The 72,089-nt window shown below is 43.7% G+C and overlaps 2 protein-coding genes across 2 annotated transcripts; one reads left to right on the plus strand and one right to left on the minus strand.

Annotated features, from left to right (window-relative positions):
• Positions 1–1,765: 1,765 nt before the first annotated feature.
• On the minus strand, positions 1,766–35,395 carry LOC131709445 (L-selectin-like). The gene is made up of 5 exons (XM_059011984.1): positions 35,354–35,395; positions 31,696–31,743; positions 13,430–13,771; positions 2,103–2,444; positions 1,766–1,770 (listed from the first exon to the last, which is right to left on the minus strand). The coding sequence occupies exons 2-5, from the start codon at positions 31,730–31,732 to the stop codon at positions 1,766–1,768; spliced, it is 726 nt and encodes a 241-aa protein (XP_058867967.1). The 5' UTR covers positions 31,733–31,743; positions 35,354–35,395.
• Positions 35,396–55,887: 20,492 nt separating this feature from the next.
• LOC131709372 (zinc finger protein 660-like) lies at positions 55,888–65,784 on the plus strand. The gene is made up of 2 exons (XM_059011879.1): positions 55,888–56,884; positions 63,071–65,784. The coding sequence occupies exons 1-2, from the start codon at positions 56,455–56,457 to the stop codon at positions 64,009–64,011; spliced, it is 1,371 nt and encodes a 456-aa protein (XP_058867862.1). The 5' UTR covers positions 55,888–56,454; the 3' UTR covers positions 64,012–65,784.
• Positions 65,785–72,089: the final 6,305 nt, after the last annotated feature.

Consider the following 72,089-nt stretch of genomic DNA (forward strand, 5'->3'; position numbering starts at 1 on the left):
TGCGTGTGTGTGTGTGTGTGTGTGTGTGTGTGGTGCTGTCATCACCAGGGCAATGGGGAACTCACTGTTGAATTAGTGAAGTTGATAAGAGCACTGAGATTCATTTATAACTCATGGTGTGGTCTGTCAATCACACTAAACAAACTGCCATCTTCAAACTGCACTTACCTTGAGAGACCGGAGTGGAAGGGGGGCTCGAGGATTCTCCTTCTGTAACAAGAAAGAGAGAAAAAAGAAAGTTTATAACAAAGCCAGATTCCTGCAGTGGTTCTGAATCCACTGAAGTGATTACACTGCATACCTTGAGAGACCGGAGTGGAAGGGGGGCTTGTGGGGTCTGAATCTGTAAAGAAAACACACAACAACAAGATTTAGTGTTTCCTGTTTCAAGTGTATTGTTCAAATGCATTTCAATGAAACTGTGTCTATGCTGCTGTCTCCACCAGGGCAATGCTGACAATGACATGGTTTATTGTTTTCAAATAAATATAATAAATAGACAGTAGGAATGTATATCACAACACACGTCTCTCCTGGGTATAACAATGAGGGGTAGCTGCTCCCTCTCACACTCTTAATGACCGGGCTGGATTCTGGTTCTTCAGATCTCTAGGCTACACCCTGCCCTGCTCTGGAGGTCAGACAGCTACTGAAGGATCAGATGGACTGAGCCTCTGAGTCCCTGCTCACAGTCTGGGGTACAAACACTGAGCTGAACAAGAGCACAGACTGAACAGGGAGCCTTCAGTCACAGCAGAACAAGGGGTACTGATAGCTGCAATCCACATCACCCCATTACCTCTACTGAAAAGAAATGGAAAAGAACAAAACTCCCTGCTGTCCTAGACCTCTACCGCTCCCTCCTCTCCTCCTTCTTCTCTACTCTCTCCTCTGTTAAATGTTCTTATTTCCAATCTATAATCCAAGCCTCCACTAACAACCCACGAAAACTAATCTCTACCTTCTCCTCCCTCCTAAACCCTCCCCCCTCTATCTCCTCTGGTGAGTGTGGGCTGTCAATCACACTGAACAGACTGCCATCTTCAAACTGCACTTACCTTGAGAGACCGGAGTGGAAGGGGGGCTCGAGGATTCTCCTTATGTAACAAGAAAAAGAGAAAAAAGAAAGTTTATAACAAAGCCAGATTCCTGCAGTGGTTCTGAATCCACTGAAGTGATTACACTGCATACCTTGAGAGACCGGAGTGGAAGGGGGGCTTGTGGGGTCTGAATCTGTAAAGAAAACACACAACAACAAGATTTAGTGTTTCCTGTTTCCAGTGTATTGTTCGAATGCATTTCAATGAAACTGTGTCTATGCTGCTGTCTCCACCAGGGTAATGCTGACAATGACACTAACAACCCACGTAAACTACTCTCTACCTTCTCCTCCCTCCTAAACCCTCCCCCCTCTATCTCCTCTGATGACTTTGCCTCTTCTCTTCTAAAATCTCAGATATCCCCAAACTCTTTAACACCTCTCCTTCCGCCCCACCCACTCCCGCTCCAAGCCTTACACCCACTGCGTTCCCTACTAACTCACCCTCCTCCACCTTCTCTCCCCTCTCAGAGTCTCCCTGCTCCAGGGCCACAAACCCACCACGTGTGCCCTGGACCCCCTCCCCACTCACCTCTTTCAAGCTGCTGCTCCTGCTCTACTTCCCTTAATAATAATAATAATAATAATAATAATAATAATAATAATAATAATAATAATAATAAATATACTAACAACATGCTTGTGGTTTGTACTGTAACATGAGTATCATTCTGGCATGAGTGACGAAGGTCATGGAAACACCAGGTAGACAAAGAAATCGTTGTGAGAAAAACTCAATCAATGTTAATGTTATTTTAGAATGTGTAAAGGAACATGTCTTGTTATTATAGGATATTGCACAGCACAGCACAATACCATAAAGCCTATGGAAATATAACTCGGGTTTTGTTTACTCTTTTAACCCCATTTAGACCCTCTATGATTGAAACTGATAGATGTGTCACCACCAGGACCTATTGAAGAGATCTAATCATGCTTCCCTCTTTCAACCTGAAGATTTACACTGAATTAAATGAGAACACAGTCTGAACAGGGTCCTCACCCTCACAGCAGAAGAAGGAGTTCTGATTGTTGCAGGGAGCATCATTCCATTCACCCTTCTTACTCATCTTCACACAGTTCTCATCCCCTCCCCCATTGTTTGGTTCCCCATTGCTCCAGTTGTGAAATGTGTAGTTATCCCCCTGGTGTGACCACTTCCAGGGCTCATTGAACAGGCCTATCCAGAAGGGCTTGCCCTGCGCTTTCTTCACTAGTTCTTCATTTTCACTGGCGTTCTTTATACTGACGAGGTCGGTGTGGTGTTCTCTACAGTACTGCTGAGCTTCAGTCCAGGTTTTCAGTTCTTCAATCAGGGTGTATCTCTCAGTGATGTTGCTGGTCTCTGTAAACACAAACAAACAGCAGCTGAGAGGCTGGGAGCTGTGGAGGTGAGCTGGCTCTGAACCCAAAAGAAATTGTGTGTTTCATCAATCCTACAATTTATCACAATCTGCTTCTTGTCTACAAGTACATCTGTGTGTTATTTAAAAATAAGGGGCAAAATTCTCAGAAAGTTGTTATACCAGAAGTATATTTTTTAGTTGGTTAAATTTACTCCTGTTTCGGTGTTCTCAGCTGGGTATTGTAGATCACATTGCAGGCAGACTGATATTCTCAGTAATGAGTTTAAGTCTGCGAATGTGTAGACACTGGCTATCACTAATTAATCAATGTAATTTACTCAGTATGCAAACACAGAGACACGGGTTATCACCGTGTGTAATTTACTCAGTATGCAAACGCAGAGACACGGGTTATCACCGTGTGTAATTTACTCAACGTTTGCCCGACACAGGAGACAGTGATTGGCACCTCCACTTCAAACAGCTCTGATATGACTAGCCAATCAGAAACGCTCTCTGGCCTCCCTTTGTTCTGAAGATTCAAGTCAAAGTTGTCCCTTCAGAATGGCTGCAAAGCTGTGGAGTTTTCGTAACCAGAGTTTTCGTCTCTGGTTCCCTTAAGACATCCTGCTTTACCTGAAACTGAACTATACCAACGGGAAGTACACGCAAGTATCAAAGCTAATACTTATCAGGGTATTATATATATATATATATATATATATATATATATATATATATATATATATATATATATATATATATAGATATATTGTGACAGACAAGTAAGTGGGTGTGTCCAGAAACCGGAGATGCAGACAGGAGTCTCTCAAAGAGAGGATGGTATGGTCCAGGTAAGTTTATTATTTACACAAAATAAAGAAACAAAAATAATATGCCTAGCCCTGTTCGGGCCTGTAGCAGGGCAATTGCCCTGCACGTGTGTATTTAGTGTTGGTATAATTTGTATGGGGAAATGGGTTTATTGTGTGTTGTTTTGGAGTTGTTTTTTTAATTTGAATTATTGTTTTCCAGACGGGCGCTCGATTGAGACTTGCTGCCTGCTAGGCTTGGTTGAGGGGAAGGGCAGCAAGTGATTGGCTGTGCTGGACCTCAATCAGCAGGTGGGCGGGTCTTGATTGAGTGTCCGTCAGTTCAAAAGCATCCGCGGGAGATGGTTCGAGGCGACTGCAACGCCATGCCAGAGGGGAGCGGCGTATACTCGGGAGGAGAGGGTCCGCGCTGCAGGAACGACAGCTACGCAACCCTGAGACTGCAAGCGGTGCTTGTGAAGGCAATGCCCAGCCAAGGCCGTATGAAGCAGCAGGAGTCGTTGTATGAATACCGGCTCATGAGTAGGTTAGGGGATTGTGATCCCATGTGATGTATAGCGAGGGTTACGTAGTGTAGCAGGTTCCTGGAGCGGGACGCCTCGTTTTAAGGCTAGCGCTCGCCCTCTGGGGCACCTTTTATTTGTAGTTTGTGTACTGTGTTTTATTTTGCCTTTTGTACAGCTTGCTGTATGTGTCCTCTGTGCGTTACCATGGCTGGTAACGTCACATGACCACCTTTACTTTAATTTCTGTTTGTGTTAATAAATCCTGCGCGCCTGTGCCGGCGTTTCAAAACCACCTCCCAGTTGTCTCTCTGTGTTGTATACAGCAGCTATCCACGCAAGTGACGTAAGACCCGGTCACATGGCCTAACTGACTTTCTTCTTTGTCCCTCTCTACACAGTGAAACAAACAAACACCGCTTGAGTCTGTAGGCAAGTATTTCCCCTGTTCACCAATAGGGGCAGTATGGATGGTCTTGTAAGGTGAGTGGAGGCTCAGTCGCACCATGTGCGCAACAGACCTACAGTTCTTTTCTTGTTTTTCCCTTTTTCAGTTTCCTCTTTATTCCCTTTTATTACAGCTCCAAGTGGTTTTCCTTCAGGTAAGTATCAGGAAACTTTGGGTGGAACCGCTCCAAAAGGTCCGACGCTTCCTACGTGGCTGAGATGTCCGATCCAGAACTCCCGGATGTGAAGAGGGCAGACTTTCTGGTTTCCCCACCAGAAATAGTGTTCAACAAATAACGTTTTTAAAGTCTCTCACGAGTCTGTGTGGTTATTTTTATATTAGATCACAAAGTCACATGCCTTCAGGTTTACCCCTCACTCCCAGGTTCCCTATTTGGCTGGTTATATAATTATGTGTTTAATTTTCCAACACTGTAGCAAATTAACTTTGGTGATTTTATTCACCCGCCGATTCAACAATAAATACAATTGCATAAACAGCGGCAGTCCTGAATCACACACCCCTTTCAAGCTTGCAACAGGCTTCGGTATTCCAGTTTTATTCCAAGCAATCTGGAGTCTGTTCCCTGCAGCAACCTCCCACGAACTGCGTTGACTCTCTCAGCTTGCCTCCTTAAATACACAGGAGTCCCCGTCCCCTCCTATTTCTGCCACGGAGGCTCCTGGGACATGTAGTTTTATATATATATATACACACACATACACACACACACACATATATATATATATATATATATATATATATATATATATATATATATATACACACACAGACATGCTCAAATTTGTTGGTACCCTTACAGCTCATTGAAATAATGCTTCATTCCTCCTGAAAAGTGATGAAATTAAAAGCTATTTTATCATGTATACTTGCATGCCTTTGGTATGTCATAGAATAAAGCAAAGAACCTGTGAAAAGAGAGGAATTATTGCTTATTCTACAAAGATATTCTAAAATGGCCTGGACACATTTGTTGGTACCCCTTAGAAAAGATAATAAATAATTGGATTATAGTGATATTTCAAACTAATTCGTTTCTTTAATTAGTATCACACATGTCTCCAATCTTGTAATCAGTCATTCAGCCTATTTAAATGGAGAAAAGTAGTCACTGTGCTGTTTGGTATCATTGTGTGCACCACACTGAACATGGACCAGAGAAAGCAAAGGAGAGAGTTGTCTGAGGAGATCAGAAAGAAAATAATAGACAAGCATGGTAAAGGTAAAGGCTACAAGACCATCTCCAAGCAGCTTGATGTTCCTGTGACAACAGTTGCAAATATTATTGAGAAGTTTAAGGTCCATGGAACTGTAGCCAACCTCCCTGGGCGCGGCCGCAAGAGGAAAATCGACCCCAGATTGAACAGAAGGATAGTGCGAATGGTAGAAAATGAACCAAGGATAACTGCCAAAGAGATACAAGCAGAACTCCAATGTGAAGGTAAGTCAGTTTCTGATCGCACCATCTGTCGCTTTTTGAGCGAAAGTGGGCTCCATGGAAGAAGACCCAGGAGGACTCCACTTTTGACAGAAAAACATAAAAAAGCCAGACTGGAATTTGCTAAAATGCATATTGACAAGCCACAATCCTTCTGGGAGAATGTCCTTTGGACAGCTGAGTCAAAACTGGAGTTTTTTGGCAAGTCACATCAGCTCTATGTTCACAGACGAAAAAATGAAGCTTTCAAAGAAAAGAACACCATATCTACAGTGAAACATGGAGGAGGCTCAGTTATGTTTTGGGGCTGCTTTGCTGCCCCTGGCACAGGGTACCTTGAATCTGTGCAGGGCACAATGAAATTTCAAGACTATCAAGGCATTCTGGAGCGAAACGTACTGCCCAGTGTCAGAAAGCTCTGTCTCAGTCGCAGGTCATGGGTCCTCCAACAGGATAATGACCTAAAACACACAGCTAAAAGCACCCAAGAATGGATAAGAGCAAAACATTGGACTATTCTGAAGTGGCCTTCTATGAGTCCTGATCTGAATCCTATCGAACATCTATGGAAAGAGCTGAAACTTGCAGTCTGGAGAAGGCACCCATCAAACCTGAGACAGCTGGAGCAGTTTGCTCAGGAAGAGTGGGCCAAACTACCTGTTAACAGGTGCAGAAGTCTCATTGAGAGCTACAGAAAACGTTTGATTGCAGTGATTGCCTCTAAAGGTTGTGCAACAAAATATTAGGTTAGCGGTCCCATCATTTTTGCCCATGCCATTTTCATTTGTTTTCTTATTTACAATATTATGTTGAATAAAAAATCAAAAGCAAAGTCTGATTTCTATTAAATATGGAATAAACAATGGTGGATGCCAATTACTTTTGCCAGTTTCAAGTTATTTCAGAGAAAATTGTGCATTCTTCGTTTTTTGTGGAGGGGTACCAACAAATTTGAGCACGTCTGTATATACAGTGCCTATAGAAAGTCTACACCCCCTTGAACTTTTTTCACATTTTGTTGTGTCAGTGCCTCAGAGTTTCATGCATTTAAATTAGGATTTTTTATCTACACACCATACTCCACACTGTTAAGGGGAAAAAAGTTTTTATTGAGGAAAAGATTATATATTAAAAATACAAAACTGAAAGATCATAATTGGATAAGTCTGCACCCCCCCTGAGTTAATACTTGTTGGAAGCACCTTTGGCAGCAATTACAGCTGTGAGTCTGTTGGGATAGGTCTCTACCAACTTTGCACACCTAGATTTGGCAATATTTGACAAAACTGCTCAAGTTCTTTCAAGTTCCTTGGGGAGCGTTGATGGACAGCAATCTTCAAGTCATGCCACAAATTTTCGATTGGATTTAGGTCGGGGCTCTGACTGAGCCACTCAAGGACATTTATCTTTTTGTTCCTTAGCCACTCCAGTGTAGATTTGGCTGTGTGCTTTGGGTCATTGTCATGCTGAATGGTGAACTTCCGTCCCAGTTTCAGCTTTCTTGCAAAGGGCAGCAGGTTTTCTTCAAGGACTTTTCTGTACTTTGCTCCATTCATTTTCCCTTCTATCCTGGCAAGTGCCCCAGTCCCTGCCAATGAGAAACATCCCCATAACATGATGCTGCCATCACCATGCTTCACAGTAGGGATGGTGTTCTTTGGGTGATGTGCTGTGTTGGGTTTGTGCCAAACATAGCGCTTTGAATTTAGGCCAAAAAGTTTCATTTTAGTTTTGTCAGACCACAAAACTTTTTGCCACATGGCTGCAAATGTCCCGAGTCTTTTTTCATACTTCAACCGGGATTCCATGTGGTCTTTCTTGAATATAATACAGGCTAGATTTGTGGAGTGCTTAGGATATTGTTGTCACATGCACACTTTGACCAGCCTTGGCCATAAAAGTCTGTAGCTCTTGTAAAGTTGCCATTGACCTCTTGGTAGCCTCTCTGATCAGTCTCCTTCTTGCTCGGTCATCCAGTTTGGAGGGATGGCCTGATCTAGGCAGGGTCTTGGTGGTGCCATACAACTTCCACTTCTTAATAATCGTCTTAACCGTACTCCAAGGGATATTCAAGGCCTTTGATATTTTTTTATACCCATCCCCTGATCTGTGCGTTCAACAATTTTGTCCCGGAGTTCTTTTGAAAGCTCCTTGGTGCTCATGGTTGAGTCTTTGCTTTGAAATGCACTACCCAGCAGGGGGAACCTAAAGGAACTACTGAATTTATCCTGAAATCATGTGAATCACTACAATTTAACGCCGGTGGAGGCCACTTAACTTGGTGTGTGATTTTGAAGGTGATTGGTTACACCTGAGCCAATTTAGGATTGCTATTACAAGGAGGGTGGACACTTATCCAACCAAGATATTTAAGTTTTTGTTTTTTATTCATTTTCTACAAATTTCTAGAATATTTTTTCACTTGGAAGTTGTGGGGTAGGATGTGTAGATCAATGAAAAAAAACTATTTTAATTCCAGACTATAAGGCAACAAAAAGTGTAAATTTTGAAAGGGGGTGTAGACTTTCTATAGGCACTATATATATTGTAACACAGCAGGGAGGGGGTTAATTCTCCCTGCATGGGAAAAAAAACATGTGCGAATGCACATTTGTTTAATTGAATTGTTTTGCTTTATTGTTTTATTTAATTTGTTCAATTAACTCTTTTAAATCCATTTTACTGTGTTTTGAGCCAGAAGGGCACTTCTGACACCATATGTAAGGGAGACGCTCGCTACACAGGCTCTGCCAGGCTCTTTCCCCTTTAAATTGACCCAAACACGGGAACTTGAAATTCTTTTTTCAGCACTGTTGCGCTAATTTTCTTTTATTCTTAGACACACACAAAAAAGAAACAAATATAAAACAAAAACCTAGCTCCACTCTGGAGTGCTAACTAAATTACAGGAACACCCTGTCTACCACGGGACAGCTAAGCTGTTTCCCCGTCCTTACAGAAACACAGCGAGAATCGTACACACAGTACCTTTTCCCTTTTAACGACTCACAGTCGGGCTCTTCACACAGCAGCAGCCCTGAGCAGACTGACTGCTCTCCTTAAGTACCCTGCACCTGGCTGTAATTTACAATGATAGCCAGGTGCAGGGATAATTAACAAAAATTAACAATTAAATTAGGGTTTTTCAGCCCATGTCCTTCTGGGAGGTGTAGTCCTGTTTTCTCCCCGGACTACACTATCTTACACTTCCTCCCCCATGTGTGAAACACACCGGCCATTCTACGGCCACCTCCCCCCCTAAAACACAACCACCCACCCTCAAGTCCAAAGATTGCCATCTTCTCCCGATCCTTCGGGTGGGCTTGAGGATGGGTTGATTCCTCCGGCGCTTCAGGGTAGGGACGATGACCTGGCGATGAGGGACCCAGACAGGATGACTGGGGCAAAAGCTGTGCAGGCCGGTGAGCTGTCGGGAGCAGCAGCAGGCAGAGGCTTGAGGCTTGACCACAGTGAAGCGATGTCTGAGCCGCCAGGGGGAGTACAGCAACAGGCAGGGGGAGCTTAAGTGACGTCTGCCGATTGCGCCACGACGTCTGGGGCTTCAGGTTGAGTGGAGCAGGGGACCAGGTGAGAGACTGTGCATGGTGGTGCTCTGGACTGATCTTCAGGCCCAACAGCTGGAGGTCCGGGCACTCTGACCAGGTGTCCAGGAGCACAGGTTGCTGGACCGCACTGTTTTGTGGCGGACAAGCTCTCAGGGGTGGAGGTTGAGGCTGTGGTGGCAGTACAGACCTCACCTCCTCCCCCTTGTCTGAAGCCAGTGGTTCTGGAGATGGAGCGGCTCCACTTCCTCTGGCTCCGGGAAAGACTCCTCCTCCTGCTCTGGACATAGCACCAGCTCCTCTGGTGCAGGAGACCACAGGGCTTCTCTCTCCAACTTCCACCTCTGAAGCAGCAGCTCCAGCTCGTTCGGCTCTCGTTCCAGCAGCCCCCTCTCCAGTCTCCATTTCTTGTTCTGCTCAATTTGAGCAGCAGTGTTTTTATTTATTTTGATCTCCTTGATCAGTTCTTGAAAATCCATTTTTTCTTCTTTTTTTTTTTACTGGGTCGTAGGGGCACCCACACCTTCTGACACCACGTGTAATATATTGCCCCCACTCGGGTTCGTTGCCCCTTTAAAAATTGACCCAGACACAGAAATTGGAGGTTCAGCGCTTCTGCGCACTTTTTAATAAGCACAAACAAAACACAAAAACAACACCTAGCTCCTTCGGAGCGCTAACTAAAACTTCCAGGAACACCCTGACTATAAAGTGGGACGGCTAAGCCATTTCCCCACAACACAAAACAAAACACACAGGATTTCTACACTTGACGACTGCTTGGAAGCAGAGCACCTTTTCTGCCTCCCTCTCCTCAGCAGCCCTGAGCAAACTGACTGCCCTCTTCAAATACCCTGCACCTGGTTCTAATTTAACAATAATTACCAGGTGCAGGGGATAATTAATAATAAACCAATTAACAAATTAAATAAAACAATAAAGCAAAACAATTCAATTAAACAAATGTGCATTCGCACATGTTTTTTCCCATGCAGGGAGGATTAACCCCCTCCCTGCTGTGTTACAATATATATATATATATATATATATATATATATATATATATATATATATATATACACATTTTGTGAAAGATGCCCTAGTAGTTTTTCTGGCAGAAACTGGACAGACTCGTAGATTTACACTGGTGAGTAACTTTATTTTATACACCAAACAAACTTTGTTTCCCACCACCAAAAGATCATACAGGCCACTAACTGTCTCACTTTTATTCCCTGTTTAGGCCTACCCCAGGAAGTCACTTTGTCTTGCTGGTACAGTCTTAGTTAGGTCTCTTGACTGCAGACCGTTAGTGAAGCGGTGCTCCTCCTACTTTAGTACCAGGTACAGGAAAGTGAGTTTGCGGGCAAAGGCTCCCTCTGCTGGAGCACGGTGAGCCCACAGGTAAGTATGCTGGAACTGGCTCCCTCTGCTGGAGCACGGTGAGCCCACAGGTAAGTATGCTGGAACTGGCTCCCTCTGCTGGAGCATGGTGAGCCCACAGGTAAGTATGCTGGAACTGGCTCCCTCTGCTGGAGCACGGTGAGCACACAGGTAAGTATGCTGGAACTGGCTCCCTCTGCTGGAGCACGGTGAGCACACAGGTAAGTATGCTGGAACTGGCTCCCTCTGCTGGAGCACGGTGAGCCCACAGGTAAGTATGCTGGAACTGGCTCCCTCTGCTGGAGCACGGTGAGCACACAGGTAAGTATGCTGGAACTGGCTCCCTCTGCTGGAGCACGGTGAGCACACAGGTAAGTATGCTGGAACTGGCTCCCTCTGCTGGAGCACGGTGAGCACACAGGTAAGTATGCTGAAACTGGCTCCCTCTGCTGGAGCACGGTGAAAAAGTAAGATAGCTCCTGTTATTGTGGTAAAACAGTAGCAAGGGCAAGTGAACTGGGGAGCGCTCCTGCTATCGTGGTAAAGCTGTAGCAAGGGTAAGTAAACTGGAATGTGTTGAAACAGTTTGATAGCTGAACACAACTCTGGCGTCCAGCCAATGTGTTCAGTTTATTGTAAAACAATAAACAATAGTCCACAAATCCTGTCCCATTGTCTGTGTCTTTTGGTTTGCAGAGTCCCACACAGTACACAGAACAAAAAAAAATTTCCCGTCTCAAAACTTAAACACAAACGGCGCCCACGCCAATACTAGAGACGGGCTCTGTTAACTTTCTAATTTGCAGAGATTATACTCACTCTCTGCTACAACTAAATAAAAATAAACTGTGTTGTTTTCACAAAGAATAGTACAACTATTCTGTTGTGCACGGCAAACGGCAAATAAATAGACTTATTCTTAATAATGTGTGTAATCACTAGTAGTCTTCAACAAAACAGATATTTTTCAAGCTGAGATTCCAGAAGTCTGTAGATCTCTCTGGTGGTGTATTCCCCACTGCCACACACCACTGCCACACACCACTTCCTTATATGTCAGCAAACCCCGCCCTCTTTGATTCATGAACCCAGGACTTCTGGGTAATGTAGTCTTTGAGGCCAGTCAGCCATTTCTTAAAGGGCCTACGCCCTTTACTATCACAATATATATCATACACAGACACAGACACAGACAAACTGACACAATCAGACACACACACACAGACACAGCCAGACAGACACACACACACACAGACAGACACACACACAAACACAGACAGGACACACACAGACACAGACAGTCAGACACACACACAGAAACACACACACAGACACAGGCAGCACACACAGGACACAGACATACACAGAAACACACAGACACACAGACATGCAGTCAGTTACACACAGACACAGACAGACAGACACACACACCGACATGCACACACAGACACAGACAGGACACACAAAGCACACAGACACACACTGAGATGATCGAATGGCAAAGTCAATCTACTGCTGAGCTGGAAGGCTCTCAGAAAGACAATGCCTGGCAATGTGAGGAATCCAAAGATGAGATCTGCATCCAGAGTTGCCACTATGCTGCTGTCGGGGTGACAGGCCCTCAAAGATGAGATCTGCATCCAGAGTTGCCACTATGCTGCTGTCGGGGGCGACAGACCCTCAAAGATGTTGAAATCCAAAAGGACACGGTCCAGAAAAAAAACTCTAAGAGCTCTATGTATTATTGATTTTTCAACCTGAACTAAGAACTAATGGTTTACACCAAGTCCACAAGTTAGCGTCAACTATCAGCAATTTTGAACATCACCATTGAGGGAAAACATCAGTCATATCCAGGATATTATGAATGACTGGGGACTGACAAGTGATTTCCATAAGGCCAGACTACACTTTCACACTTGTTGACACAGTACAGGAGTGGAGCAGGAAAAATGTTGAGAAAATGTGCACTGCCTTAACAGATAAATACTCCAAGTGTGGCGATCCCTGCACAGCCCTGCACACAGCCTGTCTCAGACAATGTAAGAAGGATGAGGACCCAAGAGACTTCTACAAGGAACTGAAACTCCTTTACTATGCAGGTTAAGCACATCCAGGGGACAATGTAGACAAGAGCGTCAAGCTGCTGTTCATACGTAACCTGTCTGCAGAGGTCAGAGCTGCCATGAGCGCAGTGGAAATGCAGACAACTCAATGCCAACCATCCTGGAAGCTAAAGGAGAGTATGGTGAAATATACAGATACCCGGCCCAATACCAGCAGCACTCGGGTACTAGGAGATGAAGCAGAGCCTGACTTTCCTGGATCTGAAAGAAATGAACTGCCACAGAACTCCCAGAGAAGATTTCAACCTTCACACAGCAAACCCCAGCCCAGAGGGGAAGATAAACCTGACAGCCCTACACCTCACCAGAGGAGGAAAACACAGTGTTATAGATCCATCCATCTATCACTAATGAAATGTAGGTATTTTTTGAAACAGCCTCTGAAACACACCAAACACATCTTATAACTGTATGTTTTTGTATCCTTTCAAGGGCAACTTGGATTCAGGGTTTTGACTGAAAATATTTGCAAGCTGAAATAGTTTGAGATATTAGCAGCTGTAGGAGTGGGTGGATTTGCAAACTCATACAAGCTCCCCTCACAGGGATGCTTAATAATTATAAGAACTGAAATAAATGAATAATCAATTGCAATATATATATATATATATATATATATATATATATATATATATATATATATATATATATATATAATTATGTCTTTACCTTTGTAGCACATGAAGGCTTTCTGAAGGTTGCAGGGTAAATCAGTCCACTTTCCATCTGAATTGACTGAAGCACAAAAGAGGTCTGCCCTCCAGTTGGAGTAGATGACATCATCGCTGTTAGACCACTGCCAGTTCTGTGTGTCATCACGATACAGCCCAATCCAGGAATCCCTGACAGAAGCTCCTACAATACTTAAGAGCTGTGTTGCTTCTTCCTGGCTGCGCACAGTGGCCAGGTCTATGTGATTCTCTCTACAGTACCTCTGAGCTTCAGACCAACCCTTCACAGTTTCCACAAACACATATTTTCTGATCTGGTTGTACACAGGCACACACAACCCTGATGAAGAAAAAACAACATGATTAACACTAGCAAGGCAGTCATTTTGACCGTTTTTTGGATTTAAATTTAAATTAAGATACGGAGCTGTTCTTTCCTGACTTTTCCTAAATATATGTACTAATTCCCCTGACAAAGAAAGAATCGTGTAGCTGCAAAAATTAGCGAGATAAAATACTGTCATACCTATTCCAACCAGGAGCAGTCAAATTGACCGCTACATAGAAAACCTATTATAACAATAAGGTGTTGTGGTATTATTTGTATTCATCAGTCAGGACTTGCAGACATGTATTGAAGTTTGATTATATCAGTCTGCATTCCTCAAGTGAGCGGTCTGTTGACATTTCTATTGTTTCAATGAGCCTTCTTATAGGCCATCAATCAGCCTTGACAGCTCACGGTGCCTGGCTGTGTGCGGAGCGGAGCGAGCACATTGTATATGGAGTGAGGGAGCGGAGCAGAAATTTCCAGCCTGCTCTTTCACAGCACTAACAACTGAGCACGGTTTGATTTTACATGTTAAATACATGTTCGGCCAGGGAGTTTTTCCAGGAAATTAAAGAAAAAAGAAGCAGCCACTATACAGTATTTTCCATCATGCCTGTGCATGGCAACCATTCATTTTCCAGTTTCAAACCAAAATTAGGCTTAAGAAGAACATAAGAAAGTTTACAAACGAGAGGAGGCCATTCAGCCCATCTTGCTCGTTTGGTTGTTAGTAGCTTATTGATCCCAGAATCTCATCAAGCAGCTTCTTGAAGGATCCCAGGGTGTCAGCTTCAACAACATTACTGGGGAGTTGGTTCCAGACCCTCACAATTCTCTGTGTAAAAAAAGTGCCTCCTATTTTCTGTTCTGAATGCCCCTTTATCTAATCTCCATTTGTGACCCCTGGTTCTTGTTTCTTTTTCTCAGGTCAAAGAAGTCCCCTGGGTCGACATTGTCTATACCTTTTAGGATTTTGAATGTTTGAATCAGATCGCCGCGTAGTCTTCTTTGTTCAAGACTGAATAGATTCAATTCTTTGAGCCTGTCTGCATACGACATGTCTTTTAAACCCGGGATAATTCTGGTTACTCTTCTTTGCACTCTTTCTAGAGCAGCAATATCCTTTCTGTAACAAGGTGACCAGAACTGAACACAATATTCTAGGTGAGGTCTTACTAATGCATTATAAAGTTTTAACATTACTTCCCTTGATTTAAATTCAACACTTCTAACAATATATCCCAACAGACTCACAGCTGTAATTGCTGCCAAAGGTGCTTCCACCAAGTATTAACTCAGGGGGGTGGTGACTTATCCAATTATGAACTTTCAGTTTTGTATTTTTTATATATAATCTTTTTCTCAATAAAAACTTTTCCCCTTAACAGTGTGGAGTATGGTGTGTAGATAAAAAATCCTAATTTAAATGCATGAAACTGTGAGGCACTGACACAACAAAACATGAAAAAAATTCAAGGGGGTGTAGACTTTCTATAAGCACTGTATATGTACTAATTACCCTGACAAAAAAAGAATCATGTAGCTGCGAGATAACATACTGTCATACCTAGTCCGACCAGGAGTGGACAAATCAACCGCTACATAGAAAACCTATTATAACAATGAGGTGATGCGGTATTATTTGTATTCATCAGTCAGGACATGCAGCCATGTATTGAAGTTGATTATATCAGTCTGCATTCCTCAAGTGAGCGATCTGTTGACATTTCTATTGTTTCAATGAGCCTCCTGTGTGTTTAAATTGAACCTAAAACTGAAATAAAGGAATACGTAAATTGAGCCTGATTCATACATTTTATCCTGCAGACTGATGCCTCTGATATAGTAGGACTAGGGACGGGACGAGTGCGTGGGGCATTTTTTTTCAATTTAGTAGTCGCCAATTCATTTTTGGTTATTTTCTCCCCATTTTAGTAGTGCTCAATTATTTTGTTCAGCTCATCTCACCGCTACCACTCCTATGCTGATTCAGGAGGGGTGAAGATGAACACACGCTGTCCTCCGAAGCGTGTGCCGTTAGCTGCCCGCTTTTTTATACACTGCAGACTCACCATGCAGCCAGCCAGAGCTTCAGCGTCAAAGGACAACGCAGCCCTGGGCAGCTTACAGGCAAGACTGCAGGCGCCCGGCCAGACTAGGGGACGCTGTTGAGCGGTGAGCTGAGGACACCCTGACTGACCTAACCCTCCCTCCCCCGGGCGGCGCTCGGCCAATTGTGTGCCTCCCCTGGGAGCTCCCATCCTCGGTCTGCAAAGGAATAGCCTGGACTCAAACCGGCGATGTCCAGACTATAGGACGCATCCTGCACTCTGCGCCAGTGCTTTTACTGGATGAGCCAGGACGATATTTTTATGTCGCCATTAATACGATAGCTGGTGCACTCACTAAGATCTTTGCCTGATTTGGGCAGTACAAAGTAGCGTTACAATCTCAATGAAAACCGCCAGATGTAATTGCAGCATTTATTGTATCAAGCCAAATCAGACCTTGCAAATTTGGCAGGCAGTCCATCGATTCCTGGAGAACAGCCCCTTTTAGCAGATTTAACTGCCTGTAACAAGTCATCTAGAAATATTGGAGCTTCCAGCATCATTGCATCTTCCAGAGATATACTGGGAAGGTTGAGATCTTGTAAAAAAAACAAGATATCGCTACGGTGTGGATGAGTAGCCAAAGGAGTAAAAATTAACAAAAGAGGATTGAAAGGTTTCATTAATTACTGTGGGATCAGAATCCAGCCCCTGTGTTGGAGAATTGGTTTTTAGAATGGTAAATCTACCCTCCTGGCGTTTCAACTTTAAAGCAAGAAGGCGAGATGGTCGACTACTGTCTGTATAGTATTTGTGCTTGGTAGAGTGCATGCGAAATTCAACCCTCTGTTTAAACAAATTATTCAATTCAGCCCATTCTGCCCTCAATTTTGAATCAACAGCACTACTGTAATGAGAATTGAAAGTGTTTTCTAAGTTGCTACAGCCAGACTCCAGCTGAGATATCAATTGCAATTTCGACTTCTTTAGATGGAATGAAAAGCAAATCGCATTACCACACATAAAACCCTTGATAGAAGCACAACTCATTGCTCGATTGTATACCAAACCAACATTAATATTAATAAATTTTGTCAAATTTGATCTAAACTGAGCCAGAAAATCCTGATTCTGCAGAAGTGAAGTATTGACTCTCCACCTGGTCAATTTGCCTTGGCTGGGAGCCAGGTTAAGTATAGACACAACTGCATAGTGGTCAGAGATATTTCTAGGCAGTATATCCACATTACCAGAGCAGCATGAAATATTAACAAAGGAAAGAATAAAATCAACCCTAGAGAATGTTGTGTGATATGGAGAAAAATATGTGAAATCCTTGGCAGATGGATTTTGAAATTACCATAAGTCAGTCAAATTAAATTTCTTAATGAAAATATGCAGTGCTTTAGAAGCTGCTGACTGTATTAGAAATACTGACTGAGGATCTGTCCAATTGATTGTCAACACACACATTCATGTCTGCACCCACTATTAACTTATACTCTCCCAAAGACAGCAATTCATTTGTGAGCCAAGGAAAAAATGCAGGCTTATATACTGTAGGCGTGTAGATCGATGCAAAACCATTTTTTTCGCTATTCACATTAGCATAGCAGAGCAAAAGTCTACCTATTAGATCAGAATTAATCCTATCGATAGATATATCCATGATGTGTTCCATTAAGATTGAAGCTCCCGTTGTCTTTGATCCATCGCTGGAAGCTACAATTAACTCAGAATGACCATTTTGAAATCGAAATGTGTATTGGCTTTAAATGCATTTCTTGAATCAAAGCTATGTCAGCCTTTTGCCTTTATAAATAATCGAGTACCTTTGCACATTTAAATCTCGAATTCAAACCTCATACATTAAAAGATACAACAGAGAACTTAGCCATTGTCATAAAAGCACAGTATGATATAGATAAGAAAGCATTGAAAAATCCACCCAACAGCGCCATACCAAAACAAAGTGCAGGGAAGATTACAGTAACCCGTACAAAACACAGAAGGTACTTAGAATTCCCAAAAGAACAAGTACAGAGAAAATAACCCACAATATGTCCCTCCCACCAACCCCCCCATGCCCAGAGCCCGAGGGATCCCCCCTCCCTTAGTTAATACAAGGTTTAGCAAAGGAGTGATAAAAATAGCAACAACAGAACCGGCTTTAAAGTAGTAAAGAGAAGAACATTGAGGATCCCCTCCTCCTCCTCCCACCCCTCCCTGCTGTTAATACCTGTGACATGCACACCGCGATGTCAAACATTAAACATCCCTTATCCCCCTAATAATAAGAATCAACAATTAATAAACCCCATTGAAATACACAGCTCCGCAGGCTGTAGAGCGGCGCAGAGATCAAGCATAACAGTTATTCATCTGCAATTGAGTCCTCTTGAAGAGGGCAAGATCAAAGATGAGAGCTCTCCTGCGAGGTATTGGCCCTGGACTGGTCAAACGTGTTAGGAATTTCTCTACTTCAACAGGAGACCCAAATGACAGTTTTTTCCCCTCATAAGAAACCTTCAATATTGCCGGGTAGATTTGGAAAGCATCCACTCCTCTTTGGTGAAGCTTAGCTCTGACCTGTGTGAAGGCCTTCCTCTTGTTAGCTGTAGTCGGGTAATAATCCACAAAGAAGCTGATGCGATGACCCTCCACTTGTATAGGTTGCGATTCCCAAGATCCCTGTGGAATAGTTTGGTGATCCAAATAGCAAAGTAAATTAAATATTAGTGTACGTGGTTTGTTAGAGCCATGTGTTGAGCTATTAAACACGCAGTGTGCTCTGTCTGTCTGGATCGGGATCGCTGAAGAAGATGAGGGGAGAGCAAGGCTGGGGATCCACAGAGGTACTGGATGGGATTGCTCCCCTCTTGTTCCTCTGGTAGATTAACCACATGCATGTTGCAGCACCTTGATGAGTCTTCCAAATCATTAAGCTTGTCTTGAAACGCCTCCACACGGTCAAGACAATGGTTTGTATCCTTTTTCACCTGCCTCATGTCACCTTTAAGGGTGTCCATCATTGCAATAACTTTCTCCACTGCTTTTCTGTGTGCAGGGTGAGTTTTGACGGGGGGGGAGTGGAGGGGATTTCCCTGGCTCTGCACTTTCAGTTGTCATCCCGGGGGGGATAAATTTATCACCCCCGATAAAAGATTTTTAATTAACAATGATTTCTTCAAGAAATTATAAAAACATATTTAAAATAATAAATGTATGCTGCATCATTTCTACGCAAATTAACTTCAAAAAAATCTCAGTCTTAGCACTTAAGATCAGTAGCAAATTGTATTAACATGATTTAAAAAAAGAAAAGGAATGGAGTTTAGTTTCACTGGAGCCGGATCATACAGTTTGGCAGTATAAAGTGGATCAGGCACGGATTCCACTCACCCGTCATTGTCATCCAACAGTAGTGGTGTGTGCACCGGAGCAAGGCAAATTAACCAATGAAAATCAACCATGTCAACGTCATTCAGTTGCTGCATTTCAAAAATATTATTTTTTTATTATTATCGGAAGTGCATACTATACTAAAGAAAAAAAAGAAATGAAGACAGGACACGAAAAATCCAGAGGAGCTTTTTTTAAACAGCCCCAGAGCCAAAGACTGGAACTTTTACCCGTCGAGTGACCCGCTGAGCAGAGTGGAAAAAAGGCCAAGATTAACAGCAATGAACTCCTGCAGATTAAGCTGTTAAAATACGGGTGTTGTATTATGTTCCCTTCATTGCTGTTACACTCTGTGCAGTTATCAATCATGGGGTTTCCATGCGGGTCAGTTCACACGTGAAATGGCGATGCGCGGGCACGTTAGGGAGAATTTCTCGGGTAAATCAGGTTTGTGGCCGAAAAAAACGTCCAAAGAGAGAGACAGGGTAAATCTCATTTACTCGTGTAAATGACGAAACACATGGGAAAACCACGCCCAGTTTCGCATGGAAACCCGCACTTCACGTGTAAATGTTAATGAGAGTGTTTATTCTTAACTATAAATATTGCAAGGGAGCAGGTCAGTTGTTACTGTGGATTCCAAGACGGCAGAAAGTAGTGGCTGATGGCCGATTTTATGGTTAGCAGTGGTGTAGTTCACCTTAATGATAATGCGGGCGTTTTTTTTTTTTTTTTAATTATTGTTTTTTGCTGTGTCTGCTCTGTCATGTTGTATCTCTTGTGGGTTTACAGTCTGTATAAAACCACTTACCAAGAACTCTGTTATGCCCTTGTTATTAATGCAGCTGTTTGAGAATACCCTTGCTGCTTAAATGTCTAACTGAATTAATTCCCGTCCTTTTTTTCAGCCATGGTGATCTCCAATACCTGTTGGTCAGTTTCATTTTATACCTCTGAGTTTATTTTTAATTAATGAGTCGTAAGATACAGTATTCACTACTAATGACATTTGAAAAACAATTTGGGCAAGAGAAGTAAAACACATTATTAACCAGCCAGGCACAAGGTATTTTGCTTTATTACAGCAGCTTCGATTCACTCGTGTAGCAGGTCTCTGCACATGGAAACCACATTTTCACAAAATTTCACTAGTAATCTTCAAAAACAGCATGAGTACTTTAGGCATAGCTGATTTACATATCAACCTCCACCTTTCCCATTCATTTGCATGACGTCGAGTGAAAAGCCCAGTTTACTCGAGTAAAATAAAAGGAGCGAATGGAAACTCAGAAAAACATTTTACACAAGACATTTATCTTGAGCTAAAAAAAAAACTTCCATAGAAAGACCATGATTGAGGTTATGTGCAAAAAAAGCAAGTACCTGTCATGAATGTGTTTTAACATTATTGGAGTTGCTGTTAACGTAGGTAGTTTTTGGTACCTCAGTCAGGCTGGGCAGCAGCCATCAGTGATCCTTTATTTAATGTAAGTTTCATTTCTCTTTCGTGTCTCTCTCGCTCCTCTCACTCGCTCGCTCCTAACAACCCACCTTGAGTGCAGAGAGCTGCAGGCTTTTATGCAGGTGACCATCTCCCGATTAGCAACAAATGAATCACTTAATTAATTCGGGAGATGGCCACCTTCTGCACAAGGTTTTTAAATTACTGTGGATGGGGTTTCCCATCCACACTATTAAACATTACAAAATATTCGGCTACGCCGTCACATTTATAAATAACATAACACGACGGTTCACTGTCATATATAAATACATTTTTAAATAAATACAAATAAACAATAAACACGGCTTTCACTGTCATATAAATACAATAATAAATCAGAACAATAAACATCATAATAATAAACCACAAATACAAAATAATAAACTGCACAGGGGCGGAGCGGGAAACCCCGTTCTAAAAATAAATAAACAAAACACTGTACAGGGCTCCTCGCCCTGTTACACCCCCGCCTAACAAAACACTGTACAGGGCTCCTCGTCCTGTTACACCCCCGCCTAACAAAACACTGTACAGGGCTCCTCGTCCTGTTACACCCCCGCCTAACAAAACACTGTACAGGGCTCCTCGCCCTGTTACACCCCCACCTAACAAAACACTGTACAGGGCTCCTCGCCCTGTTACACCCCCGCCTAACAAAACACTGTACAGGGCTCCTCGCCCTGTTACACCCCCACCTAACAAAACACTGTACAGGGCTCCTCGCCCTGTTACACCCCCGCCTAACAAAACACTGTACAGGGCTCCTCGCCCTGTTACACCCCCACCTAACAAAACACTGTACAGGACTCCTCGCCCTGTTACACCCCTGCCTAACAAAACACTGTACAGGGCTCCTCGCCCTGTTACACCCCCGCCTAACAAAACACTGTACAGGGCTCCTCGCCCTGTTACACCCCCGCCCAACAAAACACTGTACAGGGCTCCTCGCCCTGTTACACCCCCGCCTAACAAAACACTGTACAGGGCTCCTCGCCCTGTTACACCCCCGCCTAACAAAACACTGTACAGGGCTCCTCGCCCTGTTACACCCCCGCCTAACAAAACACTGTACAGGGCTCCTCGCCCTGTTACACCCCCGCCTAACAAAACACTGTACAGGGCTCCTCGCCCTGTTACACCCCCGCCTAACAAAACACTGTACAGGGCTCCTCGCCCTGTTACACCCCCGCCCAACAAAACACTGTACAGGGCTCCTCGCCCTGTTACACCCCCGCCCAACAAAACACTCTACAGGGCTCCTCGCCCTGTTACACCCCCGCCTAACAAAACACTGTACAGGGCTCCTCGCCCTGTTACACCCCCGCCTAACAAAACACTGTACAGGGCTCCTCGCCCTGTTACACCCCCGCCTAACAAAACACTGTACAGGGCTCCTTGCCCTGTTACACCCCACCCCCCCCCACTGGAAATCTGACAAATCGCACCCTGTCTGTGTGCATCGAGGTCTGCTCTCATGGAATGAAGGAGCACACCATTATCATGCATTGCCTCCCTTAGAGGCCTCAAAGCCTTGGCTAGCATGTCCTTCACCATGTCAAGGAAAGTGTCAGTCTGCGCCGCCACGGCTCGCTGTAATATCGTCTGGAGGTGAGGATTTTTTTAAGTAAAAACAATGAATTGCACAGGGGTGGAGAGGGAGACCCCGTTCTAAAAATCAATAAATAATACATTTTACAGAGCTCCTCGCACTGTTACACGGGGTAATAGCAGGAGCGTTAGTGATAACAGAATAGCGGGGTATTAGCAGGAGGGTTAATGATATAAACAGAATAGCTGGGTATTAGCAGGAGGGTTAATAATAAACAGAATAACGGGGTATTAACAGGAGGGTTAATGATAACAGAATAGCAGGGTATTAGCAGGAGGGTTAATGAAAACAGAATACAGGATTATTAGCAGGGGGTTAATGATAACAGAATAGCAGGGTATTAGCAGGAGGGTTAATGATATAAACAGAATAGCAGGGTATTAGCAGGAGGGTTAAAGAAAACAGAATACAGGATTATTAGCAGGGGGTTAATGATAACAGAATAGCGGGGTATTAGCAGGAGGGTTAATGATAACAGAATAATGGAGTATTAGCAGGAGGGTTAATGATATAAACAGAATAGTGGGGTATTAGCAGGAGGGTTAATGATATAAACAGAATAGTGGGGTATTAGCAGGAGGGTTAATGATATAAACAGAATAGCTGGGTATTAGCAGGAGGGTTAAAGAAAACAGAATAACGGGGTATTAACAGGAGGGTTAATGATAACAGAATAGCAGGGTATTAGCAGGAGGGTTAATGAAAACAGAATACAGGATTATTAGCAGGGGGTTAATGATAACAGAATAGCAGGGTATTAGCAGGAGGGTTAATGATATAAACAGAATAGCAGGGTATTAGCAGGAGGGTTAATGAAAACAGAATACAGGATTATTAGCAGGGGGTTAATGATAACAGAATAGCGGGGTATTAGCAGGAGGGTTAATGATAACAGAATAATGGGGTATTAGCAGGAGGGTTAATGATATAAACAGAATAGTGGGGTATTAGCAGGAGGGTTAATGATATAAACAGAATAGTGGGGTATTAGCAGGAGGGTTAAAGAAAACAGAATAACGGGGTATTAACAGGAGGGTTAATGATAACAGAATAGCAGGGTATTAGCAGGAGGGTTAATGAAAACAGAATACAGGATTATTAGCAGGGGGTTAATGATAACAGAATAGCAGGGTATTAGCAGGAGGGTTCATGATATAAATAGAACTGCAGGGTATTAGCTGGAGAGTTAATGATAATAGAATTGCGGTGTATTGGCAGGAGGGTTAATGATATAAACAGAATAAAGGGGTATTAGCAGGAGGATTAATGATTACAGAACAGCAGGAAATTAGAAGGAGGCTTAGTGATAACAGAATAGAGGGGTATTAGCGGGGTAGTTAATGATATAAAGTGAATAGCGGGGTATTAGCGGGAGGGTTAATGATAAAACAGAATAGCAGGGTATTCGCAGGAGGGTTAATGATAATAGAATTGCGAGGTATTAGCAGGAGGGTTAATGATAACAGAATAGCGGGGTATTAGCAGAAGGGTTAATGATAACAGAATAGCGGGGTATTAGCAGGAGGGTTAATGATAAACAGAATAGCAGGGTATTAGCAGAAGGGTTAATGATAACAGAATAGCGGGGTATTAGCAGGAGGGTTAATGATATAAACAGAATAGCGGGGTATTAGCAGGAGGGTTAATGATGACAGAATAGCAGGGTATTAGCAAGAGGGTTAATGATAACAGAATAGTGGGGTATTAGCAGGAGGGTTAATGATAACAGAATAGTGGGGTATTACCGGAGGGTTAATGATTACAGAATAGTGGGGTATTAGCAGAAGGGTTAATGATAACAAAATAGTGGGGTATTAGCAAGAGGGTTAATGATAACAGAATAGTGGGGTATTAGCAGTGGGGTAAATGATTACAGAATAGTGGGGTATTAGCAGAAGGGTTAATGATAACAGAATAGTGGGGTATTAACAGGAGGGTTAATGATTACAGAATAGTGGGGTATTACCGGAGGGTTAATGATTACAGAATAGTGGGGTATTAGCAGAAGGGTTAATGATAACAGAATAGTGGGGTATTAGCAGGAGGGTTAATGATTACAGAATAGTGGGGTATTAGCAGGAGGGTTAATGATTACAGAATAGTGGGGTATTAGCAGAAGGGTTAATGATAACAGAATAGTGGGGTATTAACAGGAGGGTTAATGATTACAGAATAGTGGGGTATTAGCAGAAGGGTTAATGATAACAGAATAGCGGGGTATTAGCAGGAGGGTTAATGATATAAACAGAATAGTGGGGTATTAACAGGAGTGTTAATGATTACAGAATAGTGGGGTATTAGCAGAAGGGTTAATGATAACAGAATAGTGGGGTATTAACAGGAGGGTTAATGATTACAGAATAGTGGGGTATTAGCAGAAGGGTTAATGATAACAGAATAGTGGGGTATTAACAGGAGGGTTAATGATTACAGAATAGTGGGGTATTAGCAGAAGGGTTAATGATAACAGAATAGCAGGGTATTAGCAGGGGGGTTAATGATAACAGAATAGCAGGGTATTAGCAGAAGGGTTAATGATATAAACAGAATAGCGGGGTATTAGCAGGAGGGTTAATGATAACAGAATAGTGGGGTATTAGCAGAAGGGTTAATGATTACAGAATAGTGGGGTATTAGCAGAAGGGTTAATGATAACAGAATAGTGGGGTATTAGCAGGAGGGTTAATGATAACAGAATAGTTGGGTATTAGCAGGAGGGTTAATGATATAAACAGAATAGTGGGGTATTAGCAGAAGGGTTAATGATAACAGAATAGTGGGGTATTAACAGGAGGATTAATGATATAAACGGAATAGCGGGGTATTAGCAGGAGGGTTAATGATAAACAGAATAGTGGGGTATTAGCAGGAGGGTTAATGATAAACAGAATAGCAGGGTATTAGCAGGAGGGTTAATGATATAAACAGAATAGTGGGGTATTAGCAGGAGGGTTTATGATATAAACAGAATAGTGGGGTATCAGCAGAAGGGTTAATGATTACAGAATAGTGGGGTATTAGCAAGAGGGTTAATGATAACAGAATAGCGGGGTATTAGCAGGAGGGTTAATGATATAAACAGAATAGCAGGGTATTAGCAGGAGGGTTAATGATATAAACGGAATAGCGGGGTATTAGCAGGAGGGTTAATGATATAAACAGAATAGCAGGGTATTAGCAGGAGGGTTAATGATAAACAGAATAGCAGGGTATTAGCAGGAGGGTTAATGATATAAACAGAATAGTGGGGTATTAGCAGGAGGGTTTATGATATAAACAGAATAGTGGGGTATCAGCAGAAGGGTTAATGATTACAGAATAGTGGGGTATTAGCAAGAGGGTTAATGATAACAGAATAGCGGGGTATTAGCAGGAGGGTTAATGATATAAACAGAATAGCAGGGTATTAGCAGGAGGGTTAATGATATAAACGGAATAGCGGGGTATTAGCAGGAGGGTTAATGATAAACAGAGTAGCAGTGTATTAGCAGGAGGGTTAATGATAACAGAATAGCGGGGTATTAGCAGTGGGGTAAATTATTTAAACAGAATAGTGGGGTATTAGCAGGAGGGTTAATGATATTAACAGAATAGCAGGGTATTAGAAGGAGGTTTAATGATATAAACAGAATAGCGGGGTATTAGCAGGAGGGTTAATGATAAACAGAATAGCGGGGTATTAGCAGGAGGGTTAATGATAACAGAATAGCAGGGTATTAGCAGGAGGGTTAATGATAACAGAATAGCAGGGTATTAGCAGGAGGGTTAATGATAACAGAATAGCAGGGTATTAGCAGGAGAGTTAATGATAACAGAATAGTGGGGTTGTGACGGGGTACTGCCCCGTCTTTATGATCAATGTTGGGACTGGCAGGGAGGGGGTTAAAATTCCTCCCTGCCAGAAAAACATGTGAGAATGTGGCTGGAGCCCTAATTGACTAATCAGTAATAATTGAATAATTGGGCTCCATCCACATTGAATAAAAGCCAGGGGAGAGGCCCTGGCTAGGAGAGAGAGTTGAGAAGAGAGTTCTAGAAGCAAGAGTGTGTTTGTATGTGCTGTTTTTTTTTTGTTCCAGTGAAGGCAACGCCCAGCCTGGAAACTTTATTTTGTAAGTTTTTGTTTTGTGTGTTTATTTTATGTTTAAATCTTTTTGTTTGGCCCTCGTGCTGGTTTATTTTGTATTTTTGTTTATTAAAAACTTTATTTTTGAACTTTATACTGTCTCTGAGTCTCAAACCTCGGTCCATCCTGTCACAGTTGGTGTCAGAAGTGGGATAGCGCCACCTGGAGGCTCAGAGCAGTAATTTTTTTTTTTCTTGAATTTTGGGAGTTTTTTGGAAACCTTTATTTAAAATGGGCAAGAAGAGCAGACAGCGGCAAAGGCAGGAGATGCAGCAGCCGAAGAAATGTAGGCTGCTGCAACAACAGCCACCCCAGCTGGAGGACCCAGCCAGTCTTTTCCCCTGGTGCTCCTGGTGCGGGAAGGAGGATCATCGGTGGAGGTCCTGTCCAGATGGGCTACCAGCTGACTGGTGTGGGTACTGTGAGGTGGATGGCCACAACTGGGCAGGATGCCCCCACAATCGGGACCAGGAGCAGCTGCAAACCCCGTCCTTGGCAGCCACCCCACCACTTCCTACATCACCGCCTTCACCACCATCCCAGGAAATATGGGACTGGTTGATGCACCCTGAGGCGGACCTCTTCCACGACCTCCCCATAGTTATCAACACGCTGTGGCGTCGAGATGGGGGGAGGTGGGAAAAGTAGGAGGAACAGCATCACCCGGCGTCCTTCGCAGAGCTGGCCTTGATGGTCGTTAATTACCTGGCGGTAGATATGGGAGATGCCCCAGTCATTCCAATAAAGAAGGTGGAGCTGTCGTCCCGAGAGCCAGAGAGGGGTGAGCTGTCGTCCCGAGAGCCAGAGAGGGGTGAGCCGCTGTCCCGAGAGCCAGAAGGGAAGGAGCCGGCGTCCCGAGAGCCAGAAGGGATGGAGCCGTCGTCCCGAGAGCCAGAAGGGATGGAGCCGTCGTCCCGAGAGCCAGAAAGGGAGGAGCTGCCGTCCCGAGAGCCAGAAAGGGAGGAGCTGCCGTCCCGAGAGCCAGAAGGGGAGGAGCTGCCGTCCCGAGAGCCAGAAGGGGAGGAGCTGCCGTCCCGAGAGCCAGAAGGGGAGGAGCTGCCGTCCCAAGAGCCAGAAGGGGAGGAGCTGCCGTCCCGAGAGCCAGAAGGGGAGGAGCTGCCGTCCCGAGAGCCAGAAGGGGAGGAGCTGCCGTCCCGAGAGCCAGAGAGGGGTGAGCCGCCGTCCCGAGAGCCAGAAGGGGAGGAGCCGCCGTCCCGAGAGCCAGAAGGGGAGGAGCTGCCGTCCCGAGAGCCAGAATGGGGGCCGCTGCCGTTGCCCAGAGAGGGGGAGCCCGAATGTCCACAGCCCGAGAGGGAGGAGCCCGAACGTCCACAGCCCGAGAGGGAGGAGCCCGAACGTCCACAGCCCGAGAGGGAGGAGCCCGAACATCCACAGCCCGAGAGGGAGGAGCCCGAACATCCACAGCCCGAGAGGGAGGAGCCCGAACGTCCACAGCCCGAGAGGGAGGAGCCCGAACGTCCACAGCCCGAGAGGGAGGAGCCCGAACGTCCACAGCCCGAGAGGGAGGAGCCCGAACGTCCACAGCCCGAGAGGAAGGAGCCCGAATGTCCACAGCCCGAGGGGGAGGAGCCCGAGCGGGAAGAGTCGGTGCATCCACGGCCCGAGCGGGAGGAGTCGGTGCGTCCACGGCCCGAGCGGGAGGAGTCGGTGCGTCCACGGCCCGAGAAGGGGAAGTCCACAGGCCTAGGGCTGAAGGGACCTGTAGCAGAGGGAGACGAGCTGCTGTTCCCGCCTCCGCCAGCAGAGGGAGCCGGGCCGCCGTTCCCGTCTCCGCCAGCAGAGGGAGCCGGGCCGCCGTTCCCGTCTCCGCCAGCAGAGGGAGCCGGGCCGCCGTTCCCATCTCCGCCAGCAGAGGGAGCCGGGCCGCCGTTCCCGTCTCCGCCAGCAGAGGGAGCCGGGCCGCCGTTCCCGTCTCCGCCAGCAGAGGGAGCCGGGCCGCCGTTCCCGTCTCCGCCACCAGAGGGAGCCGGGCCGCCGTTCCCGCCTCCGCCACCAGAGGGTCCGCTGCTGGTGCCGTCGCCTCCCGAGGGTCCGCTGCTGCTGCCGTCGCCTCCCGAGGGTCCGCTGCTGCTGCCGTCGCCTCCCGAGGGTCCGCTGCTGCTGCCGTCGCCTCCCGAGGGTCCGCTGCTGCTGCCGTTGCCAGGGATCCTGCTTCGCCTGGGGTCGCTACACTATGGCCGGAGCCCCACGGAGGGGAGTTGCTGACCATGAAGAGGGGGAGGGAGGTCGGGAGACCAGCTCCCCCAGCTGCACTTTCGCGGCAAGATGGTGTGTGGCCGGAGCCCCGGAAGAGGGAGCTGCTGGCCACGAAGAATTGGGTGGTGCCGGACGTCCCACCATGGCCACCCCCATGGACACTGTGCTTCCCCCTCTTCTGGGACTGAGACTGAGGGGGGAGGTGGCCATTTAGGCCATGTTGTGCTTGGCACAAGGGGGGGGATATGTGACGGGGTACTGCCCCGTCTTTATGATCAATGTTGGGACTGGCAGGGAGGGGGTTAAAATTCCTCCCTGCCAGAAAAACATGTGAGAATGTGCCTGGAGCCCTAATTGACTAATCAGTAATAATTGAATAATTGGGCTCCAGCCACAGGGAATAAAAGCCAGGGGAGAGGCCCTGGCTAGGAGAGAGAGTTGAGAAGAGAGTTCTAGAAGCAAGAGTGTGTTTGTATGTGCTGTTTTTTTTGTTCCAGTGAAGGCAACGCCCAGCCTGGAAACTTTATTTTGTAAGTTTTTGTTTTGTGTGTTTATTTTATGTTTAAATCTTTTTGTTTGGCCCTCGTGCTGGTTTATTTTGTATTTTTGTTTATTAAAAACTTTATTTTTGAACTTTATACTGTCTCTGAGTCTCAAACCTCGGTCCATCCTGTCACAGGGGTATTAGCAGGAGGGTTAATGATTACAGAATAGTGGGGTATTAGCAGAAGGGTTAATGATAACAGAATAGTGGGGTATTAACAGGAGGGTTAATGATTACAGAATAGTGGGGTATTAGCAGAAGGGTTAATGATAACAGAATAGTGGGGTATTAGCAGGAGGGTTAATGATATAAACAGAATAGCGGGGTATTAGAAGGAGGGTTAATGATAAACAGAATAGCGGGGTATTAGCAGGAGGGTTAATGATAACAGAATAGTGGGGTATTAGCAGGAGGGTTAATGATAACAGAATATCAGGGTATTAGCAGGAGGGTTAATGATAAACAGAATAGCAGGGTATTAGCAGGAGGGTTAATGATATAAACAGAATAGTGGGGTATTAGCAGGAGGGTTAATGATATAAACAGAATAGTGGGGTATCAGCAGAGGGGTTAATGATTACAGAATAGTGGGGTATTAGTAGAATGGTTAATGATAACAGAATAGTGGGGTATTAGCAGGAGGGTTAATGATAACAGAATAGTTGGGTACTAGCGGGAGAGTTAATTACAGAATAGCAGAGTATTAGCAGGAGGGTTAATGATTTAAACAGAATAGTGGGGTATTAGAAGTAGTTTAATGATAACGGAATAGCAGGGTATTAGCGGGAGGGTTAATGAAGTGCAGTAATCTCGTGTGAGCGTCACCGGAAGACCACCTTCAGTTGTATAGTTTTGTATGTACACATTTCCACAAAGACAAAACTGACCTGTTATTCAGTGAAATGAAAAAATAATAATCAAACATATTATTTACACTTCACAGGGCCAAAAACATTAAAGAAAAGAAACAGAAATAAATAACAAAACAAATTCACTTGGACACTAAATGACAGGCACTTGATATTATAAAATGGCATGAGGATTACAAAACAGAAAGCAGCAGAAAATAAAAAACAAACAGGACAAACTGAATGTGATGCGTTAAACACACGCAGACCCTGAGCACAGAGAAAACAAACAGGACAAACTGAATGTGATGCGTTAAACGCAGCGCAGACCCTGAGCACAGCGAATACAAACAAACACGAAGATTGAAAAGAAAGGGTCCCAAAAACAGAAAGCATGAATAAAACTAAGCTTGTTTCTATGTATGGACGTTTACCATGAGAAATCTGCACGGTAATTCTGCAGTTTACCATGTTTGTACTCATCTGTACCCTGACCATGCTTCCCTATGCTTTCAGTGCTTTATTTAACAATATCGCAGACTCTATTGTTTGAGTCGATGTATATTTTAGTTGTGTAAATGAATAAAGTACAGCATGTAGGCTTCGCAAGTAAATACTTTTCATCGTAACTGAGTTTTCTATAAATTACATAATTAATTACTGAGTAGAAAAGATTTCAGTGTGTGTTTAAAGAACTCTGCAATGATTTGTTTCCATGCTTCCCTTCCATTATTAATGTACAGTTTAAAATAAAGTGCCTTCAAATATAAAAGAAACCAAAACAAAATGTATTTATTTGGTTTCTTTTATATTTGAAGGTGCTTTATTCTAAAGTAACTAAAACCCTGGAAACGTTTAAACTGGAAGTCTCAGATACGAACAGCTAGTTGAATCTACGCCAGTGAGAGGCATGTGTAAAATAACAAAACGAAGTCGTAAATCAGGAAGAAAATGATACTCCTATTATCACACATTTGCATATGAAATAAAGAAGTTTGAAAGTAGTTTGCAGCCATGAAACTGAGTTACGGGAATGAAAATGACTTTAATACATCGCGGGTAAATCTACAAAGCCTCAAAAACCTACAAGAAGTCAAGATACGAAAGAAAAATCAATGATACATAGAGCCCAGTGAGACTGCCCCAGTATACCCCAGGATTCTGAGAATAACTTTGGACAGACAGACAGCCTTCATATCCTGTACATCCCAGATTAAGGTCTGTTTAAAAGCTATAGAATAACTTTTAAAAAATAAATAATAAAAACATCTTTAGGGAATAAACCCAGATTTTATTTTTACTTTAAAAAGTCCCTTTCATCTTAAGTGGACAAGCGGTTCTCTACACATTTGTAACAATGTAGGTGTGACAGACAGACAGACAGCCTCCATATACCTCCCACAGTACCGATCAATAGCTTGTGCTGAGCTGAGTAGATATAACTGCAGCCAGGTCTGCTCTGTAGAAGTGGAGCTGTGCAGTAAACACACATACCCAGGAATCACATGTTAGTTTCACATTGAACGTGATTGATGGACACTGCAGCTTTAAGAACTGCATTAACTTTTCTGAGAGATAATGTGGAAAATACCAAAGCAAATAGTGAGAAAAACAGAGATAAAGGAAACCCACCTGCAAGCAGAAGGATGAGCAGCCCCCTCTCCCCCATCACAGCAGACTCTGCATTAGAAAGAGAAGACTTCCTATTAATCACCTTCATAGAGGGAAGCTTCAAATATAAAAAACACAGCAAAACAAAATAACAATAAAAACACAACACTCAATCAAATTGGAACTGCAATAGAAATGTTGTTATTATTAGTAGTAGTCATATTTGATGACCAATAGGAGGACTATGTCAGTCTTCACTCAGCACATGGTGTTCTAGGTGGTCTCCCATCCAAGTACAAACCAAGCCCAACCTTGCTTAGCTTCTGAGCTCAGACGAGATGAGGTTTACTTAAGATGGTAAGGCTAATGTAACAACTGATAAAAAAATACTAATTAGCATTCCCTAAATAAAAGGGGGTGCTAACAAAAACTGGCCATTAACTATTTGTAACAAATAGTACAGGGTTCTCCTTGACGCGGATCCGAGGGGGGGTCGAGGAGAAATCAGAAATCTTGCTCAGGTTGTTCTCGAGGGGAGGCTGAGGAGGGTCCAGCACCTTTGGTTCAATCAGCAGGACCGGATCTCTGGTCCTAAGGACCCCCTCGAGATACCTGTTTGAGGGCCCTGAGGGGAAGGTGACTCGGAGGTGTGCGGTGCCGGCATGGATGGTTTTGCGCTCTGCTTGAGTTTAGAGCACCTCTTATTTTGGTGCCCCAGCTCTCTGCATTGGTAGCACCGCACTTCCTCCAAGGAGAAAAAAATCACATACAGTAGTTGGCCTCCATGGTTTCCCTCCCCATCAGGTGGATGGTAACCTGGCATCAGAAGATCAACATGTGGCAGAGGGGCTGGTCTTTGCACCCTAGGGGGATGGGGTGGATTGCTGTTTTCAGCTCCCCTAGGGCCTGAAGATGGGGCTTTAGAAGGTCATCCTTTAAGAAAGGTGGGACGTTAGAAAGGACGACCCTGCTGCCCAACCCCTCCATGGGTTCTATGAGGATGTACATCCCCCCCAACTGCGAGACCCCTCTCAACCCGCCGTGTGTGTCACCACAATGGTCGACGGTCTGACCACCTTGGCCATGGCTTTCACCATGGCCTCGATTGAGAGGGCGTCTCTCAGGAGGCACATCACCCCGTGCCACCTTCTAATATTTTAAATGGGGTGCAGCTTCCCCTGCAGGACCTGTGCCCACTGTTTCGGGGGCTGTGGAGCCTGTCCACTATTTTTTATGTATTTTGTTATGTATTTATTTAGTTTTAATTAAACAAATAACACACACACACAGAGACACAGACACAGACACACACACATAGACACACCCCTGCACACCAGTACAGGGGCACACAAAAACACAGCACAAACCAAACAAAGTTCAACGTAATTAAAATTAATTAATTAAAATAAGGGGCTCCCGAGTGGCGCATCCAGTAAAAGCACTCGCTAGAGTGCAGGATGCGCTGTATAGTCTGGACGTCGCCGTTTCGAGTCCAGGCTATTCCACAGCCGACCATGGACGGGAGCTTCCAGGGGGCAGCGCTCAATTGACCGAGCATCGTCCGGGGGGAGGGAGGGAGGGTTAGGTCGCCAGGGTGTCCTCGGCTCACGGCGAACAAGCATGGGAATAAAACTAAAATATAATGGTCTGTGCTGGTTATCTAATGCATGCATGATCCTGCAGGGGGATGTCTGTGCTGCTATCTGACGCATGCATGATCTTGCAGGGGGAAGTCTGTGCTGCTATCTGAGTGGTTGAGAGGCGGGCCTTGGGGGGGTCGCTCGACCTATAAGAACTTCGCTCTGTTATGCATTCGGGTGGCCATTACAGGGGAAACCCAGTGACGTTGGCTGAGGAAGCCGGTGTAAATAACCCAAAGCAGGAACGCCAGCGGCTGGAGCGAGAGAACGAAACAGGCAAGCACAGCTGAGGAAGACAGCCAATATTAACCCTTTGCGGTCCATTGTCAGACCTGGTCCGACATTGCAATTATTCCTATCAGGTCTATTGTTGGACCTGGTCTGACATTGCAATTATTCCTATCAGGTCCATTGTCGGACCTGGTCCGACACTGCAATTATTCCTATCAGGTCCATTGTTGGACCTGGTCCGACATTGCAATTATTCCTATCAGGTCCATTGTTGGACCTGGTCCGACATTGCAATTATTCCTATCAGGTCCATTGTCGGACCTGGTCTGACATTGCAATTATTCCTATCAGGTCCATTGTCGGACCCTGTCCGACATCATCAAAAAACAGGTTTCTAGTCGTTTGTTCTCCGGAAAAAGCCGAGAAAACCATTCAATGGCCGAGTGGGAGCGACAGGAGCCGAGACAAGCCGATAAAAAAAAAAAAGGCGTATCTCATGAATAGTCATACATGCCCCTGGCATCCCATATGGGCGGTCATAAGGAAACAAGCTGGCCGTTATTGAATCAGCGCACAGAGAATAACACGGACATTTGCAGAGCTTTTTTGAGATGTTATAGTAATAAAATAATGACTTGGATCGCATTATTGAGGAGTTTGGCGATAAAACGAGTGATCAGGAGATGATCGATCGGTATGTACGAATATTATTATTATTATTATTATTATTATTATTATTATTATTTATTTATTAGCATATGTGAAAGCGATAGCAAACGAAAGGGTGGGGTGGGGCTGGAGATGCCTAGTGAGTGCTTTGTTGATCTGCAGGGCCTTTTAAACCCATTTGACTGTGGAATGAAAAAACTTTTAGACAGCGCGTCTAAAATTAACTGCACATGTGAAAATAAATTGGACCTGACGCGCCTGACGTGCACTTAATAAATGGACTGCAAAGGGTTAAATAAGAGAAACAATCAAAATAATTGTGACGTACCCGAGGGGGGGGGGGGTGTAGGTAGTTGGGAACCTTGGCCCCCCCAGTGTATAGTGAGAGAATAGCAGAGCACAGGGTGGAGCCCCGAGCTGACCAGTCTAGTGGCGGCGGGGGACGCTGCATAAGCACCAACTTTTGTTTGTAGTTTTTATTACAGTGTTTTATTTTCCCTTTTTCTTCGTGCCCTTTGTTTTCATTATTATTTTTGAGCACCTGTGTGCAGTACACCATGAGTGAACGGCCAGCCTTTTACCATTGCTGCTATCAGGTTGTGCTCTGGACTTGAATCACAGTGCCACCTTGTGGCAGAAATAAATCAATGCACCAATGGGCATTTAAATAAAGTCTGTCTCCTGTGTATCAGTGAATTGCCCACCACCATTCCACAAACTGTTTGAATTGCACTACTGGAGGAGCTCTGAAAAAGTGCCAGTAGTAGTAGCTGTAGTAATATTAGTAGTATGATAATTGTTGTTGTTGTTAACATTATGTTAGTAGTAGCGTTGATTATGACTACACAGTTCCTTAATATGCGGATAGATAGATAGATAGATAGATAGATAGATAGATAGATAGATAGATAGATAGATAGATAGATGGGCTTCAGTGAGTTACAGGAATATAATTCCAGACAGGGTTTCTGTGACGTCATAAATTATAATCCACGGATACCCTTGTGATGCTAATATTAAGAAGACGAGGATCAGCAGTACAGTTGTTGTTTTTTTTAAACGTCATGTTTCAGTGCTGTACAGACGTCCTGTGTCATTATCCGTTAGTGCTTCAGCTTTATTTGGATGATTGTCTTTACCTGGTTTTAATTTCGCGTTCCTCTCCAGTTTATCTGAGATACAAATGTACCAGCTTTACATCATTTTTTTTAAATATATTCTCATTTTGTTGCTCATTAATGAACATTTCTGTACTATGGGTGTTGTCGAGTGATTGAAAACAAGACGTTTTGTGTTTGAATTGAAAGTGGTGGTCTCGAGGAGTCGAATGAGTCAAAGTTCAAGTATATTCTCCTCTAAATCAGTGGTGCCCAACTCCATTCCTCAAGTACCACTGTGTTTGTTGGTTTCTGTCCCAACCAAGCTCTGTTACTTAATTGAACCCTTAATTAAACTAAGAATTTGCTAAATTTTATTTTATTTCATTGTTTAGTTTGTAAAAGGTTGGATAATTCAAGTCCATTATACAATTGTATATGTTATCTGAGTAGGCTAATTCTTAGTTCAATTAAGGGTTCAATTAAGTAACAGAGCTCAGCTGGAACAAACCCCAGGCAGACACAGGGGTACTTGAGGACCGGAGCTGGGAACCACTGCTCTAGAGGAATTATCACTTTTTGACGTCACTACTGTGGTATCATGCCTTTTTTTTCGAATGGTTCAGGATGCAAATATGCCCTTTCATTTCTTAAATAATGTGCTATGATTTGTGTGTATAGTTCAGTAGTATTGAGGACGCTATTTGTGAGCTGCGGCTTTAATGAAGCTTTCAACACGGTTCCAATCTTACACAGCTACAGGTTGTGTGTTCCTGCCAGAAATCAGATCTTCCGTCGAGTGAGCGAGAGAGCGAGAGTTGAGACAAGCAGCGAGCAGCAAATAGAAAAATTATTCAGTTTTCTATTTAAAATACTATAAAAATCTGCTATATAAAAGTACTATATTCCACGGAGAAGCCTTCCCTTCATTATGAACCGTGCAAACACCTATAAAGTCTCCCGGCTTTCACTGTACTATCAATATAATCATCTTCAGAAGCGTAGAATTGTGATTGTCGTTACATTACAGAATAGGGTACATGTTTCACCCGGTTGCGTGTTTCAAAAGCATGTTTATTTGTGTGTGTTGAACGGAGACATGGAAAAGTGATATTAACCTGAATAGTGAACATGAATCACTCAAATAAAAATGCATTTATTTATTTATTTTGCAAACCCTTTTCTATTTCTCTGATGCATTCAGTACCAAAACCCAACTGGACGTCAAAAACAGAGAAAAGGAAAAACGAGTGGAGTTGTGCTGCTGCCCCGGAACCCTGTGAGATATATTGATCAAATAAACTGCTTCACACCATCAGTCACTTATTGGGTTGTTATGCGATGAAAATAAAAACCTACAAGTACTATTGAATGAAGCAAACAATACTATATGGAATACACATCATCAATTATAATGATTTCGTTTCACTATGTTTGCATAAAGACCCAATATTGCACTTTGAAGTATTGAAAACATCTGATTTGAATGTTTTCTTGGCAGGTTTGACTAGGGTAAGCAAGGCTATGCAAAGCACAGCACATCCCATCCTCCAAATGACTTTTTATGCTGCTACAGATTGAATTTAATATATTTCTACACTTTATATATTTTTAGAAGAATTCCTGCTCAAATGACTCCCGCATTTAACCCTTAAACAGACTTAAACAGAATAGGGCTGTATAAGAAACACATATGCATCTAAAACAATACAAAATAAAAATATTAAAAAGCAATACATCTTAATAAAATAATAATAGTAATAATAACATTTTTGTTACATTTATTTCCTATAGAGTAGTAAACTCCTTCTGCAAGAAGCAACTATAAAGCTAATATGTTCAACGTGGGCTATTGAGGAAACTGCCTCCTTAAAATCTATATTTAAACCCTATTGGCATACTGGACTTTCTCATATAAACATGCTGCTGTTTTTAATGGATATTTAGTAATCTACATACAGACAAATACATCTAGATAATGTTTTTGGAAAGTCTTACCTTAGACACAAAGCAGTACCAAAGTGTTCTCCCTGGTCTGAAACGCGCTGACACTGTGACGCTCAGCTTAGACAAGCTGTGATATACTGAGCATGATGGGTGGAGACAAACAGCACAGCCAGTGACGTCATTCAGCAAGCAGTGATAGTCACGCCCAATTTAGAAAAGGTACACGTTTTATATATATTAAAATATACAGCAGCACCAAACATGATTAAGACAATTACCCCACGTTTTAATATCAGTGCTTCAATACATTATACAATGGCACACAACATGATTCAGACAACAGTGTAGATATGAAATAGAAATGTTAAACTATCTAAGGAACAAATGAAATGATAATCTGCAAAAAATAAAGCCTCTGAGTTTATACCTTCGTCCGATGTACTTCAAGTTCACTGCACTGTACCCGTGTGAGGCTCACTGCACTGTACCCGTGTGAGGCTCACTGCACTGTACCCGTGTGAAGTTCACTGCACTGTACCCGTGTGAGGCTCACTGCACTGTACCCGTGTGAAGTTCACTGCACTGTACCCGTGTGAGGCTCACTGCACTGTACCCGTGTGAAGTTCACTGCACTGTACCCGTGTGAAGTTCACTGCACTGTACCCGTGTGAGGCTCACTGCACTGTACCCGTGTGAAGTTCACTGCACTGTACTTGTGTGAGGCTCACTGCACTGTACTTGTGTGAGGCTCACTGCACTGTACCCGTGTGAGGCTCACTGCACTGTACTTGTGTGAGGCTCACTGCACTGTACTTGTGTCAGTTGTCATCTTTTCTATTTGAGAGAGATAGAGGTATCAGAACGCGAGTCCTGTCACTGTGAACAGCAGTTCATTAATTACACACAGTACAGAGGTGTGCTTATTTAGTTTTTTTTTATTTTTTTACAACATTTGCACAATTATGTAAAAAAAGTTATTTCCTGTCGCGGAGTGAGATTTCAAATTGTTAGAGAACACAGTTTTTTTTATGAATAAACACGTTTTTACAATTCTCAATATTACAGGTTAGCTTCACCAGAACGCTGTCGGGAGATACGTCTTTAAAATAAATTGCTTTACACGATCAATCACTTATTCAAATACATTTTCAATTTTTTGCATGAAACAAATACAGATTGAAATGACAGAATCAATTATAATTTAGTTTGCATAAAGACCCAGCATTTATCTTTTTGACCAGCATCATGTGTTGCAGTATTGAAAACATCTGATTTGAATGTTTCCTGAGCTCGTTTGATCAGGGATAAGCAAGGCTGTGCAAAGAGCTAGATGCAACGCAATACATCCTATAGTTACAGAAAGCCTTTCTGTACTGTTCCATAATTCATCTTATTTAATTATATATTTTGTTTCAGAAAATGAACTTTACAAAGGACCAAAGAAATTCAAAACCATTAACGTGGCACCAAACCACACTCAACCAGTTCCCCTATGGTTTAATAGCCACAGCTGTTTATATGATACAGTGGTAGCAAACATTGTTCAGACAGTTCCTGTACATTTCAGTATCCTTGTTTTTTGGTATACAGTCTGTTATGTTTAGTGGCCCATTACAGCAGTGGTTCTGAACTGCTATCACTTTGAGAACTGTCACAACATCCCCCCCCCCCACCCCAACAGCCGTCAGGTTTTTATTAAATTCAATGCTCAGTCACACAGACTCTCACCCAGGCTGGGGAAACTCTAGCCCTTTGAGGCTGCCCTGCAAAGGAAGTGGGGCAGGTGGATCTGGAAGGCCTCTCATGTCTGGACAGGTAACGAGCATGAGCAGGAGCTCCATGTAATTCTCTGCAGATGTCGACCTGCAGATGCTCCCATGGCCCAGCCTGCCACTCTACTGGGAACAAGGGTGCTGGTGTTGGCTGGCTGGCCTTACTGATAAGGAGGCACTAATAGCTCCACATCCTGGTCAAGATTTGGCCACCTAACGGTATCCCTACAGCATTGTTTGAGCTTTACAATGCTCAAGTGTCCTTCGTGTGCCATGCATAGCACCCAGGCCAGAATGGCCTCCACATGAGACAAGATCGGTGTTATGCCCTGACCGGAGAGATTGTACCCCACAAACAACCTCTGGAACCCCAAACACACATTTCTCCACATTAAGACCGACATGATGCAGGGCCAGCTGGTGAAAAACTTGCTTCACAACAGGAGTCATGCTGAGGCTGGGCAGTGCCGTGCACCACAATGTCATCGTCATGCTGAGGCTGGGCAGCGCCGTGCACCACAATGTCATCGTCATGCTGAGGCTGGGCAGCGCCGTGCACCACAATGTCATCGTCATGCTGAGGCTGGGCAGCGCCGTGCACCACAATGTCATCGTCATGCTGAGGCTGGGCAGCGCCGTGCACCACAATGCCATCGTCATGCTGAGGCTGGGCAGCGCCGTGCACCACAATGCCATCGTCATGCTGAGGCTGGGCAGCGCCGTGCACCACAATGTCATCGTCATGCTGAGGCTGGGCAGCGCCGTGCACCACAATGTCATCGTCATGCTGAGGCTGGGCAGCGCCGTGCACCACAATGTCATCGTCATGCTGAGGCTGGGCAGTGCCGTGCACCACAATGTCATCGTCATGCTGAGGCTGGGCAGCGCCGTGCACCACAATGCCATCGTCATGCTGAGGCTGGGCAGCGCCGTGCACCACAATGTCATCGTCATGCTGAGGCTGGGCAGCGCCGTGCACCACAATGTCATCGTCATGCTGAGGCTGGGCAGCGCCGTGCACCACAATGTCATCGTCATGCTGAGGCTGGGCAGCGCCGTGCACCACAATGTCATCGTCATGCTGAGGCTGGGCAGCGCCGTGCACCACAATGTCATCGTCATGCTGAGGCTGGGCAGCGCCGTGCACCACAATGTCATCGTCATGCTGAGGCTGGGCAGCGCCGTGCACCACAATGTCATCGTCATGCTGAGGCTGGGCAGCGCAGTGCACCACAATGCCATCGTCATGCTGAGGCTGGGCAGCGCCGTGCACCACAATGCCATCGTCATGCTGAGGCTGGGCAGCGCCGTGCACCACAATGTCATCGTCATGCTGAGGCTGGGCAGCGCCGTGCACCACAATGTCATCGTCATGCTGAGGCTGGGCAGCGCCGTGCACCACAATGTCATCGTCATGCTGAGGCTGGGCAGTGCCGTGCACCACAATGTCATCGTCATGCTGAGGCTGGGCAGCGCCGTGCACCACAATGCCATCGTCATGCTGAGGCTGGGCAGCGCCGTGCACCACAATGTCATCGTCATGCTGAGGCTGGGCAGCGCCGTGCACCACAATGTCATCGTCATGCTGAGGCTGGGCAGCGCCGTGCACCACAATGTCATCGTCATGCTGAGGCTGGGCAGCGCCGTGCACCACAATGCCATCGTCATGCTGAGGCTGGGCAGCGCCGTGCACCACAATGTCATTGGGATGCCAGCCAACAGGAAGGTCATCATTTTTTGGAAGCAGCTGGGCGCAGAGCAGAGTCTGAAAGGCGTGCATTTGTATTGAAAGAACCCCATGTGGGTGACGAACGCTGTGAGGTCCCTGCTGGTGGGTGCCAGGGGCACCTGGAGACAGCCTTGGCGCACGTCAAGTTTGCTGAAGACTGTAGATCCATGGTGTGGCAGGGTGAGGAGACGTGCACATGAAAAGGGGGCGGGGCATAATGTATTGTTTATTTTTAGAGCGGGGTACCCCTCCGCCCCTGTACAATTTATTATTTTGTATTTGTTTTGTTGTATTATTATTATTATTATTATTATTATTATTATTATTATTATTATTATTATTCATTTATTTTTTTTATAAATATGATGGTGAAGTCGTATATTTTGTATTGTTTGGCAGCGTGGATGGTAAGCCCCATCCACATTAAAAACCTCGTGGTAATATGTGGCTGTTGGCTAGTGTGTTGTTTAACTAGTCGGCAATCACATGCAATTAAAAAACTCATGCAGATTGTGGCGGAGGGATAATAGAATAATAACTAGGTAGTTAAACCCCTCGGCCCCTCGGGTATTTGTCTGGCACAATGGCCTTGTTAACAGCACGCAGGTCAACACACAAGCACAGCTCCCCATTCTTGCGTTCAATCACTAAATTGGAAACCCAGGGCGACGCATTGATGGGCTCAATAATGTCCAAATCCAAGAGACGCTGCAGCTCCTGGGAGACCTGGTCACAGAGGGAGAGGGGGACACGCCACAAGGGCTGAATGACGAGGGAGACCATTGTATCGACTGTAGGCTGGTGTACAATTTCAGTGAGACAGCCGAGGCCCTCAAACAGAGCTGGATATTGAGACGAAGGAGCTGAGACATGAAAAATATCCAAACCGGCCGAGCGAGATTAAAATCCAGAGCCTGAAGCAAGTCTAGTCCCGTCAGGTTGGCAGCAGCAGCTGAGACGTAGAAGAGGGCAGAGGGTGCAGCACACATCTTGAAACGTACTGGCAGACAGACAGTCCCTATAACAGCGATGAGAGTGTGGCCATACCTAGAGATGAGATGGTAGGTTTCTGCAGAGGCACATGAGAAAAAAAAAGAATCTCTCATAAGAGGATTGTTCAGCAGCGACATTACAGCGCCTGTGTCAGCCAGCAGTGGAAGCAGCACATCACCACACAGAACCACGTTGTTTGAACACTATTTATTTCTGCAGCACAGAATCAATAGAAAGGGTGCAGGGCGTTCTGACCCAGGCGGTGGAGAAGGTGGTGAAGCCTGCCCTGAGCGGCACCAGAGGGAAAAATGGTTGTGTAATGCGACACCAAACATAACACAGGCACTCTTGTACTTGACCACCCCTGCTGGTTTGTGCTGCTTGGGGTGGCATTTGTGTCCCATGTTACCTGACCCAGACTGCCTGCTTCCTTACTAAAATCCCTGAGTGGATAAGCATCCCCTCTAACAAAACAGACAATAGATTTTAATAAGGAAGCCGCCCCACAAGTGCAATGGCACTCCAGTCCTTATCCATGTATAATGCACAGTGACTGGGTGGGATATCTGCTCTTCATTGCACCTCTTCAGTGGGTTTCTACAATGGTGACTGTCCAGACAGGGATCACACTGAATGCTGTACCAGTCTCTGCACTCCTGATGATCTATTCAGGTTAAGAACATGGTTTAAAATCCCCCCGTCCTCATTGTAGAGTCAGTGGAGTTCAAACCTGGGGCTCTATTTGGACCTATTTGCACCCTGTATCAGTCTTGCTAACTCTGTAGAAACCAACTTGCTCAACACATGACCTGCACTGGAACCCTGTTGTCATGGAGACATTCAAATCTTTCTGCTTTGTATATGCAGTAACAACAGGTGTGCGCTGCAGCCCTGCTAATCAAATCAGATGTTTTAACTACTGCAATGTGAGCAGCTGAGTTAAAGAAAAGAAAAAAACAAAACAACAGCAAAGTATATTTGCGGCTTGGTTATACAAACACAGCATGATCACTGCACTGCATATATTTATACAAACACAGCATGATCGCTGCACTTCATATATTTATACAAACACAGCATGATCGCTGCACTTCATATATTTATACAAACACAGCATTATCACTGCACTGCATATATTTATACAAACACAGCATGATCGCTGCACTGCATATATTTATACAAACACAGCATGATCGCTGCACTTCATATATTTATACAAACACAGTATGATCGCTGCATTGCATATATTTATACAAACACAGCATGATCGCTGCACTGCATATATTTATACAAACACAGCATGATCGCTGCACTGCATATATTTATACAAACACAGCATGATCGCTGCACTTCATATATTTATACAAACACAGTATGATCGCTGCATTGCATATATTTATACAAACACAGCATGATCGCTGCACTGCATATATTTATACAAACACAGCATGATCGCTGCACTGCATATATTTATACAAACACAGCATGATCGCTGCACTTCATATATTTATACAAACACAGTATGATCGCTGCACTGCATATATTTATACAAACACAGCATGATCGCTGCACTGCATATATTTATACAAACACAGCATGATCGCTGCACTTCATATATTTATACAAACACAGTATGATCGCTGCATTGCATATATTTATACAAACACAGCATGATCGCTGCACTGCATATATTTTCTTTACTTTGAAACTTTGCAACTCCATCGAGCACCGCGCTCCCCCATGCTGGTCTGCAGGTGTGAGAGTCACTCAGGGCTCTCTGTGCTGGACACAGTGTTCATTCAGGTGTGAGAGTCACTCTGGGCTCTCTGTGCTGGACACAGTGTTCTTTCAGGTTTGAGAGTCACTCAGGACTCTTTTCTTTCTAACTTATTGTAGTTATCCTTTTAGACTTTTAAAAAGCACAAAACAACAATTTAATGGTAAGTAAGGACAGTGCTGCCAGAATTAAAATGCATCCCTCAGTGACTAGACTACTCCTCTAACAAGTACAGGGACAGAAGCATTATCTGTTAACATACTTCCACATTAATACATCCATAACTTCTTACACGCCAAATCCTGGGTGACAAAGAATCAATATGAAGCAAGAGAGCTGTATTATTATTATTATTATTATTATTATTATTATTATTATTATTATTATTATTATTATGTATTGCTTTTTAATGTTGTTTTTTTGTTATTATTGTTTTACTGCATATATTTTTCCTCATACTGCCTGTGGCAGAACGAGCCCTGCCTGTAAATACTGTCCGTGTTTGTATGTGCTTTGGTGGTGGTTGGCAGGGACGGGGTTAATTCCTGTCCCTGCCAAAAACATGTGAGAATGTGGCTGCTCCCAACTGGAATAACTGGTGCTAATTGGGAACAGCCACATCCTATACAAAGAGAATCCAAAGCTCCATTAGAGAGAGGCTGTCAGGGAGCTGGTTCAAAGTGAAGAGGCAGGGTTTGATCCACCTGTAACGTCACACGGATGGCTCTGAGGTGACGTCAGGCCAGATGCAGGAACACAAACAGACGAGGCAGTACTGCGGCGCCGTGTTTATTTAAACACAAAAACAAAATAAAAGATTGTAACAAAAACAATGTTCACAGAGTATAAATAACAAACAGAAACACAAAGTAATCTTAACTAAACAAACACGGGGCTGGAGCTTCCAGCACTCGCAACAGTTGTTTTTACTTTCGTTTTGCTTTCCTTCTGCCGTCTCTCTCTCGCTCACACACACACGCGCGCACACACTGACACACAGACACACGCGCACACACACACACGCGCACACACTGACACACACACACACGCGCGCACACACACGCGCACACACTGACACACTGACACACACGCGCACACACACACGCGCACACACTGACACACACACACACGCGCGCACACACTGACACACACACACACGCGCGCACACTGACACAAACATACACACGCGCGCACACACACGCGCACACACTGACACACACACATGCGCGCGCACACTGACACACACACACACGCACACACTGACTGACACACACACACGCGCACACACTGACTGACACACACACACGCGCACACACTGACACACACACACGCACACACTGACACACACACACGCGCACACACTGACTGACACACACACACGCGCACACACTGACACACACACACGCGCGCACTCACTGACACACACACACGCACACACTGACACACACACACATGCACACACTGACTGACACACACACACGCGCACACACTGACACACACACACGCGCACACACTGACTGACACACACACACGCGCGCACTCACTGACACACACACACGCACACACTGACACACACACACACGCACACACTGACTGACACACACACACGCGCACACACTGACACACACACGCACACACTGACACACACACACGCGCACACACTGACTGACACACACACACGCGCACACACTGACACACACACACGCGCGCACTCACTGACACACACACTGACACACACACACGCGCACACACACACACGCGCACACACTGACACACACACTGACACACACACTGACACACACACGCGCACACACTGACACACACACACAGACACACACACGCACACACTGACACACACACACACTGACACACGTGCACACACTGACACACACACACACTGACACACACACACACGCGCGCACACACACGCGCACACACTGACACACTGACACACACGCGCACACACACACGCGCACACACTGACACACACACACACGCGCGCACACACTGACACACACACACACGCGCGCACACTGACACAAACATACACACGCGCGCACACACACGCGCACACACTGACACACACACATGCGCGCGCACACTGACACACACACACACGCACACACTGACTGACACACACACACGCGCACACACTGACTGACACACACACACGCGCACACACTGACACACACGCGCACACACTGACACACACACACGCACACACACTGACACGCGCTCACACTGACACACATGCGCACACACTGACTGACACACACACACACTCGCACACACTGACACACACACACGCGCACACTGACACACACACACGCGCACACACTGACACACACACACACACGCGCACACACTGACACACACACGCGCGCTCACTGACACACACACACGCACACACGCTGACACACACACACACACACTGACACACACACACACACACGCGCACACACTGACACGTGCACACACTGACACACACACGCGCACACACTTCTCCTGATTAGCAACAATTAATCAATTAATTAACTCGGGAGATGGTCACCTTCTGCACGAGGTTTTTGTGTGGATGAGGTTTCCCATCCACACTCCTAAACAATAACAAACATACAGCTTTGCCGTCCTATAAATAAATATACATACAAAATACACAGGGCCGGGGGTGCCCCGTGCTGAAATAAACACACATTTTCTTAAAATAATAAACAATACATTTTAAATGAAACAATGAAACACAGCACATTTAAACAGCAGGGCTTTGCTCTGCCCCCTTTTCATGTGCAGGGCTCCTCACCCTGTCAGAGTGCTGTTCCTTTATACACAGAAAGAAGTGAAGAAGGCCCTGCTTGTGGCACGCGCTCCCTCGTTTGTCACACAGCCCTTTTCTGTTTAAGTCTCTTTTGATGGGTCAAATGCTGGGGTCATTTGAGAAGGAATTCTTCAACAAATACATATAAACTGTAGAATTAAATTACATTCAATGTACCAGCATAGAAAGTCCTTCAGTTGATGGAATTGGCCTGGGTGTGCTTTGCTTTCAAATAGTTTGGATAGAGAGGAATCTGCAGTGTACTTCTGTGAGGCTCGCTGCAGTGTATTCGCTGGAGTGTGCTTGCGTGAGGGTCACTGCAGTGTACTTGCGTGAGGCTCGCTGCAGTCTATTTGTGTGAGGCTCGCTGCAGTGTGCTTGCGTGAGGCTCGCTGGAGTCTATTTGTGTGAGGCTCGCTGCAGTGTGCTTGCGTGAGGCTCGCTGGAGTCTATTTGTGTGAGGGTCACTGCAGTGTACTTGCGTGAGGCTCGCTGAAATGTACTTCTGTGAGTCTCGCTGCAGTGTACTTGCGTGAGGCTCACTGCAGTGTACTTGCATGAGGCTCTCTTCAGTGTACTTTCAAGCCAGTTGTCGTCTTTTCTATTTGAGAGAGATAGAGGTATCAGGACGCGAGTCCCGTCACTGTGAACAGCAGTTCATTAATTACACACAGTGCAGTGGTATATTGTTTTGCATTTGCACACTTATGTAATAATTTGTATGATTGTTGTATTGATGGGTCTCTGGTTTATTTAACTCCAGCGAGCGCTGTGACGGTGCAGCCTATCAGAGTGGCTGCCTGTGCTGTTGCTAGGTAAAAGTGAAAGGTCAGCCGGGGCCTAAATTTAAAACCCTGACATTTTTGCAGTCCCGACCCGACCATCTCCACAAATCCATAGCAATGGCACTCCAGTCCTTATCCATGTATAATGCACAGTGACTGGGTGGGATATCTGCTCTTCATTGTACCTCTTCAGTGGGTTTCTGCAATGATGACTGTCCAGACAGTGATCACACTGAATGCTGTACCAGTCTTGGCACTCCTGATGATCTATTCAGGTTAAGAACATGGTTTAAAATCCCCCTGCCCCCATTGTAGAGTCACTGGAGTTCGACTCTGGGGCTCTATTTGGACCTATTTGTGCCCAGCATCAGTATTGCTAATTCTGTAGAAACCAACTTGCTCAACACATGACCTGTACTGGAACCCTGTTGTCATGGAGACATTCAAATCTCCCTGCTTTGTATATGCAGTAACAACAGGTGTGCTGCAGCCCAGCTAATCAAATCAGATGTTTTAACTACTGCAATGTGAGCAGCTCAGTAAAAGAAATGAAAAAATATAACCAGTGCAAAGTATATTTCGTGGCTTAGTTATACAAACACAGCATGATCGCTGCACTTCATATATTTATACAAACACAGCATGATCACTGCACTGCATATATTTATACAAACACAGCATGATCACTGCACTGCATATATTTATACAAACACAGCATGATCGCTGCACTTCATATATTTATACAAACACAGCATGATCACTGCACTGCATATATTTATACAAACACAGCATGATCGCTGCACTGCATATATTTTCTTTACTTTGAAACTTTGCAACTCCATCCAGCATCGCGCTCCCCCATGCTGGTCTGCAGGTGTGAGAGTCACTCGGGGCTCTCTGTGCTGGACACAGAGTTCTTTCAGGTGTGAGAGCCACTCAGGGCTCTCTGTGCTGGACACAGTGTTCTTTCAGGTGTGAGAGCCACTCAGGGCTCTCTGTGCTGGACACAGAGTTCTTTCAGGTGTGAGAGCCACTCAGGGCTCTCTGTGCTGGACACAGTGTTCTTTCAGGTGTGAGAGCCACTCAGGGCTCTCTGTGCTGGACACAGTGTTCTTTCAGGTGTGAGAGTCACTCGGGGCTCTCTGTGCTGGACACAGTGTTCTTTCAGGTGTGAGAGTCACTCGGGGCTCTCTGTGCTGGACACAGTGTTCTTTCAGGTGTGAGAGTCACTCAGGGCTCTCTGTGCTGGACACAGTGTTCTTTCAGGTGTGAGAGTCACTCGGGGCTCTCTGTGCTGGACACAGTGTTCTTTCAGGTGTGAGAGTCACTCAGGGCTCTCTGTGCTGGACACAGTGTTCTTTCAGGTGTGAGAGTCACTCGGGGCTCTCTGTGCTGGACACAGTGTTCTTTCAGGTGTGAGAGTCACTCGGGGCTCTCTGTGCTGGACACAGTGCTCTTTCAGGTGTGAGAGTCATTCGGGGCTCTCTGTGCTGGACACAGTGTTCTTTCAGGTGTGAGAGTCATTCGGGGCTCTCTGTGCTGGACACAGTGTTCTTTCAGGTGTGCGAGTCACTCGGGGCTCTCTGTGCTGGACACAGTGTTATTTCAGGTGTGAGAGTCACTCGGGGCTCTCTGTGCTGGACACAGTGTTCTTTCGGGTGTGAGAGTCACTCGGGGCTCTGTGCTGGACACAGTGTTCTTTCAGGTGTGAGACTCACTCGGGGCTCTGTGCTGGACACAGAGTTCTTTCAGGTGTGAGACTCACTCAGGGCTCTCTGTGCTGGACACAGTGTTCTTTCAGGTGTGAGAGTCACTCGGGGCTCTTTGTGCTGGACACAGTGTTCTTTCAGGTGTGAGACTCGGGGCTCTGGTGGACACAGTGTTCTTTCAGGTGTGAGAGTCACTCAGGGCTCTCTGTGCTGGACAGAGTGTTCTTTCAGGTGTGAGAGTCACTCGGGGCTCTTTGTGCTGGACACAGTGTTCTTTCAGGTGTGAGACTCGGGGCTCTGTGCTGGACACAGAGTTCTTTCAGGTGTGAGAGTCACTCAGGGCTCTCTGTGCTGGACACAGTGTTCTTTCAGGTGTGAGAGTCACTCAGGGCTCTGTGTGCTGGACACAGTGTTCTTTCAGGTGTGAGAGTCACTCGGGGCTCTGTGTGCTGGACACAGTGTTCTTTCTTTCTGTCTTTCTTTCTAACTTATTGTAGTCATCCTTTGAGACTGTTAAAAAGCAAAACATACCAATTTAATGGTAACTAAGAACAGTGCTACTAATACATCTTAATACATATTAATACACTGGGTGACAAAGAATCAATTTGAAGCAAGAGAGATGTATTATTATTATTGAGATGTTTTACTTTTTAATGTTATTTTTTGTTGCTATTATTGTTTCACTGCAACTGATTGCAGTTACATTATTATTATTTATTTTTTAGCAAACGCCCTTATCCAAGGTGACTTACAATCGTAAGCAAATACTTTAAGTGTTGCAGTACAAGTAATACAATAAGAGCAAGATAAATACAATGACTTTGGTTCAAGCAAGTACAAGTGTGACAAAATACAATTCAATAATACAGCAAATAACAGTGATAGTTACATCAGGATATGATTAAATACAAAATACTACAGATTAAACACTTGGCAGATTACAGTATTCTGAAGTACAGGATTAAATGCAGTAAAATAGGGGGCAGATAAGAGCAAATAAAGCACATTTAAGGAAGGGTGATAGTGTCCCAGGGGGAAAACAGAGGAGTTCTACAGGTGCTGTCTGAAGAGGTGAGTCTTAAGGAGGCGCCGGAATGTGGTCAAGGACTGGGCGGTCCTGATATCTGTAGGAAGGTCATTCCACCACTGCGGAGCAAGGGTGGAGAAGGAGCGGGTTCTGGAGGCAGGGGAGCGTAGCGGAGGTAGAGCCAGTCTTCTAGTGCAGGCGGAGCGGAGAGGTCGAGTGGGGGTGTAGGGAGAGATGAGGGTCTGGAGGTAGCTGGGTGCAGTCTGGTCAAGGTATCTGTAGGCTAGTACAAGAGTCTTGAACTGGATGCGAGCGGTGATCGGGAGCCAGTGGAGTGAGCGGAGTAGTGGAGTAGCGTGGGAGAAGTGAGACAGAGAGAACACCAGGCGAGCAGCAGAGTTCTGGATGAACTGGAGTGGACGGGTGGCGGACGCAGGGAGGCCAGCCAGGAGGGAGTTGCAGTAGTCTAGGCAGGACTGTACCAAGTCCTGGACCAGGAGCTGGGTGGCGTAGTTGGTGAGAAAGGGTCGGATTCTTCGGATGTTGCTCAGGAAGAAATCGGCAAGTGCGTGCCAGAGTGGAGATGTGCTGGGAATAAGAGAGGCAAGGGTCCAGGGTGACTCCGAGGTTCTTAGCAGAGGAAGAGGGAGAGAGTGTGGTAGATTCCAGAGAAATGGAGATAGAGAGATCAGAGGAGAGGGAGGAGGAGGAGGGGAAGAAAAGGAGGTCATATTTAGAGAGGTTGAGTTTGAGGTGATGCGAGTGCATCCAGGACGAAATTGCAGACAGGTAGAGAGACGGGAGGAGATGGTGGAGTCAGAGATGGGGAAGGAGAAGAAAATCTGAGCCTCATCAGAATAGAAATGGAGACGGGCAGACGCACCCACATTGAAGAAGGAATCTATGAAAAAGACCTAGGAATTTATGTTAACTCAGAAATGTCTTCATCTAGACAATGTGGGGAAGTTATAAAAAAGGCTAACAAGATGCTCGGATATATTGAGAGAAGTGTTGAATTTAAATCAAGGGAAGTAATGTTAAAACTTTACAATGCATTAGTAAGACCTCACCTAGAATATTGTGTTCATTTCAGGTCACCTGTTATAAAAAGGAAATTGCTGCTCTAGAAAGAGTGCAAAGAAGAGCAACCAGAATTATCCCGGGTAGAAAAGGCATGTCGTCTATTCAGTCTTTAACACAGAAGACTACGCGGCGATCTGATTCAAATGTTCAAAATCCGAAAAGGTATAGACAATGTCAACCCAGGGGACTTTTTTGACCTGAAAAAACAAAGAAACAAGGACCAGGGGTCACAAATGGAGATTAGATAAAGGGGCATTCAGAACAGAAAATAGGAGGCACTTTTTTACACAGAGAATTGTGAGGGTCTGGAACCAACTCCCCAGTAATGTTGTTGAAGCTGACACCCTGGGATCCTTCAAGAAGCTGCTTGATCAGATTCTGGGATCAATAAGATCTTCCAAAAACTGACAATACAGCAATTAGAGATAAAAAGATATACTTTTAGCTGCAGTTCTAAAACAAAGTTGACAAAAAAAAAAAAACAATGTACGTGTTGTACACGTTAAAATAAAAAATAAAAATACAAGAATTAAAAGAACAAAAAAAACGCTGATAAATACAATGGCTTTTCTCACACACAAAGGAATGAGGGAGGATTCGCAAGGACTACAGCAGCGGGCTTTAAACAGTTCTACTACGAACCGCACACACACACACACACACACACACACACACACACACACACACACACACACACACACACACACACAGACACACACACACACACACACAGTCACAGTCACACACACACACACACACACACACACACACACACACACACACACACACACACAGGTCGGCCGTCCTGCAGTGAATGGATTAACCTAAATAGCAAAGAGAAAACACAGCCGTCAGACACTTCAACTTTCAAGTACGTTTCCTTGTACAAAACAGCATTTACACAGATTATCCGACTACAAACAATCTAGTTTTCATAAGACTCACAAAACAAACACAATCAATATTCTCACTTGCTTTCCTGGGCTCCAATGCAGCCCCCGCCTGCCCACTCTCTCAGACACACACACACTGACAGACACACACAGACACACACTGACACACAGACACACACTGATACAGACACACACACAAACATACATTGACACACTGACTCACACACGCACTGACACACACACTGACAAACAAACACACAAACACCGACACACACACCGAGTCACACAGACACACAATGACACACACAGACACCCACACACACAAACAAACTGACACACACGCACTGAGACACAGAAACACACGCACGCACACACACACATACACTGTCAGAGCAGCAGTGTGGAGTAGTGGTTAGGGCTCTGGACTCTTGACCGGAGGGTCGTGGGTTTATCTAGATTGCTCCCGTAAAACACCAACTATATAAATGAGGAATTGTATGTAAAAATAATGTGATATCTTGTAACAATTGTAAGTCGCCCTGGATAAGGGCGTCTGCTAAGAAATAAATAATAATAATAATAATACTAAACTGACACACACACACAGGCACACTGAGACAGACACATAGACAGACACACACACGCCCAGACAGACACTGACACACACTGACACTCTCTCAAACTGAGACACACACACACTGACACGCGCACACACACCGACAGACACACACTGACACCCCCCCCCCCACACACATACATACCGACACACTGAGACTCTCACACAGTGACACACACACACTGACTCAGACACACACACTGTCAGAGCAGCAGTGTGGAGTAGTGGTTAGGGCTCTGGACTCTTGACTGGAGGGTCGTGGGTTCAATCCCAGGTGGGGGACACTGCTGATGTACCCTTGAGCAAGGTACTTTACCTAGATTGCTCCAGTAAAGACCCAACTGTATAAATGGGTAATTGTATGTAAAAATAATGTGATATCTTGTAACAATTGTAAGTTGCCCTGGATAAGGGCGTCTGCTAAAAAATAAATAATAATAGAACATTGAAGGTATCATTTAAAAAGCAAAATGGGTTCAACATAATAATCTATTTGAAGACTTACAAACTAAACACAAATGTTTGTGCACATTCACTTTATTATGCAGCAGTTTAAACTAAGAATTAAAGAATGCTTTATATTGTGGTAAAAATACCCAATCATTTCAGTATTGTATCATAAAAATATCAGTAATTCTGTTTGAAATATCTAGGTCCGCCCCTTTTTACTGAACTCATTCAAGCAGGAATGTATCGACCAATGCAGCCTAAGGGGTACAATGTAAAAGCTGAACAGTGTTTTGGTGCCACCTACTGGATACATTGAAGCACTTACATTTTGACGGTTTGTTGCAATTTAACTTGTAACTTGTCACTCAGATAGAATACTGGTGCTTATTAATAAAACCTGAGAGATGTCTCGTCATGTTTTAATAATAAACGCTTTCTGCAATGCACACATTCTGTAGGCTGCTTATTCACCTTCACTCGTGTTGCTTCTCCTGAATGAATACACTTGGTACAGACCGGGGACAACAACTACAGACCCAAATACAGCTTTACAGAAAGTACTGTTGGGAGCAGTAATATAAATGCAGAGTATTGCATGAGAATATTTACCTTTGTTTCCAATCCTCGCAGTCATAAGCAGTTAAACTACTAAAACATTTTAAAAATACTGTAACTGGACTGTTTAATACAAACCTCTCACTCTCTGACATATATGATCTGATTTCATTATTCATTCAATACATTTAGTTTATTAACCTGCTCTGTCACTCCACTGGGTAGTTATTCATATAATAAAAAGCATTTCATTCAAAGAGCTTTAGTTTTCTAACGCCTCTCATGTTTTTCTTGTGGAATGGGATGCTTTTTAATCATAATAAGACACCTCAGGACATCTTTTCAAAGCTTTTACGCCAGTCTTTAATTAACTCCTATTTATTTTAAAGAGGTAAACCACCTGTTCATTTTACAAAACTAGAACCACACAGCTGAGTAATACACTGTATTTCAAGCCCTCTTCAGCACTCTCAGTGTGTTTAGTTTTTCATGTTGTAACATTAACATGATGTCTTGTCCTTTTTTAAATCAATAGCAGTTAATTAAAGGCTGGAGGAAGCGCTTTGATAACGCGTCCCCTCGAGTCTCACAGAGCAGCGCACTCCTTGGCGTGTCTCATTGCTGGTGACTCTTCTGCTGCTGTGGACGCGGCTCTGTTGCCTGGTTTAGTTCGCAGCGCAGTCTGAGGAAGATTCTAAATCTGTGCCGCTGGACAGCAGGGAGGAATACTGTCCTGGATAAAGAATAGGAGACAATCATACAGTTTAAGAGAAACTAGATAAAAGCATGGGGTAGAAATAGCAGAGGTTACTGCCTGGAAGTGTACTCGTAAAGAATGACCTTTCTGCGACCCTGTGCTGTATTTACCAAAAACAAGTTCACACGCCCTGAACCTCCAAGACTAGCGAAGAGAAAGCTATAAAACTGCGAGCATGCCTGCGCCATTGTGGATCTGTTTGTGACAACGACGCTCAACTTGAATTAACCTGATATACTTCTAAAAAACATTATCAGGGGTATCGCGTTAGTGTTTGAACATCTCACTCGGAAGAAGAGGACGGGAAATATCAATATAATTACACGAAACACAGATTATATATCTGCGTGAAACTCGCAGCATCGACGCTGCTGCCGCCTGATAGAGAAAGGACTATACCAACTCCGGCATGGGGGAGGGGTTACCTGAATTCAAATTGTATTCACTGGGAAAAATATAGAGCTACAAACAGCTCGATTATGATGTTAAAATTGAAAGTCATATTCATTTTTTATTAAAAGATCCCCGGTATCACAATTCCCTTTGCGGTTCATATTAGTTGAATTGTTAAACCGCGCTGATCGGTTTGTATTTTGTGATTGGTATATTCCTCGTTCTGTGGGAGACAGACCCGTTCAGACACTGAGGGAGAGCAGAGAGGAGGTGAGAGAGTCTGCATGGAGCTCTACAATGTGTTTATAAACTACAGAGCGCTGTTATATTGTATTATTTTGAAAGGTCCGGGTTGTAGTGTGGTAGGAGCGCGTTGTTTTATCCGTTCAGACACTGAGGGAGAGCAGAGAGGAGGTGAGAGAGTCTGCATGGAGCTCTACAATGTGTTTATAAACTACAGAGCGCTGTTATATTGTATTATTTTGAAAGGTCCGGGTTGTAGTGTGGTAGGAGCGCGTTGTTTTATCCGTTCAGACACTGAGGGAGAGCAGAGAGGAGGTGAGAGAGTCTGCATGGAGCTCTACAATGTGTTTATAAACTACAGAGCGCTGTTATATTGTATTATTTTGAAAGGTCCGGGTTGTAGTGTGGTAGGAGCGCGTTGTTTTTGTGTGTGTGTGTGTGTTGTATTTGTGAAGCGGCGTGTCTGTGTCAGCGCGTTTGTTTTTATTCTCATCCTCTCATTCACAGTCTGTGTGTTTCAGGGCTGACAGCTTCGCGGGTTTCCAGACAGATTCTCATTGTTCTGAAAGCGTCTCGCGGGTAAATACGGGTTTCGTTCTGTTACCCGGAGCGCGCGCCGGCTGCTCGTGGCTGCTGTCTTTCTGACGTCACACGCAGCTTGTAGAGAAGCGCGTCTCCAAACCTCGCAGCGCAGCTCAGTGACGCGCTTGAAAACGCGACACAGCATTCCCTAATAACACTTGCCATGCATTATGACTTCAAAGTCATCACTGTAAGGCGATGACCTTATTATTTAATGATTTTATTTTGTTTTATTTTACTTTATTATTTATTTGATCACCAATTGCCATGACAACACACTGTTTATGCATGTAGTACTTATTTTAAGGTAATAAATAAACACAATTCTCTAGGGATTTATTTATTTTTAATTCTTATTACTCTCTTACATCTCATTACATTATGTATGTGTGTGGAGATTAGATAACGGGCTATTTGGAAGAGACAATAGGAGGCACTTTTTTACACAGAAAATTGTGAGAGTCTGGAACCAACTCCCCAGTAACATTGTTGAAGCTGACACCCTGGGATCCTTCAAGAAACAGATTCTAATAATAATAATACTAACAATCTTTAGTTTTATATAGCGCCTTTCATAGTGGTCCACCATCACAAAGTGGTGTGTGTGCTATGCATCAGCTGCAGAGTCACTTACAACAACGTCTCACCCGAAAGATGGAGCACAAGGAGGTTAAGTGACTTGCTCAGGGTCACACAATGAGTCAGTGGCTGAGGTGGGATTTGAACCGGGGACCTCCTGGTTACAAGCCTGTTTATTTAACCACTGGACCACACAGCCTCCTAAAAGGAACAATAAGCTCCTAACAACCAGGTTTGAGGACAAAATGACTCCTTGCTGATCAGTCTTGAAGAGAATGTATTATAAAACACTAAACATACTTATTTAACGAAAAGAGAACTCTAGTAACTTTCATCCATCATTCTTGAGATTAGACAGATACAATCCTATAGCACTATATTTAAATAAATGCATTTCTTTTTCAGCTGCTACTAAGCAGAATCCTGTGTGCTGCCATGGACAGTGTGGAGATGGAATCTGTCCAGATTAAAGAGGAGTTCTCTGAACCTGAACTTGTCCACTTTAGAGCGGAGGTCGCTGGGCTGGCTTCCCTTCCCATTAAACAGGAGCTCTGTGAGATGCAATGTGACAGCAGTCAGCCAGAGGTATCTGAGATTAAAGCTGAGCACAGTGAATTGGAGATCCCCCAGACAGAAGAACCCCTTCCTGTGAAACAAGAAGAGGTGCTGGAAATTAACCATATTAAACAGGAGCCCCCTGAAGTAGAGTTTGACCACATGGAACCAGGGAAGGAAGAATCAGAGGACTTCAAACCAAACATCCCTGAGCTGGAGAGAATCTGTGTGAGAGAGCAAGGTGCTTGCAACAGCATGCAAGGAGGTGGAAAGGAAGACGGTCAGTCACATTCAGAATGCAGTCTAGCAGGTGAGTGACTCCCAGTAGCTGTGACATTGTCATTCTAGATTGCGTGATAGTGTGGCAGAGAGGGAGGGAGGGAGCATGTGGGTTACATTACTAGCTATTTGTTTTTCCTGTACCACTCACACCAGTTCAGGATAGGACTCACTACTGGTGATCTTAAGATACAGATATAAGCCCTTTTCACACTGGCACTCCTACCCGATTATACCAAGGGGGAGAAGAGCTAAAGTACTGTATATAACATTAGAAATGTTCAGTGTCTAAATAGAGGGATATTATTGTACATGTGTAGCTTTATTAGGGGTGCTTGATTCCATTTCATTTATTTTAGACTTTTAGACTTTTACAAATATATAGTTTAAACGTTCAAGTAAAAACATTGAGAGTGCTATATCTTTTTAAATAAATAGCTTTCTATAAATTATTGCATAGCCTGTATGTCTGTAAAAAGGTCTTCTGATTGTTCAGTGTTTTACCTCAGCTTTTCAACTCTCCTTAAATAATGCAGTTGATCCTGTTAAGTCGAGGTGCAGTCGGCACCCTCAATTCATATTTGAGTATCGTATAGACATTTATCAATGATTATCCATGCATTGAGGTTTTATTTTTCAGAATAAACAAACGTTAGTTTTTTTTTTTTTTAACAGACGCTCTAATAACTAAAACAGTGTTGTGCATAATAGTTAAACAAAAAGGCACGACTTGCATTCAAATGAGAACACTTCAATTATATAAAAAACAAAAAATACAAAGGACTTACATTTAACAACTGAAAAGAATATGCGTGCGTCTGCATCAGATTAACATTGCAATAATAATTTAAAATACTGTATTTAACAGAAGTAATTTCTGAACTATGGCTTTTCAATACTGTTCACATTTTATGTCCAAAAGCAAAGCATTTGAATTAATCTCTCAAACCGTGACTAATGTAACAATTGTACTAAATTCAGCTTATTTTTCTATAGTATTGCCATATAATCCAAACACAACATGCTTTGAAACAAACGGTAATTGGTAGATTTAATAGATAAAAATAGTGTTGCCTTAATTTTTAAATGAAGAAACCGTGCATCCAGTAGGCCTGCTTGTGATTTGTCTTCTCCAAGACGAATGTAAAGGCTTGAAGTGTGTATCCTAGCAACGCGCTGATCTGCCGTACCAGCACACGAAGCAGCACACTCACACTCAAGGATTTAATGCAAACCAGCAAGACTAAAAATCTGGATCAACAAAACACATGAACTTGTTGAATCAGTTGCGATCGTCTCAGTAATCAACCATGGTATTGTGTTTTCAGCCCGAGTTTTATCACGTTTCCTGCACTACCAGCCATGCACTTACATTGTTGTTTGCCTGGGCTCCACCTCCTCCTCACTAGATCCAGCACCAGTAGTTATATTTTCATGTATTTTAACATTGTTCCTGTACTGCTGCTGTAACTAAGCTCTGCAGAGCACAGTCTCCCTTTATATCACAATGTGCCCAGACAGCGCTTCGGTTATTTAGATCTCCCGAAGATAACATTGATAGTCATGAGAGCAAAAGCATGCTGGAAACTGCGAGGTGAATATCCAGTGACAATGATGTCACGTGACAAAGGTAGGAAATGGACAACGAAAGAAAACTGAGTAGCCGTTATTTGCAGATACCCTCTTCATCTTAATATTTGACCTGCACATTTGACAAAGTTTAAACAATTAAGCAAAATTAAAAAACATTTGACACTTTGCTAACGTTTAACCGTTTAAATTTTAAATGATTAACACCCCTAAACGTAATGCTATTGAAAAATATATAATTGTAGGGTGTTTTAGAGGAAATAGACCCGAAACATTACAGGAGAACTCTGAGGGCAGATTTTGATCCCAGGGCTCAGTTTCACCAGCGTCAGTCTTTACTGACTTTGCTTTTACACATAAAGTAAAGGCTACAAAGAGTATGAATCGGGGTTCTGAAAAATATAGCGTTCCACGTCCCCACGTGTTGCTACAACTGTTTAAATAACGTACCTGTCATTTCTTTTCATTGTTCACATCCTGACAACTTTTAACACATGACTTTAGTCTGTTGCAAAGCTCTTTTAGAAATGTCTGCTCTAGTGCACTGAGGTTTGAGATCTGTACTCTAAATCACTGCAGGAAGAGAGATCCATAAAACGGGTGAGTCTGAATAATCAAGTATTCTAAATGAAATTACTACTCGAAACAGTGTGATCAAGTTTCGAGTACTCGTTAATTTCTAAAACAAATGGAAAAATTAGCTAACTACACCCGAAAAAGCTTGGCATGGTATTTTGACAGAGGAGCAAGTTAAAAGTGATCAGCCACTACAATTGTCACCTCACTGATAACTGACAGGAGGCGGGGCTCTTCCTTACCTAGCTCTGCTATTGGCTAAGGGAGTGCATGAGCAGTGAAAATAGCATCTTTAAAAAAAAAAAATGCAGTGCTTGGAAGTATTTTGAAAAAAGTTAAACAAGATCACCGTGCAACGTAATCTCTGCAGCACAAGCATTTCATATTGTAAATCAACAAGTACATTCTCAATCATCTAAAATGCCAGCACCCATCTGCTACTTTGGAAGAAAACACAGAATGTGGCAAAAAACAAGCAAGCAGTGCATCTTTTACTGTGCGCAGTGGGGATGTGAGGCGTCTCGACTGAAACAAGCAAGCATTGCATCTTTTACTGTGTGCAGCGGAGATGTGAGGCGTCTCGACTGAAACAAGCAAGCATTGCATCTTTTACTGTGTGCAGTGGGGATGTGAGGCGTCTCGACTGAAACAAGCAAGCAGTGCATCTTTTACTGTGCGCAGTGGAGATGTGAGGCGTCTCGACTGAAACAAGCAAGCAGTGCATCTTTTACTGTGCGCAGTGGGGATGTGAGGCGTCTCGACTGAAACAAGCAAGCAGTGCATCTTTTACTGTGCGCAGTGGGGATGTGAGGTGTCTCGACTGAAACAAGCAAGCAGTGCATCTTTTACTGTGTGCAGTGGAGATGTGAGGCGTCTCGACTGAAACAAGCAAGCAGTGCATCTTTTACTGTGTGCAGTGGAGATGTGAGGCGTCTCGACTGAAACAAGCAAGCATTGCATCTTTTACTGTGCGCAGTGGGGATGTGAGGCGTCTCGACTGAAACAAGCAAGCAGTGCATCTTTTACTGTGCGCAGTGGGGATGTGAGGCGTCTCGACTGAAACAAGCAAGCAGTGCATCTTTTACTGTGTGCAGTGGAGATGTGAGGCGTCTCGACTGAAACAAGCAAGCAGTGCATCTTTTACTGTGTGCAGTGGAGATGTGAGGCGTCTCGACTGAAACAAGCAAGCAGTGCATCTTTTACTGTGTGGAGTGGGGATGTGAGGCGTCTCGACTGAAACAAGCAAGCAGTGCATCTTTTACTGTGTGCAGTGGAGATGTGAGGCGTCTCGACTGAAACCAAGGGGTCATGAGGGACGGTATAAATAGAGGACGTAGTGAAAGTAATCTGTTTCTTTGTAAATGATTAGAAACAAACCAAAAAGAACCAGTGACTGAAAAACGTGAGTGTTGTGTTTGTTCGTTTGTCTAGTAAACTGTTTGTTTGTTTCTAAGACTACTAACACTGTCCGGAGCTGTAGCCGCAGGCCAGCATCAAACCCGGACACCAGCACTTCCCTCACCACAACAAATTGTATTACACACCACGAGCACTAAAATCACTTACTAAAGAACTGTGTCTGTGTTTTGTGTTACGTGTGGGTGTTAAAAGAACGGGACTTTTTGTTACGGGTGAAACCCGGGGATTCTAATTGAAGTGATACACACCACTGTATCGCTTTACAACAGTATTATTTACAGCTGATTGCCATCAGCCTCTGGACATTGTGAAACCAACACACACCCTTGCACCTGGATATAATTGTGTGTCTGTTTTCTTGCACCTGGATATAATTGTGTGTCTGTTTTCTTGCACCTGGATATAATTGTGTGTCTGTTTTCTTGCACCTGGATATAATTGTGTGTCTGTTTTCTTCTGCACTGCTGCATTACCTTCACCTGCACTCACTTACCCACTTTGCAACAGCGTCCCTGTGTGTGGTTGCTGCTAATACTTTCTAAGGACCTGTCATTGTTATGAGTAATTAGTGGGGCTTGCAAAGCAAGAGTCTCCACTTTAAATCTTCAACATACTACTTCTTCTTATTCTTCGGCACGCTACTCCTCTTACACCGTTTAAGCTACAAACGCCGTTCAAACTTTAAAACGTGTAGACCGGTCTGGAATAGTGTGCTTGTATACAACTTTTTGATATATTTTATACTTTTTAAACTATTAAGCTTTTTGTCCTTTTTTGTCCATCTTCATTCACTTTAATGGGACTTTTTTCAACATTCTAAAGCTCCCCATTGTTTAAAAACTCCCAGACTTCCAGCATTCTATTCACTGTAAACGATGTAACTTTTGACACAAATCAGCTACTTTGACCACTTTCCCAACAAGTTAGACAAATACTTAGAGCAAATGAAATCTTCCTCTACTTCTCAGCTATTCAAATATGAAATCAAAACAGGAATGGCTTCTACCAATCAAGAGGTACATCTGTTTTAGTAACTGCATCAACTTCTTTCAGTAGGCTACTTCCCACTGTTGAATTAACTGTCATAGAACTTTGAGAAATTTCAAATTATAGCACCATTGCAGTGGTGAGGTGTGGTGACGTCACAGACCAGGAAGTAACTGAATCAAAACAATGGATGGGCGGGTGAAACTGAACGCAACGGCGTTCAGCTGATTTTTATTAACTAAATAAACAAAAACAACAGATTTAACCAAACAATAAAACAAAGGGCACGAGGGCCAAACGAATAAACAGACAAACAAGTAAGTGTTGTGCTGGCTCATCCAGCACGTTTTAGCAATTGTTATTTTCTGTCTCCTCTCTATCTCCCCGTACCTCCTCTCTGTACACCCAAACCCTGCAGCAAGGACAGCTGCCGGTTCTTATACTCTGGCCGAGGGGTTAACTAGCTGTTAATTATCTTATTACCCTTCGGCCACAGTCTGCACGCGTTTGGTAAGGATGCGTGACTGTCAGCTAGTTAAATAATCAGTAGCTGATCAGCCACGCATCCTCACGGGGTTTTAAATTATAAAATAATAAGAAAAGACGCGGCGCTTTTATCCGCGCCGCAAACAAATACAAATAATAATAAATAGGGGCGGGACACTCCGCCACAAAGCCCCACAACTTTACTTGTAAAGTTACCATCTAGTTAGAGGTTGAGTATTCAAAACTTTTATTCTTGGTATATTCGAATATCTTATTCAAAATTCCCACCCCTAACAAAAAACCTTAAGTGCTCTGGTTTTTCTGTTCCGTACCACACCATGGATCGCTATTGCTGTGTTACCTGACAATGTTGGCAATAATCCTGACGCTATCAGTGCACTAGGGTGGGCATTTTGAAAAGACCTTTGAAACATACTTTAAAGTTATGTGTAAAAAGTTGTCATGATGTTAGCATTGAAAAGAAATGACAGGTACGTTATTTAAACAGTTGTAGCAACACATGGGGATGTGGAACGCTATATTTTTGGAACCCCGCTACTTACTCTAAGTTTTTAACTTTAAGCTGGTGTAACCCAGTGCAAGCCCCCACAGCTGAAATTCATATGCTTTAATCCACTCCTCCACCGTTGTTGAACTCCATGGCAGTGCTTGACAACACAGTGGGGCTCGGGCACAGAAATATCACGCGTGCACGTCCAGCGATCTTTGAGAAACTGCCTCTGCACAGGGGATACACAATTCTATGGGGTACAGAAATCTGCATAACACCCGTCAGGACAATTTGATTTTGAGATGCATGCCTCGGTTCGAACGTCAGTGAAGTCAAGTTTTATCTGTATATCTAGTTTGTCTATGTGTTAATCTGGCCCTGCACATGCCCTAAGAGTTGGTTCATACATCACTGCAGATGAATGTGATACATCCGGCGCAGACCAGAAGCGATTTCAGGTTACAGACGCATGAGAAAAGGCTGTACGACTTTCCAAAAAAGACGCATGTCGCAAGAGTGTGTGTGACCTGTCACATAGGGTCAGAGACCCTCGACTCCAACCAAAAATTATGTCGGAGTCTGAATTATGAACCAACCTTAAGCCTACAAGCAGCCCCTCTTACTTTCTTTCCTGTTCATGTTTTCCAGGTTCCAGTCCAGCAGCTAAAGCGAGGGCAGGCGGTGGAGAATATCCTGACTGTGGGAAAGGTTTCATGCAGATAGGGCATTTAAACAAAACCCAGCGAACTCACACAGGCGAGAAACCGTATTGCTGCACTGACTGTGGGAAGAGTTTCGGTCATTCAAACAGCCTTGTTTTACACCAGCGAATTCACACAGGCGAGAAACCGTATCACTGCTCTGACTGTGGGAAGAGTTTCAGTCAGTCAAACAGCCTTGTTTTTCACCAGCGAACTCACACAGGAGAGAAACCGTATCACTGTTCTGACTGTGGGAAGAGTTTCAGTCGGTCAAACAGCCTTGTTTTACATGAACGAACTCACACAGGAGAGAAACCATATCACTGCTCTGACTGTGGGAAGAGTTTCAGTCAGTCAAACAGCCTTGTTTTACACCAGCGAACTCACACAGGAGAGAAACCGTATCACTGCTCTGACTGTGGGAAGAGTTACAGTCAGTTAGGAAGCCTAAAAGGACACCAGCGAACTCACACAGGAGAGAAACCGTATCACTGCTCGGACTGTGGGAAGAGTTTCAGTTGGTCAGACAGCCTTGCTTCACACCAGCGAACTCACACAGGAGAGAAACCGTATCACTGTTCTGACTGTGGGAAGAGTTTCAGTCGGTCAAACAGCCTTGTTTTACATGAACGAACTCACACAGGAGAGAAACCGTATCACTGCTCTGACTGTGGGAAGAGTTACAGTCAGTTAGGAAGCCTAAAAGGACACCAGCAAACTCACACAGGAGAGAAACCGTATCACTGCTCTGACTGTGGGAAGAGTTTCAGTTGGTCAGACAGCCTTGTTTCACACCAGCGAACTCACACAGGAGAGAAACTGTGTCTCTTAAACAAGCCCTTCCAAAACACCAGTGAATTCACAGAGGAGAGAAACCTTAAATACTGATTTGTGTATCACTCTTAACTCTTTCTGGTCCATTTATTCAGCATGTATGTTTTGTGTATCACTCTTAAGAGCATGCATTTGAAAATGAAAAAATGCAAATCCACTCTCTTGCTCTCTGTCAAAGTGGGCGGTGACGCTAACACGTCACAAGAGGCTTCTCTGCTGTCAGTTTAACTCAGGCTGTCAATGCAGTCAGTGCCTGGGAGTGGGAATATGCAGAAAGGAAACTATTCACACCTCATCTGATGGACGAGTCAGGAGAAATCAATAACTCAGTGTGGAAATGAGTTTCAGGATTTAATATTTAAACTTCATTAACTTGAAAATAAATAAATTGATCAGAATGAGTATCCAGACCCCTGATGTAGCATCCCAGAGACGAGACTGCAGTGTCCTTACTGGGCAACCGCCTGGAGGATGGATCTTGGAAATTCATCACGATTCAAAAACGAATGAAAACTGATAGTGTTGCATGACTGTATTATGACATGAATGAGTGAATATTGCATGACGTGTCGCTTTGCAATGTGCATTGTCCATGCTTGTGTTTGTGCTGTCTTTGTAAAGTGCCCCGAGTAATAGCAGTGCAGCAGGCATGTGTACGGATCTTGGGTACAGAAAGTCATAGCGGTTTCATCCCTGGCTCTTTCTTGCTCTTTTGCAATATCTTGCACTTGGTGACAAATTCCCAATGAAAATGTAGCTGAGCTATGACTATTAATCAGGGTTTGTACGCTAGTCTGGAGTCTGGAAAAAGTATGGAAAAATGCAAAACTGATTTCCAGGGCTTGAAAATGCTTGAAAAACCACGTCTCCGTTATGAAAGTCTTGAAAAAGTCTGGAATTTTACTAGCATCACGGGAAAATTAAAATGATTCTGCGATTACTTTTATTATTAATAATAATTGATCTCTAAAGCGGGTCAGCAGCTCTAGCAGTAACTGTCTAGACAGTTTACTAGTAGCAGCTATGTTGCTTGTGACCAAATCCCGCGAGGATTGCCCCGTGTAACACCCCTGACAACGCCCTGACAACTCAAAAGCAATCCTATCCAGTCAGCGCACTGGTATATGTCACATGACTCTGTCTGCTCCAGTGAAACGAAGGGTAAAATGGAGTCTACGACAGCCAAGGCTATGATTTTTTAAACACAGTTACAGACTGGAATTACAAGCTGCTGTACTCTGCTCACCGAGATTCACATTGTGTTATCTTGTTGTTACCTTTATTAAATCATTAATGTTATTTCCCAACCCAGGAAAAAAAAAAAATCGAATACGATAGTTAGGGTGTATTCAAACTGGGTTCATTTCAAACATCCTCAGTTCGGTTCGTTTGCTTTGAAGCAGTGTATCAATGTGCTAGCTGTTCACACTTGCCTTGTATACAAACGTACTGAGTTTGTTTGGAAATTAACTGGGGCTCGTTTTCGTGGTTCACTTCCATGTTTTCCCAGGACTCAGTTCACTTGTGTTCATATTGAAATAATCAGGGCAGCAGTGTGGAGAAGTGGTTATGGCTCTGGACTTTTGACAGGAGGGTTGTGAGTTCAATTCCAGGTGGTGGACACTGCTGCTGTACCCTTGAGCAAGGTAATTCACCTAGATTGCTCCAGTAAAAACCCAACTGTATAAATGGGTAATTGTATGTAAAAATAATGTGTAAAAAAAAAAATAATAATAATTGTATGTAAAAATAATGTGATATCTTGTAACAATTGTAAGTCGCCCTGGATAAGAGTGTCTGCTAAGAAATAAATAATAATAATAATAATCATCAAGTGAACTCGTTTTTTATTAATAAAAGACCATCGGATGTTTACATTTTTTGGCATTGCTTCTTCACACTATGTAAATATTGAATTACAATAGTAGTACAGTAGCTACTGTATATATTGTTTAATGTTTTGCTTTTTTTCATTTATATAAAATCCTCGTATATTGAAAAAAAGAACTACGGTATTGTAATAATGACAACAGATATAAAGGAATGTATTTTTTAGGGATATAGCTCCTCATGTAAAACATTAGCATAGAGTGTGTACAGCGATGAATAAATAAATTGTGTTTTATTTCATTTATGCAAGACAACAGCGAACACGTAATTCATACCTGGAAACTATTTGGCAAACTCTGAGACTGACATCCTACTGCATAGCATTGTTTTCTTTCTTTAAGTTTACTAAACCAAAATCAGGAACGTATAATAATTAAAAAAAAAAAAAATCTTGTCCTTTTTTAATATAAAACTTTGTATTTTAGTTTTTTTTTTTTTTTTTTTTTGCAGCACTGGTAAATATATTCACGTACACACCAAGCATAACTTTAACAAACAGACGTTTGTTAAAAACTGGACAAGAAGCCAAAAACGGAATGTTTAACTTGCATACTGTGCTATATTGTATAAGAAAGTTGGTGCTTGCACACTCCCTCGCACAACATCGTATGCAGTGATCCACATGCAGCTGTATTTTCTGCAAATGTGATTTTTTTTCCAATGTCAGTGATGAATCATGAAAGCGATTGGAGGCAGTTGACATCATTCAACATGAACTTGAACAATTCTACAAAAATAAAGAAAACAGCTTTTTTTAAAAAAAGAAAAAGAGGTTATAGCAATCACACCAGCCAACCGGAGCCACGGTAATTAATAAATTCCCAGGTATGTTGATATTACAGCAAATACATTGGGTTTTGTCAGTCTGATTTTTTAATTTTTTTCTGATCAAATTTCTAACAATGCCGTTGTTTCCCCCGTTGTCCATATCACTCATCTGGACATTTTTACCACCTGTTTGTGTATGCAGTAACTGTACGCTACTGTACAGCCAAATCTACCGGGTTCATTTCCTGTTTGCAAAAGAACCGAGACCGTCCAGTGTTCACATTCATGTTTTTTAAGCGAACTGAACTCAGTTCTTTTGCCAAACGGTCTGAGATGATCTCTTCTAGTGGTCTCAGTTCAGTTCAGTTCGGTTTGTTTGCAAATCGAACTTTGATGTTCACACTGCTCTCCAAACGAACCGAACCGTACTGAGTACGAAAAAAGCTCCAGTGTGAACAGGCCTTTATTATCACCGACTCGGATTAAAAAAATAAACTCTTTCTGCAGCCCCTTGGTTTGTACAAACGTAGCATGTTAACATCGCTTTTTTCATTTCTTTAATGTGATTAATAAAACGTACCGGTAATTTTAAATGTATGGTGCTTGCTTGTAACTTACAGTACCGAGTGTAGCAACTGTCTCGAGTCCAAACCGTCAGCTGAGTGTACTATTTACATCCTCGCTATATGGCCTTCATTATACGATTAAATACTGATTTTAAAATCAAACTGCTGCTGATGTTCACTCGTACAGCTCTATGCAACCGGCACGGCAAAGCAACATTGATTTTTTTTTTTTTTTCTTTAAATAATGAACCAAGATTTAAATTAACTTTTGCAATTGAAACAAAACAGTTTATATTGTTTGTTTTGGGTTGTCCTTTTACTATAGCGAACAAAAGGCTCTGGACCCAAACAGGGTTGTTCTAGCGAGGGTGTGCTGTATTCAGTGTTTGACTTGTATGTTTAATATACCACACTCGCACATTTGTTATTTCATTTTTGTTATTTTTCACCTCCCAGAGTGTTCAGCATTTAACAGAGGGTGTAAAGAAGTTTGGCTCAGAATCCAATCTCATCCCTTACAGAAAAGTAATATACTGCAAGTATACTTGTGCCAAAATTGTCTGGTTTTAGTAATCTATTGGTCACATAATACTATCCTATTTTGACATAAGTATACTTGCAGTATACAACTTATTGTATTATTTTTGTAAATAATGCAACGTAGTTCTCAAATATTGGACATTTCTTAGATTGTATCTTGCTTCTCTTTTGCATACCTGCATTGTCTCTTGCTAGATATGCACCTCCAGATTCTGACAAATACTTTTAGAAAACCAGGAGCAACTTCTGCTCTGAATCAAAAAGCTATAATGCTCTGCGGCTGCCCGCCTATGCGGATAACTATTGAAAAACTAGTAGAAACTAAAACACAAGTCTGGGAAAAACAAATGACAGTCTAGAAGAAAGTATGGAATTTTGATGTTTGAAAAAGTGTATGAACCCGGATTAATGGATGAAGCTTTCATTACAGAGCACAAAATAATCTACAATACAGTGTGGCAATGGAAATAAATGTGGGGCTGGGGTGCTCTATAGATTTAGCTGGTACATCCGCGACCTGGACTGTAAACAAGGTAATACGTATTGTCCAAATTTTAAATGAAATACTGTTGAGTATTTTTTTCTCTAGAGTGTGTGGAATGTCACGGCTCCTCACACCTGTGTCCATGGTCACCTCTGTGTTAATCTCCTAAAGGTTCAAATGAATTTCACTAAAAGCATCTGGATGGCAGACTCCCTTTCTACCGCTCTCCTCCTCTCATTCCCCCTCTACTTCCTTTCTCATTCCCCCTCTCCCCCATCCTTCCCTTCATCTCCACTCCTCTCCCTCTCCTCTCTTTTTCCCTCTCTTCTGTGATCCTTGATGGGAATACATATCCCACATACATAGTCAGCACTCGGTTATCCGTTACCCAGATACATGTCAATCGCATTTTACCATCCTTTTATTAAGAATAAAATTAATCCCCATTGAGATAAATAATGTAACAAATTAATACACTTGCCCATCACGCGCGATTTCCGACTCTGTCACCAGTTTTCTAATTATTATTATTATTAGTAGTATTTGTTTATTTAGCTGACGCCTTTATCCAAGGCGACTTACAGAGACTAGGGTGTGTGAACTATGCATCAGCTGCAGAGTCACTTACAATTACATCTCACCCAAAAGACGGAGCACAAGGAGGTTAAGTGACTTGCTCAGGGTCACACAATGAGTCAGTGGCTGAGGTGGGATTTGAACCGGGGACCTCCTGGTTACAAGTCCTTTTCTTTAACCACTAGACCACACAGCCTCTAATACAAAGCCCACCTCTTCAGTGTTACAATTTATCTGAATATCTGTCACAACCCACATTTAAAAAAAAAATGACAATGCAGCCAAAACAAAGCGAGTGAAGCAAGCTACGGTATTGTAACAGTTAATCATTAGACAGGTTTAGATACTGTGATGTATTTTTTTTTGTAATTGCTGTTAGGGCCTTACTCTATATGCTATAGTTTTCAGTACTGACTTTGGATACTGTTTTAATTCTGGAAACCCAAGGGTTTTTTATTCGTTTGGTTTTGCTAAATTGGAGGGAGGGAGGGAGGGGAGGGGTTAGGGGAGTTATTTTAAGGTTGGGGTGGAGGGAGGGGAGGGGTTTGGAGAGTTATTTTAAGGTTGAGGTGGAGGGAGGGAGGGGAGAGGTTAGGAGGGTTATTTTAAGGTTGGGGTGGAGGGAGGGAGGGGTTAGGAGAGTTATTTTAAGGTTGGGGTGGCGGGAGGGAAGGGGTTAGAGTTATTTTAAGGTTGGGGTGGAGGGAGGGAGGGGAGGGGTTAGGAGAGTTATTTTAAGGTTGGGGTGGAGGGAGGGGAGGGGTTAGGAGAGTTATTTTAAGGTTGGGGTGGAGGGAGGGAGGGAGGGGAGGGGAGGGGAGTTATTTTAAGGTGATTTATTCATAACACAATTTGTCGTGTATATAAAACATTCAGTTTGATATGAATCACTTTTTCTTTCTAATACTATATAGATGAATTGTCTTTATTATGTATGAGATATATTCTCCCTGTGTTGTCATGAATTTGTATATATTGTATATGTGTGTGTGTCGGATTTTAACTGAAACCTCTGAGCCCTCATCATTTCATTCTGCAATGAATTCTCATCCTCAGCAGTTTTATTTCTATGCACTTTAGAATTTGGTCTTCCATATTATTTTTTTTATTCTAAATCCACAAGCGTTTGTCCCGGATGACCACTCCCGTGATGATCGCCGCTGCCATGACAACCGATGACATCACCCGCACGTTCCGTATACTTCAGAACACTCAGAGTCATTTTTTGTAAGGCAGTATTAACGCTTTATTGTTTTCACAAAATAACATCAATACGATTATCAGCTCAGCTGCTAGTGTGTGCTAAACACAAGCTCAAATATTCCAGTTCCACTCCAGTCTCTGGTAATGCAGCACTATTCCAGTTCCACTCCAGTCTATGGTAATGCAGCTCTATTCCAGTTCCACTCCAGTCTCTGGTAATGCAGCACTATTCCAGTTCCACTCCAGTCTCTGGTAATGCAGCGCTATTCCAGTTCCACTCCAGTCTCTGGTAATGCAGCGCTATTCCAGTTCCACTCCAGTCTCTGGTAATGCAGCACTATTCCAGTTCCACTCCAGTCTCTGGTAATGCAGCACTATTCCAGTTCCACTCCAGTCTCTGGTAATGCAGCACTATTCCAGTTCCACTCCAGTCTATGGTAATGCAGCACTATTCCAGTTCCACTCCAGTGTGCTGCACACGGCTGGAGAGCTCAATCCCCTCTGCTGACTGCTCCTGATCCGAGGTTTTCCTGAGACAGATGTCAGAGACACACAAGGAGGGCTCAGAGTTTAACTGCAGCAATAACAAAAGCTTTAAAGGATGAAGACACTTCTAGGCTTCAGAGGAATCAAGTCCCATTGAAATCACAGAGTGCATTTCAGGGTAAGGAGCAGCTGTGTATCAACTGTAAAAGACACTGTGTGGAGGCAGCAGCTTTGTGACATTACTGACAAAGGGTTATTATTAATACTCTAGATTGAAGAATCAAAGAATAATGATTATGAGTCAAATATGTCAAAGACTTAGATCTTGATCATCTGGAAACCAAAAAGCCAAATTAACCCCGTATAGCATCTTAGGACACAGGTCTAAGTGAAGGGTACTGTTAAGAGTTTGTAAGAGGGATTCTTAAAGAGCTAATCAGAAAGTTCCCATCTCCATTTTCAGTGCTGTAAAGGATGATGACAGGTAGAGATAGCGAGTGCTGCCCCCTGTCTGTACACACACTGGATAATACTGACTTACCTTGACTTACCACCAGCGAGACACGAGGAACCTGGAAAAATATATACAGATTGTTCAGTTTGTTTCTTATAATTGTGTTAACAAAAATAAATACAAGCTTGCAAAATGTTTATTTTGTAAATTAGCTGTGCATGTTTAATGATGAAATAATGATTCTTAATGAACGATCCCTAAGACTGGGCTGTGCTGTTTAAGAAGAAGCCTGCATGTGTGCTGTGACAGGCCAGGTGAAATGTGTGCACTGACTGGGAGTCTCACCTTGGATCCTGCAGTATTGAAGGAGCAGCAGAGTGAACACAATGAAATGAATCAGAGTGAAGCCCACTCTGTAGCCAATAGCAACAGCGCTGTGCCAGGACGCTGGGGGAAGGAAGGTACAGTATGAGTGTGTGCGAGTGACTTCCATACACCTTGACTGAGCTGATAGGGATTCAAGAACATTACCCTGCTCACACTCGCTCTATAGGAACAGCCTTCAGCCACTCGAATGGCTGTCTGCTGTAACTGCATTTTATTTGAAACATCATTTTATAAGATACACAGTTAGGGAATCAATGTGATTTCATTTGATTGTTTGTCTAAAATGTAATCAAAACCATGCATGAAGCTAAAACATTAGTGGGAAATATACATCACTGAATTTGCAAAGTATAAAAACAGTGTCTATACTGTGCAGGATTTGTTCCCAATCCATTGTGTTGTAATTGCTGGTAATTCAGTGGTCTGTTTCTTCAGGGAAAGGGAATATTATGGAATCACAATGTGACCTATTTTACTGTGAGATCACTTTCAATCATCAAGGACAGTCATTTAGGACGGGTTTGTAATCTTACTTTCCACTTCAATGTGTAGCTCCTGGCTGCTCTTCCTCACTCCCTGTGACTCCACAGCACACGTGTAGCTCCCAGTGTGGCTCTTCTCAGTGCTGGCTATGCTGTACAGTGCAGAGTCAGTGCTGTTAGTCACAGGCTCCCCATCTCTCACAATGGTGTAGTGGAGTTCAGGGCGGGGGGTTTTGTTCACTGCTGCCTCACAGGTCAGGTTAAGAGCCTCTCCCTCCTTCACTGTGGCTCCTGGA

This window comes from Acipenser ruthenus, chromosome 43 (genome assembly GCF_902713425.1).
Source record: "Acipenser ruthenus chromosome 43, fAciRut3.2 maternal haplotype, whole genome shotgun sequence".
NCBI classification, from domain to species: Eukaryota; Metazoa; Chordata; class Actinopteri; order Acipenseriformes; family Acipenseridae; genus Acipenser; species Acipenser ruthenus.

What these genes read in the sequence shown, in the direction of transcription:
- LOC131709445 (XM_059011984.1), bottom strand. Translation starts at nt 31,732, where the DNA reads ATGGGGGAGAGGGGGCTGCTCATCCTTCTGCTTGCAG. An exon ending in GCTCATCCTTCTGCTTGCAG is followed by an intron (nt 13,772 to 31,695) that starts GTGGGTTTCCTT and finishes TTTCTTCATCAG; the next exon opens with GGTTGTGTGTGCCTGTGTAC. An exon ending in AGCCTTCATGTGCTACAAAG is followed by an intron (nt 2,445 to 13,429) that starts GTAAAGACATAA and finishes TTGTGTTTACAG; the next exon opens with AGACCAGCAACATCACTGAG.
- LOC131709372 (XM_059011879.1), top strand. Translation starts at nt 56,455, where the DNA reads ATGGACAGTGTGGAGATGGAATCTGTCCAGATTAAAGAGGAGTTCTCT. An exon ending in TTCAGAATGCAGTCTAGCAG is followed by an intron (nt 56,885 to 63,070) that starts GTGAGTGACTCC and finishes CATGTTTTCCAG; the next exon opens with GTTCCAGTCCAGCAGCTAAA.